We start from the raw sequence: 51,258 nt of genomic DNA on the forward strand, positions 1-51,258 counted from the left end.
AAAAAACCCCAATAAGCTTTTTTGACCGCTTTTTTGACCGAATCCTTCAATTAATCATCCGAATTATTCCGAATAATTCTCCGTCCTAATAATTCCCGAATCCGAATTTGTTAACTATGTACTTGATACGCTCACAAGATCTGTTGTACCCATCTTTTGGTTCAATTATGCAAACACGTGTTCATTTGTTTGACTGTTTCTAATGTTTTGACAGGTTTCCGGTAAAACTATCTTCGATAATTCTATTATATTCGGTCATCCAATTAGTCATCCACTGTATATAGACAAAATTAGCAAACCAATGAATCTTGCATCATTGCAGTAGGACGGCTGAGGGCTAACTTGGACCCTTTCAAAAATAATCCTAAACTATTGGGTTTTTCCTTTCCTTAAACATGTGTAAAGAAAATTATAATATTAATATTTCTCGTGAAAAAAAAAAAATACTTGAAAGACAACATGATCTTGCGTCTAAACATTAGGAAAGGTGGAAAATTCTATCCTTATTAATGTTTTTATGCAAGATTTCATTAATTTTGTACTCTTTTATGAGGGTCACTTTTTTTTTCAGGAAAACATGACAGAGGATATCTATAATGTTAGATTATTAATTTGGATGTATGAAAAACCCAACTACCCAAGTTATGAATTGCAAATAAAAGATTTTGGAAAAGATAGAGAATGTGGTCGCTCCGTTTCTATGTCTTGACTCTTGTGAAAGGATCCACACATGGCATTATATATCTGGATTTTTTTCCCTTTTATTATAAATATTGGGTAAAAGAATACTATGTACCTCTTAGTGTACCTTAACCCCATATACTATAGAGAAGTGGAATTAGGACATGGATGTCTTTTTAGAGCTTGATTCTTTTTTCTTATATACGTAGACATAAGGTACACTAATAGGTAGCATTCTTTTTCCAATATATGTTATATAGGATCTTTTAACATTGATAACTTATAAAACAAAGAGATAAAAAAAAAATAATAATAATAAAAATAAATAAATAAAAGGATAAGAATTGATTGGCCATGTGATTCACATTTTTTGCGACGATAGCATATTTTTGTTTTCACATAAAGACATTAAGATGAGCAAATAGCTTGGATGTTGAATCGAGTCTAAAATCTCAATGTGAATCATCAAACCATTTATTTTTATATTTGATCCAAACTGGCAGCTGCCATGGTTGACAGCCCTATTACGGCGCCCCTGGCTTTTGCGAGTTGTTAGGGGGTGGGAGGGATGAGGAACTCCCCATGTGAACTTTAGTCTGCCCTCTGAAGTTTAAATCATTGAGACAAGAATGGTTCTCTTGTCTTCGCTGAAGCCCTTGAGACAAGCTGCTACATCTTAAGAAAGATAGAAGAAAATAAATATATTAATTAACCAAATACTGGTAAAACATGGGATTATGTGTCTTGATCATGATTTTCTTGTCTACCAAAAAAAACCATGATTTTCTTGTTTATGCCCTGAAGGTTATGTTTTGTAGCAAGGTGATTAGTTCTTCATTAACTTTGAGACAAAGGTTTAAACAGAAGAGGCGATAAATCTAAAAAAAGGGGATGGCACTCCACGGCCAAAAAGTGGTGAGAAAATCGTCTACAGTCGTTGCACTAGTGCAATGAGTATCGGGTGATTGGGACTCTTTTGGGGCGCATGCCTAGATGCTCCTAGCCATCTGATACTCATCACACCTCACCGCTTGCTACAAAGAATGTGGATTTCAAAAAGTGGTGTTGTCTCTATTGAGAAGTTTTCCTAGGTCTGTAAGGTCACTCCCATACATCTTCCTTGGTATGTTTCATCTCATGGAGAAGACCCCTTGTTAGTTCAATTTTTTTTTTTTCAATGTTATTCTAGCAAGATAGAGGTGACTTTGATGCTAATATTTTATGACCACATTTGGAACATCTAAAGTATGGGAGAGTGTTCTTTGCGTAAGAGCGCAGTTTCTACCAGCATTGGAGCACCTCCCATGGTGTCTCTTTCCTCTATTCATATAGGTCATTACACATGGGAGAAGAGAGCTAAACTATGATATAGGTTGCGCTTCCCCAAAGAGAACATTTTTTCCTAAAATATTTAAAAATTACACGAAAAGCTTTCAATGAAAGTGCTTCTACGCTACTTTTTGGCGGCCTCCACTATATAGTTAAGATACTATGGCACCATTTGATAACAGTTCATTTCAGCCGTTTCTGTGTTTTTTTTTTTGTTTGAGAAACAAAGAAACAGGAACAAAAGCTTTTGATAACTTTGTTCTGTTTCACCTATTTTTAGGAATAGAAATAGGAATTTATAATTATTTATGGTTCAAAAAAAGGATTTGACGAAACGACTCTCACTCGTTTCGCTGTTTCCGAAAACAATATTCACTCAAAAAAGTAACCCACCCCCGATGAAAATCACTCTTCCATCTTTCGAAAGACAGAAGCACAGAAGAGGCGACTTCAGAAATTGTACACCTCCTCCCAGCTCCGACTGCATCCACAAAGCAACTATTCTCTCTGAGGTTGCAGAGATTCATCGTGTGATTGCGCTCTCGTGAAGGCAGACGAGTTGTCTTCTCAAATTGCAGAGATTCGTCGTGCGATTGCACTCCCGTGAAGATGTACCATTGGAAGTGTGTTTGCTAGAAAAGGGCTTTCAAAGAGGACTTCAGAAGCAACTTCTACCTCCGATTGTTCAACCTAACTGTGTTGTGCTATTGGATTGAGTGGGAAGCATTTCAGCCGTTCGGTGCCCTAGGTTCCTCAAGGTATGTTAAATCCTCCCTACTTTGAAAACCGTAGAACGGTAGCAGGCCTCTCTACGTTTCCTTTCATTTTCGAAGTCCCTCTCTGAGTTAGGGTTTACAACTATAACCTTCCATTACAAATTGATAGTAGTTTGTCTCTCTCTCTCTAACACATTTCCTTACCCATATACAGTTTCTGGATTCAACATCGCCGGTCCAGAAACTTCTATTCTCGGTACGGTGCCCTACTATTTTCACCTCTATTTCCTCTAAAATAATAGAAATCTAAATTTTTATTACTTGCTGATGATTATGGATGATTTATGTGTGTTGGTGCCTTATTTGGGACTCTGTGATGCTGAATTTCAGGGAAGGTACCTATATATCTTCCCAAAAATATGCTCTTCTCTTCTACACTGAAACACAGTCCAAAGCACTATATTCACTATTTTTTAATGAAGGAAAATTCAAAGGGTCAGCAACTGTTTTGGGTATTACAATTTCTAGTTTCAAGGCACAAAGACCTCATTTTGTAAAATAGGAAGTTCAGTCTGTTCAGATTCGGCCGAAGCATGCATATCCTCTCTTTCAAGTTGCCATACATATGATTAATGATTACAATGCAAAGAGGGTTAAATATTTTTCTGCTATTTCAGTTGCCTACAGGTCTGGTTTTGAAATAATTTTTGAATGGTTAATGCTATGCTTATTTCTAACATAATTCATACTATGTTCTTGTTATAATTAACTCTCTCTATCCTTTACTTGGCCAATTATGTTGGAACATTTTTTTACACTTTTGTTTTTGTATTTGTCACTCTCTATCCTTTATTTGTTGTTCCCATTCTTACTAATAATTGGTTTGCCATCTCCAATTTTTTGGAGCCCCTTTTTCTCATGATAGTAGTGATTGGTCATTTCTTATTTCTGTTTTTATCCTTCCCTCCACCCACTTCATTATGGTTCTTTTTTATGCTTAGTAAATTCTGTTTGCCACGATTACATCCATGGTTTTATTCATAATTTCTAGGCTTGAAATATTTTTCTAGAAGCTGTGTTTTATATGTTGCCAATATCTGTGCTTGTCTATTGATAACATGTTAATAAGATGTGAGGTACTCTATTTTTATGACCAAGAATCATAATATGTGAAAGCCTTCACTGTCATATTTATGATTTAATGCCTTATCTCAGTGTTTGACTCCATTCTATGAGTTTAATCCTATAAAATCTACTTATTATTAATTCCTTAAATTGCAGGATTTCCCAATTGCGCACTAACACTCTTTTAGATCTCTAGCACTCTGCCTCCCAGTATGTCAAAGTAATATTTGACATCAGTGCTTTGCTTGAAAATAAAGTAAGTGGATTTTTAACCTCCTACATTGTTCTAGGATTGCATGTTTTATCTCTTGATAGATGATTCTTCTTGCTGTTATATATCTATTGTATTGCATTTCAGTTGCCAATATCCTACCCTTTATTGTTTGATGACTTCTTCCGGTTCTAAATTTTCATATAATTCCTTCTACATACAATGAATATGATGAGAATTAACATTTGTTATGGTACTTATTAGTAATTCATTTCCTTATCTTTCCTATGTTTGTTTTTTTTCATATGTCTTGTCTTGTTGTTGTTGGTTTTTTTCTAGGTCTGGTTTTCTTTTTCTTCTTTTTTTAATTTCCCATTTGAATGTATTTGAAACTAGTGTTTGAGTGTTGAAATGTGAACATAATGCATTGGATAATTTTGCACATCCATTGACCATGACGCATACTGTGTACCTTTGTGTTCATCCTTTTTGAATTTTTCCTCAAATGCAACTTCTATTTATCTCATTCATAGTAGTTAAATTGTTGCAAAGTCATAACTCTCTGTGCTTCCCATTACTGAATAATTTTTGGCAAGCAATTAGCTACATGTAAACGTCGAAGATGCCTTGTTGCGTAAACAATTTCTTCTACATGTAAGCGTCGAAGATGCTTTTTGCTTCTTGTACTGTCAAGAAATTACTCATTAGTTTCTAGATTAGTTAGGTTTATTTTTTACTTTGCTAGGTGGGTCAGTGACTACTGGATATTACCGAGTTAAATTTGTGGGATTAGTGGGTGGGTTGGTTCGATTATTAACCATGTTTGCTTTCTTTCTGAATATTTTCTAGTATAAGGAAGAGTTATGATATTCCTTTAAAAATTAACATATTTTGGTAATATATTGATTTAAACAAACCAGAAAAGAATGCAAAAAACGTTTCCAGCAACGACATTTATCAAACACCATTGCATGCGGGAAACATTTCCAGAAACAACATTTATCAAACACCTTCAATTCCGTTTATGTTTCCAGAAACGGAAATTTTGATTTCTGTCGTTTCTTGAAACAGAAATAGCAGAAACATTATCAAACGGTGCCTAAATGTTCACAATTTATGTATTACAAGTTGGTTGTAGAAATTTTGAAAAAAAAAATCTGCTTTTAAATCACTAACTTTTAGCAACGGTTATTTGTCACCATAATTAAATAACAATATATATTTTGGGGTGGATTCTATAATATATTCTATCGCCTCTAATAAAAAGATTTTTATTATTATTATAATAAACTACATGTATAACAAAACGTTTACAATGGTATTTTTAAAATGGCATTAATTATTTTGGTGAACATATTGTTTAGTAATTAATGGTTTAAAAGAAATAGTATCAGATTGATCATATTAATCTATTTGTATCAATATTGATATCAATATTAGTATCAGACAATCCCAATATATTTATAAACCACCATGAATAATCTATTATTGGATTCAATAAAAGAATAATACCTTAAACTATTAACGATGTTTATTATATCTGCCTTTGACTCCAAACCTTATTTTAGTGAAACTATACTGAAGATTAGTGGGTTTTAGCTTCTTCAGAGATGGGCATACGGCCAATAATGAAGCATTATACTTCACTAGACACAATAATGACTAGAAGGACCCAATAAATTATCATTACTAACTCAGTTAAGATTGTCAATTTGAGATCAAAATCTGCTACTATTCATAACTGATTAGCTAAAACTCAGATTTGATTCGTTCCATTACTAAATGGGATGGTTCTTGAAATTGATTTTCAGGATTGATTACTAAATAGAAAATGATAGTTTTGGGACTGCCTTCCCAATAGTTCCATTAAAAAAAAAAAGAACTGTTTGGATTTATTTATGATGTATATTTAATCTTAATTAATACTTAATAGTTATAATTATAAAGATTTATTATAATTGTGAAAAATAATAATGATTGGTGTTTTATTATTTAGGGAAAAAGAATACTACTTGATCGTATGCTACTACACCCATCACAATTGGTGACAAAATGACCACCTCATCCGATGATTGATGCTTATACATGCATTGTCATTGGCCTACACACTGATGGAGGAATCATCTGACCGACCACGCGGCGAACCTCTCCCTATTATTTATATGTTTGAGAATGTATATTCAATTACTTGTAATGCATGGTAAGTTAGAAATTTAGAACTCATTTGAGAGTTTGACTGTCCAGAACTATTAAGGAACCAGAAAATGGGGATCCTAATCTTGGAACTGTTTATTAATTGGGAATGGTTCTGGATTGAGCCCTTGGAACCGTCTTGGATTACTTCTCCCTTACCCACAATTAAAGATGATAGATCTATCATGATGTACAGGTGTCACACAAACTATCAAGAATCCACGACCCCAAGTCTGGAAGTGTCTTCCTGGAACTTGCTCTCTGCATGAGTCCATGTTCGCTCATTCCAAGTTAGCAGAAAGAAAGTAATAAAAGACTTTGCTTTCTACCAAAGCAACCTCCTCTACTACCTCCTTAACTGACCAACCACACATAGAGAGAGAAAGAGGCTAATACTAGCAGCCAGCACTAGAAGAAGAAGAGAGAGAAGCTCCGTCATTGAAACCATGGGAGTGGACAAAAAAATCAATACTCAACGTTCCTAATTTTTTTTTTTATTTAAAATATAAATTTAAGCCTTTCTGATTCGGTAACCTCAGCCTGCCTCGCTTAGGGCAACCAACCAAACCTGTTAGGCCACCATTTAGGAGCACCGCCCTTGACATCCACCGGATAGAAAATCAAGTTTCCAAGTTACAGACTTCACGAGCATTCACAATCCATTGCAGAGAACGAGGCAACTAGGGTTTATATATTTTTTTAAAAAGATTTTTAAAGTAAAAGAGAGCATGGATGATGGTGCAGGCAATAAGCAACACCCAATCGAAGGTGACCCCAACAGTAATATCAACAGAGGTAGCAGCAGGAAGTGCAAAGGGAAAGGTGGTCCAGATAACAACAAATTCAGATACAGAGGTGTAAGGCAGCGAAGCTGGGGCAAATGGGTGGCTGAGATCCGTGAGCCTCGTAAACGTACTCGCAAGTGGCTTGGTACCTTCGCCACCGCTGAGGATGCTGCTCGTGCCTATGACCGTGCTGCCATCGTCTTGTATGGTTCCAAAGCTCAACTCAATCTCGAACCAACACCTTCCTCCACCACTACTTACCCTCCTTCTTCTTCTTCTTCTTCTTCTTCTTCCTCTAATGGCTCCTCTTCTTCCTCCTCTTCATGTTCCACTACTTTATTACGGCCTCTCCTTCCTCGTCCCTCTGGTTTTAGCTTCACTCTCTCTTTCCCTTCCACGACTTACCCACCACCTTATTGTGTTTATCCCAATCCCACCTTTGGTACCTTGGCTGCACCATCCTATCCCTCAACCCCTCAATTGATGCAATTGCAACAACATCATTGCCGTCCGAACGATGTGGCCGTTCCTGCCGTTGATGGATGTGGTGGACCTACACCCACAAGCACTGGTATCGTAAACCCTAATTCTCAAACCCTACTGTACGAGGGGATCGATTCCCTGGGAGGTTTTATTGACTCTCAGTCTGATCAGCTCTCTCTCTCTAATCAACTAGGGTTTGGAACCGAACCACCGGTCATGCCAGCGACGCCGCCGCTGCCGGTGGGATTTGCGCCCAGCTCACCCACGTTTTGGCCCTACACCAACGATGATGCTCTCCCGGGATCTTGTCTTTGGGATGTTGGAGATTCTTTCTGGTGCGATTTCTGATGTCTTTGGGTCACAGCTACTCGATCAGAACCTGGTTCTTTGTCGACTTTAGTATAAATCTCTCAAAAAAATGAAATAAGAGGCAAAAGGTTTGCATCCAAGCCCTAGAACTTCTCTTTTTCTACAAGATTAAAGTCTTAAAGATGGAACAGATAGGAGGGAAAAGACTGCAGCGTTCATTAAACGAAGAGATGGGGAGGTGTGGTTGAGCTCTCATTGCATCATATTTCTGATGATGCAGAGCTTATAATCAAGTTTCAGGTGTTGGGCCATGAAAGATTTGCTCTTGATCCATTAGGTTTATTCACATTTAGTTAGGGTTGAAAGGAATTGCAATTCTCTTCTATTATTCTCTTCAATTGTCAGTTCAATCTCAATGTAATAGGGAATTAGGGTTTGTTGAAGAATTTTTTTTTTTTTTTTTCCTTCCTTCCTCTCTTTCCTGCAACGAAAGGTTAGATGGCTAGAATGGCCTACCATACAGATTCAATTGATGTGGTTGCATGCTTATGAATTTATTCAACTTTTAATATTATTAATAGCAGATACAGAATTGGACTTTTCTATTCCATGATTTTTGTGGTTTCATTTGAGTTGCAGACCTGATTGATTGTGTGGAAATGACATCTGACGTGTATGAGCTATGAGGCACCCATAGGGAAGAAGAATTTTAAAGTTGGATTTTATGTTTGTTGTTGAAAGGTGGTATATTTCTTGGTGGAAGAAGGGATATGATGGTCTGAAAATATGCCGGGAAGGTACCCTTTGATGAAAACTGAGGAAACACCCTTTGGAGATTGAGGAAGTCCAAGGACTCTGGAAAGTGTTCTCTGATTTACTAACCTCATAAGGGCTATTAGGTTTGGAAGAAGCCAAGTCCTTCAGAATATGAGAAAAAAGATGACTTAATATTGGCACGTGTAGCAATTCATGTTTTTCTGTTGTTGTTTTGTAATATAGATTTTCTATCATCAAAGTTGCTGGCTATGGGTTTTGTAGCAATTCATGTTACTATATGCAAATTAGAATAAATCGATCCTCAACATTATTTCAGAAATTAAAAAAGAATTAAAAAAAAATTCCTTTTGAACATTTGTAGTGAAATAGAACAAATTATTATCCTATTCATAACCCATTAACTCAGTAAGATAAATTGTCCAAGGAAGCTTGGGGTTTTTTTTTTTTTTTTTTTTTCTCAAGTAGGAAGGTTGAATTGGATCAGTATGTAATTTCCTTCAATTCAACTGATTCACCTGACTTGATTGTGAGCCTATTGGAAAACAATAGCATGTGATCCATAATCTAAGGGGTTTCTTTCTTCGTTATTATGCTTAGTGAAGTATAATGCCTCACTATTTGTCATATCGTAGTATGATTCCATGTGATAGAAACCAAGAGTCCAATGCAAGGTTTGAGAACTCGATATCGGGAATGGGATCGGTTAAGGTTGATATCAATTTGATACCAATCCAAATCGGCCAAAAATACCTCTATTTCCACTTAAAATTTGTATTTTAGTCTATTTTATACCCTTCATCCGTATCGATCCATAGATATGGTATCGGCTAAGAATTGGGATCGGTAGAGATCAATTCTTTTGATTTGATCCAACTCCTCAAACTAGGGTTCCATGTGATAGAGGATGACGAAAACATCTCTTTAGTATAATTTCAGCTTAAAATGAGTAGAAGAAGTAGTTAAGATTCTATTTTTTTATTTTACATTCATCTCTATTTGATGTAATTTTGATAATTTTATTAGAACTTTGAATTAAAGTTTGAGCAACTTTTTTTGCTTATTTTGACCTAAAATTTGGCCATTGAAATATATGTCAGATTCTCTATCATAAGGACTAACCCATATACTACTGAATGATAAATAATGAAATGTTATATTTCATTAATTCAATAACACCATTAGAATTTCATCAAAATGCTTTTTAGGTTGTTTTTTTTTTTTTTCCAAAGAAGAAGAAACAAATACTACTATGGGATTGGGCTGACACACCATCTTTATCACAAATGATTGTTCAATGTAAATGGAAGATGCGCTTCTTGCGAATTGATCTTGGGTCCTAGGTCTTTCAAACCTGATAACATTTTTCGATGTAAATAGGTATATCCAAAGGGCTTTTTAGAAAACCCCAGAGTAGATTTGAAAGAAATCCCTCGTATATGATGAAAACTAAACCCCAAAGTGTAGATTTAAAATAACTCCCACGTGTATGACAACAACTATTCACGTAGTTCTTTCTATTCGCTCATGGTTTGGACTCATATTCGACATCTAGAGATGTGTAGTCATGAATCATGATGCCATTAGCCATTAATATGTTGGACTGCATGGTTACATTGAGAAGGGTAGATTAGCTAGCACAGTAATCTACTGTCACGATCTTCACTTAAATTATAGATGCAAAGATGGAGAATCAAACTTGGGATCGTACACCTATACTTACAATCCCGAATTCACCTAAACTATTTGATCAACCCATGGATGAGTTGATCAAGCTTTCTCACAATTGTTTTTAGGGATCACCATCAACTCTTACAATCTATTGTTCACATAGCACTCAATTAACCATGAATGCAGTTCGTCTTTTATCGCATCTGTACTAGATTTTTCTGTAGCACTGCGGACCCCTTTTCTTTTTATCTATTACTATACTCATGGGACACTTCTTCAACTTCTAATTATTTGAATGGAGAAAAATTAAATTGGCTGTATTGTGGAGTGGAAGCTCATGCATCCATTTTAGTTCCTCTTTCTAAATCAATACAAATATGCACCTAAGCTTCTTGTCAAAGTTCAGGCAGCTGATGATTGCAAATCCATATCTACACCCATGTGGCAATTCCGGCTCTCTAGGGGACAAATATCTGTTACATTAAGAGACCAATGGGTGATTTAATATGTATAAAATCTCTTTTGAATTTTAATTCAAGTTGTAATAACTATTAGGGATAATTAAGTCTAAAAGGAAGCGTGTACCCAACGCTCAGACAAATAAGGGGTGAGATGGTCGACCCACCCCTAGTGATGCTTCTATGCGTGTTCCTATTAGCCCTGCGTTCGCACAGGAGCCACACTACCTTTCAAGGAACCCTCTCCCTAAGTTATTCTACTTTTAGTTTGCAATTTTGACTTGATAGTAATTTATAATCATCTAAATACTAGTAAATTTTATTATATATGCATAAAAGAGAGAAGTCTTTCACGTCAAGGTATCTTAAGACTAACACGAATATTTTTCATATAGCAGATTGGATGAAGCATGAAATTTTGTGAGGTACGCCTCACGTCCCTTGCTAATATATAGTAAGTCAAATTTTAACCAAAGTGGAGTTGATTTTTTTTGGTGGGTAGTGAAGTGGAGTTGATCAAGTGGTAAACTAAAGCTTTGATCCAGTGAAATAATTTAAATTTTCCCGTGAGAGAGAGAAATGGATATCTTCTTCTTCTTCTTCTTTTCTTAAGGTCAGCAATATAATTATATAAAAATAAAATAATAAGAGTACATGGAAAGCTCCAACAAGAGCCCTATAAGAAAAAACTATATATAGCACTTAGGTCTTCCTCCCCACCTTAGGCATTGCCATCAGCAGGGAGGACAAATTACAAAAAAATATGCAAATACATGAAAAGGCATTTGAAGGAACCTATGCCAATAAAATTTGACAAATCAAAATCATGTTTTGGATATCCACATAGTTTACCACATCACCTTTTCCACATGGTAAAATTTGTTGCCGCATCATGATGCAGTCTAGAAATATGGAACCATCGAATTCTTCCAAGAATGACAATATGTGAGTCATGCTGCAAAAGTGACAATGGTTATAACATAGTCCAATAATATATCGAAGATCGAGAGTACTTAACCAACACAGGCCATACAAGCTCTTCCAATCTTTAGAACACATGGATTCTTCTAGGTTTAGGGGGTGAAGCTCCCCCAGACTTGTTTTCAAGTTCTTCAAGACTTAGAAAAGGTTGTAAACTATTCAATGTTTCATATAGATAAACTTAAAAATCAATTTATTAAATTTTTTGGAATTTTTTCTCTCATTACATTTTTATTAAAATAATAATAATAATAATAATCAAAACCCTAAACAATTTCAACAATTGTTCTAATTAAGTTACTGGATCGAAATAAAATAAATTATGGGCTTGGGCTGACCCATCGACCTCCGAAATAATTGAAACTTAGAAGTAAGCCCAATAACATTTTGATATTGTCCCAAGCTAGCCTTGGTAATAACATGCCAAAGGCTTTACCATTTTTTTTTTTTCTGAAAAATCCAAAGGCTTTACCCCTTGTCACCTCTCATTTATTACACTCCCTCATTATTTAAGCTTGGACCAATCCCCAACCATGTTCTCCACTTATGATTATAAATACTCATGGCAATTGTCAGAAGTACACCCTCTATGGTTCTTTGGTTATTAGTAAAGTGAAAGAAAAAAAATGAAAAAAAAAGAGGAAAATTTTGTAATCATTAGCAAGAGTAATTGTGTAACTAAGCAGAAAAATACAGAATATAACAATTGAATTCCACTTCATTCTCAACCAAAATATCCCAACATTTCTCACAGCTCTTGTCTTCTCTAACTTGTGGGTCTCACTTGTTTCAGTGTAAATTTATTCAACTTTAGCTCCAACAAGACACCCCGATTGAATTTATTATCATTGCATTTTGTTTCACTTTGCTAAAAAAAATTAAATTTACTTCACGTCAAGTCTAACCAAATGGGGTCTTAGAGAAGAGATTTCCTTGTTTTATGGTTCCTCTACTTTGTAAATATTCCTTTCCTTTTGAATATGAAACTTTCATGATCAGTGTTATAACCTTTGCCTTGACATGTTTGATATTTAGTAGGGTTTTAACATTCTCTAACCTAGTACCTTTTTTTACCATTCAAGAAAATGTAAATATAAGGTAATCACGTGCAATAATTTATTTTTTTATTTTTGAATAAAATGATATATTAAAAGAAGAAAGAGAGCAAAGCCAAAAGACAGGATAGAAGCCAAATTAGCATGAGGCTAAGTGGCAACTCAAAGCCTCATGTCCATCGATAAGCGCGATTCATCAGTGGTGAGTTGGTTAGCCATCTTTTCATCTACTGGGCCTCTGTGGAGTCAGTTTGAGATCATTTCTTTGTTAATAGTAATCAACTAATTTCTCTTCATATAATGAGTATTTGTAAGGTGGAATGCTCATTACCATATATTTGGTCTCTTTGGAGTAGAAAGGAATACTGCTTGTGATATCCATGTCCTGTTTGTCTCTTTGGCACCTCTGAAGTGCACTAGCAGAGGATCCTTCCCTGGCCATTTACCGGAGACTGGTGATTAAATAATAGTGATTGGACTGGGGTGGTATGTATTATAGTGATCTTGTGTTAACCATGTTCTTTGAATTGTTGGGCCATGGTAGCTAGCTTTCTCCTCTAACAAGCATGAGTCGCTTCTTATTGTCTTTCTGTAAGGATACCCTATTCAACTATGCAGTAGGGAATCGTGTATATATATATATATATATATAGATGGTCTGTATAATATAAATTGGTTTAGTTATAAGAATTGAACGATGCAGTCAACATGGCAATAACCATTGAACATAAAAACAAGATAATCAGAGATCATAACTAGATCCATATCGTTTAATTTTGTCTAATCACTTCTCTATGACGTTTATCAAATTTATACACTAAAAACAGAACCAATCTAATAACAGAGAACTAATGCCTCTACCATGATAAGGTCTAATTCCTAATAGGCCCACATATCACTTTACACTAGGCGATTAATAGGAAAACTCAGTACCTACTCAGGAGATTATCTTTCATATTGAACTCTATCCAATTAAGTTCATCAGTCAGTACCTTTTTACTAATTCAAACTCATACAATGAATGAGCTAACCCTTTTTTTTTTTTTTTTACTAAGAATCAGAAAGTGAACTTTATTAAAAGAAATGAAAGAATATAGATGAGCTTACAATCCCATTGAGCTGTTATTCCACCTTCAGCATGACCACCAGTCATTGCCATACAAAATATCAAATTGGTTTCAAAGAGAAGATCATCCTCATGTAAGTGTAAACATACCCCACTCCTACCACCTGGGACCACCAAAATTTTTAAAAGTGTAGACCGTACAGTACCTCATGTTTCAATTATCAATTACCACAGGGAATGCAATGACGCAGATCATAACTCAGTGGAAGCCTACCTATATCCTGAAATAAAATTGGTATGTTATTTTAGGTAGAGGGGCAAGGTATTGGTTGTGCCCACCTTTTAATTTGTTGGGTTTCTTAATGGAACCCCACATGATATATATAAGAGGAGCAAATTGTAGAAAGAAGTGTTTGTCCAATGCCAAATACATAGAAATATATCTCAACTATACTTTATATTTTTTAATTTGTATTCCATCCTAGGCATAAGTAGGGCAAATTCTAATTTCCCAACAAAAAGTCTAGCTAAAGCCTTCTTCCCCACTCCAACCCTTTTATCATATTCGCCCTCAAGAGGGACCCCTCCTTCCATTTAGTTGTAACAGTAGTAGGTTTGCGTCTTTATTTCGTCTTCTAGCCCATTAAATTTATTGCTTAGTTTCCTATGAAGATGATGCCTCTTTTTTATTTTTTAGATATTTTAAACCTTACCATCCAATCAATCAATGCCGGCTCTTGCAAACCTTGGCTCTCCATTTTTATGGGTGGCAATCAAAACAGATCAACTAAGCCCTCCAAAATGTCTTTTAAATCATTCAAACCACAATACATACATTGGATTGGATGTCTTTGAAGTTGGAAAATGGAAGCCACCACTGATCATTTGGTGGGATCTCTCTCTCTCTTTTTGTCAAACACTTGAAGATCATTCCATCATATGATTGAAACCATGATCTTCTTATGTTTCTTTTCAATTTTTTTTTTAATTAATTAAGAGATGTGTTTTAAGATATTCTTCTCTAATGATCCTATACAACCAAAAAAAATCAACCACAGACAGTTATAATCATCTACGTTGAAGAGATCTTTCAGGGACCCATGGAATTGTAGTAGGAGACTAGGAGTGGGGTTGGCATCTTCTTTGCAAAGCTACCTAATGTTTCTTAGCCTTTTCGTATCTATTATCATTGAGATGTTAATTTTTTCTTCAAATGCAATGATACATTTATAAAGTTTCAGTAGATTATCTATCGGTTGGATTTTCATCCTCTCCTGTATAGGAGAGAGTCCTCCAGCCACATCGATGATTGGGAACTCCTTGAGCATGCACCCCAATGGAATTAGATCTTCGCCGGTGATAGTTAGGAGTACCTTGGGGTGCGAGCCCAAATTGGGATGCATGTCTAAATACTTTTAGCTGTCAAATTTGCATAGGGCTTCTGGTGTCATTAAAGAAGATTTGAATTTCATCTCAACATCTAAACGTATGCTTCCAAAACTTTCAACCGTTAGATATGCGTTAAACTCTCTCTAAGAGGGGAGGATCTCAATCTCTATCCGTATGCGTTGAAATGATTAAGAAGAAGACCCACTTGGAGATTCTCTTTTTTGGAGCCTTTATTACTATGAACAGGAGGTTTGCACGCTTATGACGGCCCAAGTACTAATTAGCTAAGGTGGGAAATAACTGCTTTCCAAATGAAAGATTGGAATTTTGAATCCAAATTTATTGTCTCAATCCAAAGCCCACCACCATAAAAGCCAAATCTCTTTGTCAACATTTGCTTACGTGGGACCCACTTTGGGAAAGTGGGGCCCAAACTATTATTCATGTCCACATCCTTATATTATATATAGCTTCTTATGAATGCTCCAAGGGATCATCCAAAGGACAATAATAAGGTTCTGCTAAGACATCATCATGCATGCCAATAAAGAACATGAAGGGGACAGGTGGGTTCACTTGCTAGAGCACTTGTGGAGGTTTGCATGATGAGATCTTTGGCCCACATGTCTAAAATATGTCCCCTCCTTGAAAGGAGAAAGATCCTCCATTTTCTGATTTCTGAGGTAGTGGTGGAAGGTGGAGTTAGCGCCTTTCCATTTGTCCTTTTATTCCCTTCCCCCCAATGTAACCCCGTAGGTGTGTGCAATTGGATCAGAATGGTATATCCAAAAGTTTCAAAAATATAAATTTTATCTTCTACAAGATACATACACATATTTAGATGTAGAAGAATTTTCAATTATAAATTACAAAATCTGAAATATCTTATTAGCTTTTAGATTTGGGATTTCATCTCGTTTAGGGTAAACTTGAATTTCATAACAGATTTTGCTAGAATTCACTATGAAATAATATTGTTCTTCTACTTGGGATCTTTCTATCCAAGTTCTTTGAGGAAGGTGGATGTTTCTTTGTTTTCTTTTTTCCTTTCTTGGGCTCCCCAAATTTTGGGACCCTCCATGTATTGTTTTAAATTGTACGATTATAAATCAATTAACATTAAATAAATTTTTAAAAAAAATAAAACCATGAGATTTAAAAATAAATAAATAAAACTTAGAAAGTTCTACTAAGAAAATAAAACTTTTCAAAAATTGATTGAATAAACATGAATGACTTAAAAATATATATATAAATAAAAATGTTGTTATACAGCCAGGGAGGGGGAAAAGGCAGATTGAATTAGGTTTAAATTTCAAGAGTTTGAATCCTCTACACGTGCATTCACCTTTATATATGTATCCAAAGTCAACACCTGTCCTTTTTAGTTTCTTAAATATCTCTCTTTTAATACATTGTACGAGTAGTGGATCAATTCCAAATTTCAAACCCTGCCAATCCAAGTTGTAACCAGGCCATCTGATCCAATAATGATTAAGTTACTACATCATTATTTTATGTGCCATAGTAATGTGGATCACTACTTTGGAAGAACTGCCTCTCTGGTTTGTGCGTAGAACATTTTGCTTTTTTACAATAATCATCTTGAGGAGATTTTGGTATGCAATGCATTGATAAAAATAGCAACCAAGGCATACTCATCAAACCCCTTTCTCTTGTCAAACCCGACCACATAAATGGTGTCAAAGAGGATGACGATTGGGAGGATCTACAGAAGGTGCATGAAGCTTTAATTTGCATTTCTTAATAGGTGTTTGTGAGGGAACTGTGAGGGAACTGTGTGCTCCTTTATATTATTTGTTGTGTTGTTATATCAAATTGATTGAAAGTGAGATATGGGGTTAGTGGGGTTTCACTTTCGAATCTAAGCTTCTTAAATGGGGGAGAGAGGAGGACCACATTCACACAACCCAAAATACAACAGAGAGAGACAGAGAGAGAGAGAGAACCTATCTCATTAACCTTCTGAATTGTTTTTTTGGTAAAGATCCATCCAAGGCATTAACTTAATTCCCAGATAGTGCATTGGTGTCACACATTTTGTGGGATTTTACATGAAAGACGGAAGCAATAATTTTACATCAAAAGTGAGTAATTTGATATGAAAATCAATAATAATTAGACACCTTTTTCTACTTAACGATTAACTTTTAAAGATGAATTTTATCCAAGTCTCTAACAAGTGATATAAGTCTTATCCTCACCTTGTAAATCTTAAACATGCATTCATCATCAACTGGATCATATGATTCATATCTTAGAAGCTTGTGCAGACTGGCGTGAGGCTGAGGTGATCCTAACGTGTGGATAGGTTACCTAAGCAAAAAGCCAAGAGGAACAAGGGGAAGGGTAGAGACAAAATCACATTCTATTATTAATTCCCTTTTGTCTTCCTTTTTGATAAGATCTTATCATTTTCTTGTCCCAAGTCTTAACCAAGGTTGATGATGGAGAGAACATTCCCCTAAAGCCACCTTTCTTTTCCCTTTCCTCCCTTCCATTTCTTATAAATACCTATCTCCCTTCTTTTACTTTCTCTTGTGCAGTCATTAACCCATAATTTTAGTGCACACTTCATGGACTCTCTCTCACTTTCTCTCCCTCTTTCTTCCTCCTTCGATAAGCCAGAGAACCTCATTTCAAATCAGTTATGTTGTTTTTGTGATGCTTTGGCATTTGAGATGAAGCTTAAGATAAGAAGCTACGATGCTCGAATTGATCGAGAACGAATTGAAGATTTGGAACGGAGGTGCGAGGTTGGACCAGCCGAGAGTGTGTTCCTCTTCACAGACACCTTGGGTGACCCGATTTGTAGGATTCGTAACAGTCCAAAATACAAAATGCTGGTAACTCTCTTTCTAGTTTTTATATATATAGATTGTATATATTTTCGGAATAAACTCTAGGTCTAGAACACATTCTAAACGTGATTCTTCTCTTTAAAACATGTTTTAAACCCAAAATCTATTTCAAGAATACATACCAAACACATCCCAGGATGATATCAAATCTTAATATCTAATGGTTTATAGTTTTGTGCTTTTTCCATTTAGGTGGCAGAGTTGCATCATGAGTTGGTAGGTGTCATTCAAGGCTCAATTAAGATGGTAACAATTTGTAGCCCAGCTAAGGTTCAAACCCGGGTCGGGTACATACTAGGGCTCCGAGTTGCGCCTTGTTACCGGCGCCGGGGTATTGGTGTGAGCCTAGTGAAGCGTCTCGAGGAATGGTTCGTTGACAACCAAGTTGACTTCGCTTACATGGCCACTGACAAGGATAATTTAGGTTCAGTGAAGCTATTCACAGACAAACTCGGGTTCATAAAGTTTCGGACCCCATCCATACTGGTCCAACCGGTTGGCCCACGAAGGATGCGTATCTCACCAACTGTTAAGATTGTAAAGCTCAAGATAGAAGATGCCGAGCGTCTCTACAGAAGGTTCATGGGCTCTACTGAGTTCTTCCCTGATGACATAGACCGGGTCCTCCGAAATAAACTGAGTTTGGGTACCTGGGTCGCCTACCCGATGGGCGAGTCATGGGGGGATATCAACTCGGGTCCATTCCCACCCAATTGGGCCATGATCAGTGTGTGGAACAGTGGAGATTTGTTCAAGCTGAGGGTGGATAAAGCACCATTATCATGCCTAATGTATGCAAAGAGCTCGAGATTGATCGATCGAGTGTTCCCGTGCTTGAGGATTCCGGCGTTCCCCGACGTGTTTCGCCCATTTGGGTTCTACTTCATGTATGGGTTGCACCAGCATGGCCCTAGGCCGGGTAAGCTGGTTGGTACCTTGTGTAGTTTTGTCCATAACATGGCTATGGAGTTGGAGGACTGTAAGGTAGTTGTAACAGAAGTTGGGGGTTGTGACACACTCAAACTTCACATCCCACATTGGAAGTTGTTGTCTTGTGCAGACTTGTGGTGTATAAAGCCCTTAAGAAAAGAAGCCCAAGAAACCTTGTTTGGATTAACAAAAAACTCAGCTAGTAGAGCCCTTTTTGTCGATCCCAGAGAGGTATGAGACAAAATATACTCAACCTCAGTTGTGGAATTGTCAAGATTCTTGTAGCCTTCAAGTCCTCCTCGGGAGAGATGAACAGTTCAGTTGTTCCTTTCATTTTTCACGAGACCAGATCTTTAAAGATTTCCTCATTCGGGTGCTCGCAGTGTCAGCACTTGGTCTTGTCCATTGATAGCTAAACTTGGTGATGGATTGGACTACTCAAAGCTGGTGATGGTGTTGCTTGGGGGCCATGAATAAAAAAATATATCTTCTTCCGAATTTTTTTTTTGAAAGAACTCGATCCCATAAATCGGTCTATAAGATGGAAAAACCCAATATAATATCAATTCTAGAAGCTTTAATGTTAATATTTGTTTAGTTGTGAACGGCATCATCCTCATTTTTTCTTCGTTTGTGGAGTGCAACTTTCGTTTCACCTATCGTAAAACAAATATTATTACTCACTCCCTTTGCCACAAGGCACTCTCTTCCTCTAGTGTAATTAAGTTTCCTTGTAATGACCCCTGGCTCATTTTGGTTTTAAGCAGGGAGGCTATTAGTGTAACTGATTTTCTTTTGAATGATTTAAATGCATGAGTCTTTTTCTACCAAAAAAACAAGGCTCAGCCCCATATGACTGATATGAGATCATAACATAGAAAGATTTGAACAATCATCATTGAAGTTTTTCAAATTCTCTAACTAAAATATTGAAAACTAGAGGATGAGGATGTCGACAAGCCAATGAGTCTCTACTTTATACGGAGTAATAACGAGATATGGATTAGCTTCTCCCTATAGTCATCAATCTCCTTCTCCATTGAACATAACGGGTTGAACCCAATGGGAAAGATGTCAACCTAATTTTTAAGAGTGGTGTGGTCTTATCTTTTGATGGTGTTGCTGGGTCCATGGTAACAACATATTCTCTTCTAAGCTTTTGCTTTGGGAGAATTTAACTCAATAAACTGGCTTATAAGGTAGGAAACTCAAAACCAATCAAGTTATCATCCCGCATTAAATTTCTTTAGGGCCCGTTTGTTTAGGAAGGATTATTATAACGTATACATCCTTACCCCCACTTCATCAAAAAACTGTTTCCGATGATTAACTTCTTGCTACAGTCATTAATTTCCATCTCCGTAATGTTCATCGGAACACAGTGGGAGAGATGTCAACCTCATTAGCTAGAAGCGGAATCAGTCACTTTCTTAAGGCAGACTCATGCATGAAGTGGTGATACAACAAAATGGTTATTGTTAAACAAAGACAGATCGCCTCGTCTTTGAGGGCAAATTTGGATAAACCGGCATGAGTTAGGTGTGTCTTCTCTCTTTTCAAAGATGGAAACCCACTTAAGCATTCTCACTATCACTTGTTTGTGATTCTTCTTCTTCTTCTTCTCCTTATTGAGGAGTTGAAGAAAGGTATCCAAATCAATCAATCCAAATTAACCCCTAACACATAATGGGAAAGGATTTTGATTCGGCTTTTTGGCTTTTGTCATTTATAAAACAAGTTGGGGTAATTTAGGGCCATGCATCAAGCTCTGATGACCCTTTTAGGCCTTTTGATTGATGAACTTTGATGTCATGTCTATGGGTTTCTTTATTATTAAAGAAATTGCATTAAACACAAGTTGGGGGATTTTCATTATTGAGGCCTTCCCATCAAGCTCTAATGGGAAATGATTTTGATTATTGAGGCCTAGCTTGCTTGGCTTTAATTTGTCATTTATCAAATAAGTTGGGGGTGATGTAAGGCCTTGCATCATACTCTGATGAACCTTTCAGGCCTTTTGATTGATGACATGTGTATGGGTTTCTTAATTTCTTAAAGAAATTGCATTAAACACAATTCATGTGCTACATTTCTTAGTTTATCTTATAACCAGTTTAAGATTCTATGTTGATGTATTAACCAAGATTGCTAATACAATCAATGATGAAGCATGTGCAAAGACCATGAGAACATGTCGAGGAACCCTAGCCATTCATTTAACTTGATCAATTAGATTCAGCCCTGAACATGGCATAAGGGCTTCAATGATTATTGATTTTGTGATCAAGACTGGACAGAGAGAGAGAGAGGTCTCTTTCATCTATTTTATCTTATAATAAAATACAATAAACAGGTTTCCAATATTGACATCTCCACCAAGAAATGGACAAGAGAGAATTGGAAGCCCACCATGTGGATGCCTTGTCCACCATTGCTCCTCACAACTGTACAGAAAGACTGAACAGTTTTGTTAACAATGGTGAATCTAACCCATTCAGAAAGTTGGGTCTTCTATCACTTTTGATGCCCGGCATAAGGATCTCTCTCTCTCTCTTTTTCTCTCTCTCCTTGCCCCTTGTAAGGACAGTGTGAGAAATAGGTTGATTGCTACTGCTTAGGATGTTCCTCTTCATTTTAGTGCCCCCGGCCGGTAGGGGTGGTTTTTTCTGTTGTGGTCCCTTTGGAGTTTCTCTTGACCTTTGTTGTTTCTCATGGACGGCCTAGCTTGTTGCTGTTGGGTCCTTTGTTTGTGGCTGTTTTCCTGTTGGGCTGTTATTGTTTTTTTCGTTGCCTTTTTGGAGTTTACATATTATTTTATCCTCCTAAAAAAAAAAAAATAAGACTGGTGTATAATTTGGCCGTCTAAGCCTATGCTTACGGTAGTATTTGAGTCATTAGATTTTTTCCTAATGTTATTGTATTGAATGTAAGACAAAGTTTTCCTTCACCACTAGGTGATCAAGAAGAGAATCCCATTCACCGTGGCTTCAGGCCTCATGAAAATTCAGTCCTTGAATATATGTGTGTGTTTTCTTTCACAGCATTATAAACAGTGAATATTTACTTCACTATCATTTTAGTTTACCCTCACAAGAGGTGTTTTGATAATGGGACAGGTCTTGTAAATTTACTCTAAAAGAATATATTCCTATACATTCTATACACACACTCTCTCTCTCTCTAAATTGATTCCATCTGCAATCCTTCCCTTCTTCACCTATACGAGTCATAAATAAAAACAAAGAAGAGGGCATATACAACCATGATGAGTCTCTGGAATCTCTACCCACGTGGTGTGGAGTACCTTCCCGCATGGGAGAGCCACCAATGAAATAGAATCTCCTATAAATAAGGTAGACTCCATTTCAGTGGCACTCTCCCATGTGGAGAGGCACCCAACCGGACTCAATACACATCCTATAGTTGATTTTTTTTTTTTTTAATTTATAATTTTAAGCATTTTAAAGCATAGTTGGAAAATCAGGTTTTGACCGAGAAGACTCGCCCGAATCGAGTCAAGATTTGAGATTCTTAGTCAAGAGTCATGAAGACTCACCCTGTGTTTAAAAAAAAAAAACAAGACTCAAGACGAGTCAAGACTATTCTACATTGACTCAGTTTTTTGGCCGAGCCTTGAAAAACCTACTCATTATATCAAAAGGCACTTAAAAAAAAAAAAAAAAAAAAAAAAAAATCTCTTTGCAATCCCAAATCCCAAGACTCCTAACTTAGTAACTTCTCCTACTCCTTTCCTTTTACCAAAAGGAGCTTAAGACCCAAGAAACTTCCTGTATTCCTAAATCTAAAATTCTTATTTTATTAGAAGTTGGATTATTGGAAGATATAATTTATAATTTCTAATCCATAACCCTAACCTAACGTTCTAACCAAGAGAAAGACTCTTGCCTGCGACCCTCGAATTATTGATATGTAATCTTATTTTTCTGCCTTTTTCATATTTTTTTATATTTTTATGATTTATTTATATATTTATTGTATTTAAATATATATATAAAACAAAAAAAACAAGACTCGACCTAACTGGGTTTAACCCAGGTGACTCACTAGGTTTTTTACCTGACGAGTCAGGTCGAAAAACCTGGTTTTCCAACAATGTCTTAAAGTACTTTTATAAATTAAAGGAAAAAAGAAGTCTAAAAGGTAGTGTGGTTCCTATACCCAAACATAAACTGGGGCGAAATGATCGTTCTGTTCCCCATGAAAGACAGAAATTTCACCTGTATTGATGCTTCCAACTTCCAAGTATGCTCTCAACTACAGTCCTCAAAAGTTTCAAGTATGCTCCAAAAAAACTCCCAAGTATGCTCCAATTGATTCCCGTGTTGGTCTAGAGACCACGCCGCCTTTTAAGGGAACCTTACCTTAAAATGAATTAGTATAAAATAAGTCTCAAAAGTTTTAATAGTTGGAGGCCAACATTTGGTGGAAATCAACAAAAAATAATCATCAGGATCCACAAATTAGAAGATTTAACCATCGCTTTCCTTCGACTGTTAAGGTAAATCCTTTTATTTGGCAACATGGATCGATTTTATAGTTATTTGAACAATCTTTTAATCCAGTCAACCCCTTATGGGCATTTTGATCATTTTCATAGAAAATGATTGCCAATGCGTTTGATATTTCATGAAACTTCTTACACTATAATCAAACTTTTTTATACCTCTCAAGCGCCTATTCATCATGGTTGTATATGCCTTCTGGGGGGTAACAAAATGCGATATTTATGCTTGCAACCTTTTGATAGTCCCAAATATTTTCAATGCTTTATTTTGTCTTTTGATATGGATAAGTTGAAACCGAATAAGAGAACCTTAGGTCTATCTATCCAATAATTTAGGCCCCACTTAAACTGCCACATCAAATTTACCCATTCGATTTAAATTGAAGTCCAAACAAATGGTCTGCAGTGCAACAAACCCATGCTCCATATCGAGGGCCATAGGCCCCAGTAGTACACCATTATGGAGGATTGCAAGATTAGAATCTTTTGCCTTCAACACATAGCATGCATGGTTCTTGTGTAGATCCATTCTGATGTAACTCTATGAGCTTTCATTAAAAAATAAAAATAAAAAATAAATAAAAGCACAAAATTACTGATCCAGTCGGGGAATGTGGGCTTGGAGCTGGGCCTCTTGGGCTGGATTGAGTCCACTGGCTACTAAATTCTGGTAGACTAGTTACTCGCTTCCTTGGTCACCAAGGACGGTCATAAAATTTTTTAATGTTAATAGCTCCACTTTCTCATGTATGTTTGAGAAGGATGTGTAAAGGATATAATTTATAATGGAATAATAAAATAACTTTAGAATGTATTCTACACATAAAGCATACCAAATCTATTTATCATTCATTATCTATTAAGGACATTGGGCCTATGTGTATTGATGTTTTTATATAATATGGGAAAGGTGTCTCTCTAGATGGGGCATAAGTTTGCATGAAAATCCTCTACCGCATTGCACTGGTGCGGTGAGGATATGGATGATTGAGAGCACCTCGGGGTGTGTGTCCGGGTGTTTCCAACCACCCAGATCCTCACTGCACTAGTGCAGTGCGACAGAGAATGATTGCTCCATAGGGTGTGTCTAGTCACATTTGAATTTTTATTATATGTTCTCTCTCCTCTAAAACCCCATGTGAATAGATATTTTATAATCCTCGTATTTAGAGAATCATTTCCCATATAATATAATGAGAGTTACAAAGTCAAACTTAGAACATCCGAGTTTACAGCTTGTACCAAGTTTGTTGCTCACCAACTGTGCTACCCCCTTAGGTTACAAAGATTAGGTTCTATGAAAGAAATTATATAATAGAAACTACAAGAGTAGTATTTCATGAAAGAAAGACTCGCTATATATAATTAGGGGAGTGATAGTAAATTTTCTTAAATATATCTATGGAATTGCATAGGATGACTCGCTGACAAGTCCAATAATGGAAAGAAACCTAAATCATGCAACGTGGTTCATAGTCTATCCTCCAAGTGTCGCACCTTAGTTTGTTGTTTGTCCCAACCAGAGTACCAATCAAGAATCTAAAGGAATAGTGATGGTGTGACAACCCTCCTCTTCCTTGGTAGGCATGACCCTCGCCTTTTAGGTTTATACAAAGATTAGATGGTAAAGTATGAACAAGCAATCACCATCGCAATTGACTTTAGGTTCAAAATGCTGGGCCGGAATCCTACAAATATTTCGGGTCAGATATGATTGAAATCAATCAAGTATCTATTCCTCATTTCCTTTTAAGTCATGGGTTAGAGTAAAACGATGCTCAGATGTGAACTTTAAAGTGTTTAGATAATTGAAAGAAAACCATTATTGTCAATGCCACTAGATAGGTCCCAAAAAAAGAAAAAATTTGTAAGTGGGCTTTAGTCACCGACCCGAATTAGCCAATTTCTTATTCCTTCCACTAATCCATCTCGAAGCATCCAGATCGGTTCAACCGATCCAATTGGTTAAACCATAACCCAGTATATTATGTTTTAAGCCGTTGGATTAGGATCAAAGTCCATTCCACTATTTTAATATAGAGAATAAAACGAGCACTGAGCCACTGATTAAATGTGGGAATCCGAATAGTTGAAAAGTCAAAATATAAGACGGCACAAGTCAATGTGCACGGAACCAATAATCAGAAAGAGTGCTGACTGGTCAGGTAGTATTCATACTTGTCAACGGCGCTATTAGGTAGCGCCACCATCACCTTCACGGCATCACTCCGCTCGTGAACCGGTAAGAACAGACAATACCTATCACTACAAACTGGGCCCACATGAACGGGTTTTCCCATACCCAAGTCAACTCTTTCCAGTCCTAGTCTTGACCATTGTGACACTATCAGCACCCCCACCGAGTCAGGACACGCCCTCGACCCAGACACCGATTCCACTACTCTTCTTACGTATTCGTCACCTATCTTCTCCTTGGCCCTCCTAATTAACCCCGCCGCCCAACCCAACCCATTCTCGACCAGCTCCTTCTCTCCGGTTTGTGCGCAACCCAGAATGAGCCCGTTTCCATAGTATCCATCGGGTAAATTGGGCTTCACTCTGCTCCGAATGTTGACGCTGAAGAGAAGCCTCAACGTTTGTGTCGCCGGCAATTGCAAAGCTCTAGCCCAGCATCTCCACACGTGCGCCGTTAGCACCTCGAACGACGTATACGATTGCTCCAACTCGCTGGGTCGGGTCGTTGACGATGCGAGCTTCTTGAGTTGTGTTAGAACTCTTCGGTCGAAGGTGAAGGATGTTGGAGTGAGTGGTTCTCGAGAGAACCGGTGGACAAAGCCGGATACATCTTGGACTGGGTTGAACTCGGGGTGGCAGGTTGCGGGAGATCGCTGGTGGTTTGTACGAATAAGAGGGTCGAGAAGGTGGCGATTCCATACCGGTTTGGGTTTCAAATCAGAAATGCCCCGTCGACCGGTTGCTAACTCAGCGAATGCATTGAGGAACTCTGCGCTACCGATTCCGTCACAGATACAATGACTGAAGCCTACGGCAACGGCAGCTGCACCCTCGGGAAGCCAAGTCAGCTGGACAACAAGAGGTGGGGCCCCTCGAAGAACATCTGCCACGTGGAAGGACAGTAGGTTTCGCCACTGGGTAGAGTAACGGGGGGCAAGTTCCAACTGGGCTGCTGGGATATCAGAGATGGCCTCAATGAAAACCGCACCTTGGGCACGACATACGACCTCTAAGTTCGAACCGTCTGGTCTAGCCGCCCTGACTCGACCGGCGAGAGGGTAGTAAGGGACGAGTGCCTGGGAGAGTGCAGCTTTGAGACGAGCTTTAGTTGCAGACCGGTCAGTGCCGGAGCGAGAGCGGTAGACAAGGAGGTACTCGATGGTGAAGCGGAGGAAGAGCTGAGAGTCGAGAGCGGAGAGGGAGAGGACGTGGGTTGGGGTTGGCTCCGATGGAGTCACCACCACTGCTTCTTTAACTTGTACGTTCGTGTCTGCCATGACTTCACGGCGTTTGGGGAGATGATTAGCTAGAGAAGAGAAGCTTCGGGCTTCGAATTTGGAGTTTGTTTGGGTGGGTCTTCTGCTTCAACTAGGAGAGCGTCGTGGGTATATTTAAGGGAACACGCGAGAGCTCATTATTATTATTATATTAGTAGAGAGAGAGAGAGAGAGAGAGAGAGGGCCATGTGGATCTTTTTGCCTTTCTCTCTCTATCGTAAAAGATTTGTGCGAGATTCTTAGGCATCGCTTTATGGAAAATATTACAATCAAATCTCCAAATCTGGGTTCTGCTTTCCGTCGGTTCGGCGGACATCTGTCTCTTCACCCTGTTTCTCTCTCTCTCTCTGGGTGAGCTTTTCTTTTGAGTTGATGGACGATGGACGACGGACGATGGACGATGGACGATGGATGCTGGTGCCTGTGTCTCACTGTGCATATCGGTAAGTCCACGGCCACGTATACTCCAGAGAGGTGCCAAAGTGCTATCAGATCATATTGTACAAAGCAGAGATTCGGTCTTTGCTTGATCACATTATAGAATGCTGTGTTTCGGTTAAAATGGTGTGACCCCAGTATGGCATGGCATGTGGGGCCTGCTATTTCTGTACATGTTTATGCTCACCACCTGTTCGATGATATGTCTCTTGAGGTAAGAGTAAGGCCAAGCGAGAGAGAGAGAGAGAGAGAAGGGTCAGTAGACGCATACACGGTTCAGTGATGGCTTTAGTTACATGAGTTTTACGTACAAAGAGAGGGAAGTACCCATCTGGCTAGTGAACCCTGCTGTATCAAGGTTCATTTTGGCATGCATCCGTAGCTCCATAGCCTGTCTATTTCTTCGGATTTCTTGTTCAAAGTTTAAAGTTAAGGGAATGTTTTTCCTTTTTCTTACTCGTACGGATAAACCCACGTATAAAAGAAGAAATAAATAACCTTACCTTGAGCCGTGATACCGATACCCATTACCAAGAAAGGAACACAAGTTGTTGGATTTATCTTTGAGCAAATAAACTAGCTTCTCCTTTATTTCTTTTAATCCGTTTATGCAGGAGGAAGCTATCAATCAAATTATTGAGGTGTTGTTGCTTTTAAACCTGTCGGATTGGCATCAAAATCCATTAATATTGAATTATTGATACCATGGGAAAGTTTTATTAGTGGTTTTTTTGACTTAACTGTCCATCACTTATTTAATCATTCCCCATTTAGATTGGATGGAGGGGGTTAAGGTAGAGAATCTGGAGAAGCTCAATGCCATATAAGAACACACCCACCTGGTACTTTTCTATACTAGGGAACTAAAGACCCCTCAACCTACTGAAGATTTAAAGTACATGGGTCGAGCCTTAAGGGCTCTTATGTATTGGATATGCATTGTTTTAACAGTAAAAACTGGAGATAAACACCCTTCTCACTCAACCCCTTTATAGAGATAGACAGGATATGCAGCGATATGCCTCCTTACTTAAACCATATTTGTTCCTGTTCTCTCTCACTCTCCCCCCTATACTATAAGTGGTTCTCGTCTTTTCACAAAAGCAAAGAAAGGGTAGATTAGATAGAAAGATTTGTGTAAGATGGAATATCGGCCCTATCGGGGAGAGTAGTAACTTTGATGGGTTATTAAGAAAGAGAAAGAGAGAATGATTTGATGGGCTACTATGAAAGAAGCATGATTGCACCGTTGATGAGTTAATGAGACTAAGCCATGAATATATGATAGGTTGTGGAGCACAGATAGCACGTGAATATGAGTCAATATGATCCCCACAAGGTTACAGCCACCCGTATTCCCATGTTGCATGTTTCATGTTTGTAGAAATGCTGTTGAGACTGGTGAGTATATATGATCTTCTCGCCTTTTGAGTAAAAGGGCTTTGGTGGGGCTTCATTTCTTTAAAATGATTGCTCCTTCCCAGGATCTCTTCCTTTATGAAAACCCACCAGGCCACCACTGGCCGCCCACTCCTTTTGTGCTATTTTGAAGCTCTAATAAATAGTAAATACTAGTTGCAAAGACATCGGATGCCATAATATCGGCTAATGTCATTCAAATCTGCTTGCTTGGGGCATGTCTGATTGTAAGGATATTCTGTCGATGCCTTTTGAGTTCGTGATTGTATTGCTTTTTTAGGGTGAGTTCAGTTGCAGATGGGCAAGGAAAAGAGATTGAGGTTATCAATGAATTGGCTTGAAAGTTTACATTTTCCATCTATCAAGGGTTTAAGGTTTCTTATAAATAATACAACCCAAATATCAGTCACATGGCAGCTCAAATGGGATCAATACATCTTGTGCCTCTGCTCATTTGTTGAAAAGATGTGCACTAAAGCATACACCACCAAGAAATTTCTTGGGTTTCTAGCTTAGTAAGGTTTTAAGGCTTGTTAAGAATAAAATTTAAGACAAAGTTTCATGGAGTTCTTCGGTCAAAACACTAGAGAGGATGAATCATGGGAAAATCGAATTAGATATAAACCACTATTAGCTTAATGTGTAAGATGCCAATATTAATGATAGTATGAAGAGAAGTGGCTTCGATCATGGGTCTTTGCTACAACTAGTAGAAGACCTTACCGACTGAGTTTGACTTCCCCAAACCCATAAAGCTCGAACCAATCATCAAAAGAGTTTCTAATGAGATTGATTGCAAAGTTTCCAGGGTTAAGAATTATCCTTGACACATTCCAATTGATGGATCAAAGGTTCTCAAATTGTATGGTAGGTCAAAAATTTGGAGAATTTGCATCCACTTTCTTCAATTTCTGACTTTGTTTTGTTTATTAAAAACAACTTGCTAAAACATTGAAATCTTTCTCTACCTAGTACGAATTAGAATATCTAATAGTTATCTTATATTTCAACAAAAGCAAAGGCTAAAAGAGGAGAAAAGACGGGGGTCATGCTTAGTATAACCACAGTAGGTAACACTACCATCTAGGGAAATGTCAATTTTGTATGGTAGGAATAATATATTGTAACAGGTATTTCAATCTAATAATGATATTTTGTCTTATATACACCGTGTAAAATGATGATAATATCTTGTAGTAATTGATTGATAAGAAAAAAAAATAGAATATTTCATCTCCCTATTCTCTCTCCCGAATCACCCCTCTTTCCCTCTGCACAACTTGGCCCAACCACCCAAAATGCCCAAAACAACCCCACTCCGCTTGTTACATTGACTAGGTCATCAAAACCAATCATGCCCTAAACACTGGAGAGCATGTTATCTCCTTAATATCCATAAGAGGTTGAGAAGAACGCTCACCTTCCATCTCTATTCATTTTGTGATTTAGCTCCACTAATTATATATAAGTATATAATCTTATTCCTTCACTTTTAACCAGCATCCGATGTAGTCTAGTTGGTTAGGATACTCGGCTCTCACCCGAGAGACCCGGGTTCAAGTCCCGGCATCGGAAAAGGATTTTTTTAATAAAAAAGGACGAGAGTATTCTCCAGTAGCGACAAGACAAAGGAAACTTGCAAAATGCACTAACTTTGACTGACATGCCAACTTGCGATGACTATATCAAGTATCAACGATGCCCACTCAAAGGACGAAACAATCTTTGGACCTACTACTTTCAACTCAAAATGATTGTTTTCCAATTTGTTAAATGAATCACTTCTTGGAGATTCTTATCAAAAAATGGGGAAAAAGAATCCTTTCTTGGAGACAAAATTGGGTGGGTGCTGCATCAGATGGGAATTGGAAAAGGCAAATAAAATGAAAGGCACTTCCTGAAATGGTTTTTTCTTTTTTTTTTCAGCAATGGTTTCTTAGAAATATGAGAACAGGGTTTAAGGTCAATCATGAGAGAATCTCATTCCTAAAAAGAGAAAATAGGGGTCCAGAAAATGATGCTAAACACTAGATTTTTCACCCAAAAGTCAAAAACAGATTCTAGGTAAAAAAAATTGGTTTCTGAGATTATACCAAAGACACCCTTTAAATTTCAAGTAACTGGTACAAGACCCAATACTATCACTGCTGACCAGTAGACTCAATTAAACCGACTTCAATTGAGACTGAATCTTCTGATCTCATACAGTATAATTCAATATAGGGGAGGGTGGGAGGGAGGGACTACACATCAAAAAAGGACCCAATTCCTCTTTATACATAGTGAAAAAATAATCTCTTCATCCAATGGATCTGGGATCTGAACAATATCCTACAAAAATGGGTGGATATGGACTCTATTTGTGGTTTGTGTCACAATCACCATGAGAATACATGGCATGTCTTCATTTCCTACGAATTCTTAAGAAGAGTTTCGACAACCTGTCCTCTGGGATTCAAATCTGAGCATCTTCTTTTTTCTTATTTTTCTCTTTTAATGATGTACTTTTATTTTTCTAATGACATTCCTCTGAGTAATATGGATTGGTTCTCCAACATTTTTATCATCATGTGCTACATTATTTGGAAAATCAGGAAGCAGGTAATTTTTTGTTCTGAGAAATTCAATCCCCATAATATTCTGCAACAAGTTTTAGATTGGGTTTCTAATACTTTAAACTCCTTAAGTGGTTAAGAATCAGGTGAAGGATTTTAAACTGGGTTATTCTCATATAAATTGCTTATCATTTTCTCACAAAACAATCTTGCTCATGACCATTTTAACAAGCAAATATGGTTGGGTAGGTGCTATTTAAAATGCAGGAAAATATATCTTACTTTATGCAAATTATTTGATGACAGTAGAAGATATTGAAGCAGCGGCATGTGATGTTGAGGATGTCTGGAATGACTTAGAAGACTTGGGATCAAGTTTTGATAACTCATTCTGCTGTCCATGGATAACTCTACTTCTGTTTTGGAACATTCCAATATTTTGTACAAATATCAATTTTTTTTATAAAGCCTAACATCAATCTAGTTAGGGCTCTCAAGTTCATTGCTCGTGCCACTTTGGACAAAAAAGAAGTAAAAAGATCCACAAACTCTGTTTACAATTTAACTAAATATTTATTTTGTTTCACTAAAAAAAAAAAATTTAATGATAACATTCACTCTTTCCAAAGTCCAATCATAACATTGAGTTATTACGAGTGAAGAAAAAACTAATAAAAGATGTCTTAGAGAGACCAGTAAAAACTAATAAAAGATGTCTTAGAGAGACAAGTTTGTCTTAGTCCTCTCTTCATTTTGTGCAAAAGGGGTTTTCCATGTTAACTCCTTAAAGTTGAAATCTCTAAGAAATTTTCAAGAATTTGTAATTGCTGCATGTTTCAAAAAACTAACCACCATGGTTCTAAAGCACAGGTAGAAACAGCTTTTCACATTTTCAAAAACAAAAAGGAATTTTTTTGTGTTTGATAAACCTGTTTCTCAAATCGTTTTTTACGGACATAATGCCACTAAAAAACCCAATAATATCATCAGATGCCCAAAAGGGAGAGAGGATTCGATTGCCTCTTTTCAGGTTTAAATAATTCATAAATTTATCTACACAACAGCCTTTTTTTTCTCTCAAATTCGTTTCTAGAATTGTAAATAGACATAAATTTTGATTTATGTTTTTAAAAAATGGTGAAACGGTACAGCTTTATCAAACACTTTTTAAGTTGTTTCTCCATTTTTTGGAATAAAAAAATACAGAAACAGCATAAATGAAACATTGTCAAACGGTGCCTAAGCATTAATATAAGATAAGTTACCAATATTGTTGTTTCAGGTGTCGGATCATAAAGAAAATGTACTTTTCAAAAGGGCAAAAGTGACACTTATCCAATCCATATCGATCCGATATAGGCAGATACCGATTACTAAATCTTGCTACCCACAGAAACCAGTAAATCAGTCACCCTACTGAGTCATAACTGAGTCCCAGTAGGAAATCTTCAAGTAGAATCTTCGGAACATTAGATACAAACAAACCAGGCCACAAAATCGTAGACCTCATTCTCCAAATAGACTATCTTCATTGTATCAAAATGACCAAACCCCAGGCTTGATACTCAAAAGTAACCATTCTGCTCATGAAGACCAAAATAAGTTTTGTGAACGAGAACAAGAAGCCAGTTTATCTCTCAATCTCAATAGATTACAGGGCCACGCACCTAGAAAAGACAGTAAAACAAAATTTCAACCAGACCCAACCAGGGCACCCAACATTCCCCCCAGCCAATAACCATGACTACCAGCATCTAACCTATCTTACTAGTACTATCTATAACCATTCATACAGTTCAGGTGCATGAACATCTCCAGTGTTTACACAAACAAGCAGCTCGCAGTGGCCTATGATGATTCAACGTCTGAAAATTCCAGCCCTTCTTTAAACAATTCAAAATTATCTGGGCTCCACAGGCAGATTAGATGAAGGCGAAATGTAGCCATCTTAATCCCAAGCAGACGCTGCAAAATAAACATAGGGATCGGTCAAACCCAGAAAAATTTAAATCACTATTACCTCAATAACTACAGTTATGGCAAAATGAAATGATCAATCTATCAGCATCAGGCTGGCACCGAGAGACAAAAAATAATGACCCAAGGGTCACCCCTATTGTGCTCACCCAAGCCTAACAGCACTCAACTGCCAGCCAGTAGCTCAAGTAGCTTCCTGGGGATCAGGTTGTGCCAATCTGATTCCACTCCTGCTCCATTATGGATTTTACACAACACTTCCTAACAAAAGATTCACAACTAGATGCAGTGATACCTTCCCCCCTGATGCAGATCAAAGCTTGAAGATACTGTTCATGAAACACTGTTCACCCAAACAGTAAAGTGGTTCCATGTTTCATATTTCAGTTTCCTATTTAATTTAGTTAGTTTCTATTTACTTCGTGAGCAATATAATCAAGTTAGTTTCCTATTTTGTTAGTCAAAGGAGTTTCTATTTTGGAACTTAGATTAGTTTCCTTTTGGGTTTAATTGTTAGTTTCTAATTTATTCTTACTTGGTCAGATTGTTAAGACACAAAATAGAAAGTCCTATTTCAGTCCATTAGTTTCCTTTTTTATTGTGTCTTTATGTCCAAGCAATGCAAGGCTATTTAAAGCCCATCAATTATAATGAGAAGGGAGATTTTTTAGTTAAACAACAAAAGATGGCTTATGCTACTGTGTTATGGGGTGTGGTTGGGTGAGATGCCCTAGGTGAGATGCCTAAACTTGAGGAGTGAGATGCCCAAAACCTAACCTTCTTCCCCCTTCTCAACCCTCCATCGAATTCTCTTTTTGTTTTCTTATTTTCCTTGTATTTGTTTGTTGTGAGAGTGTTTGAGAGCTAAAACCAAGCCTATTGGAGGACATCTTCTCTATTCAGCTAGAAGTTTAGATCCTGCCTGGGATTGGGATCACTTGTGATTCTAGTTCTACATTACCCCCTATTGGGGGGTTGGGATAATTTGATTGTTGCCTGTCCCATCCAAATGGGCTTTCCGTGATACTTTTGCACTTGATTTGTATGCCCTAGCAGAACATCTACACAGGGTGAACATAGCAAGCTGAGTTGGACGGTACAGTATAGTATCAGTACTTTTCATCCAGGACATCGCCCATGTTTCTTTTTTACCACAAGAACAAAGCTATAAGATTGGATGAAGAGAATGCCATGATAGGCCTGATATTGAGGTTGAATAGGTAACATAATTAGAACCAGGGGATCATACAACATGACTGGCCCCATTCACAAGTAAAGTAGAGACTCATAGCATTTGCTAGTGTTAAAACAGTGTCATCCCTCATCTGATAATTAGCTGATAAAATGAGAACTCAAATCAAGGTCCTGAAATGATTCCCAGTAGCAGCAATAGGAGAATAAGTCAAGCTCATGGCAACTAACTATTACCCCTAAAAATAACAACATTGACAAGTAGAGTTGTAAGAATGGACAAACCAGTATGCGAGCTGCCTCAGGTGATAAAGGATTTCCTTCTTCACATACAACATAGTCAGAAACAAGCTCCACCACACCTACATATGATTAATAAAATCACCATCAACATAAAGGTTTACTCATCCATAAGGGAAGAAAACAGAAATAAGCATCTCCCCACCTTTGTTCAATCGAACAGGCATCCCTTGCTTGCGAAGGAATGGCTCCATCTCATGTGTGAACTGATCTAGAGGCCCTTCTTTGAGCTCCACCTAACAAACAAAGACATAAGTAAGCAACCACAGAGCATTGCATAAATGAGAAACAAGCAAAGAACTTGATCAAAACTATTTCAAGAAATTACCAATTTACACTCATCATCAATTTATGACAAACTGAAGGAGAAAGGATACTTGCATTAATAACGCATTGTTAATTTCAAAGCAGTGAGATCCAGAGGGATATAAGCTTGCAACAGGATCACTCGTAAGGAATAAAACCAGATTTCCAAAAAAAAAAAAAAAATGAATAACAAAGAATCAAGGGATCAGGTTCAGGCATAATTCTGGTCAAAGACAATGATTGGATAGGAGAATATAGTATCAGAAATTAGGATTCTTAGGATCTAAAAATTCGTACTTGAAGAAGGAATTCCCGAATCTGAGAATTGATGGAGATTTCAGAAAAACCACTTTAGAAATCAGTTTCAGTACAAGATAACAGTTCTTGTGATAACCAGAAATATGAAATCAGAGAATGAAAACAGAACTTGAAAACCAAGTTGACTGAAGTCAGACTTGAAATAAGAAAACCAGAAATCTGTCAAAAGATGGAATTTTGAAATTATAGGATACTTCAGAACAGAAAATAATTACTAATTATGGAAGAAGAATTGAAATTAAATGGTTAACAGAAAATTCCTAGCTGTGAAGTATGAATTCAAGAAACAAGAAAAAAAGACAGAATTTTTATGCTAGAACATAATCATAATCAGAAGTTGATACGAAGAAAGAAGAGAATTGCATAAACTAACCTTGTAATCAATGGAGAAGAAGACAGGAGAAGAAGAGAGGAGAAAAGAAAGGATCAAGTATGGGACACCAATCCCGTATAACAGCTCCAAAATTACTAATTTCATTCACTAACTTTACCCCCACCTTATAGGCTTTTATAGAGAGACCCATACATTAATAAACCCAAAATATAAAAAAAAGACCCTCCATATGGGCTTATAAAGTGATCCATTACATTAACTACTGATTTTTTGCACAACTTCACCCCCACTTCGGGGCCTATGTGAAGGTTAGGGATTTTACCCACAAGTTTTGGCTACTGAATGAAGAGAATTTCATTGCAGATCAACTAAATATATGGGCATCAGGATTCCCTGTTTATTAATTGAATTTTCGACCTTCAGGTGGATTCCCACAGTTCTTCCCTTCAACCCCCAATCTCATCCAACCCAACATTTTTCTTCTCTAATCTTAATACTGCAAGTGGTCATTCCTTTAACTGCATAAGAGCACCATTCAAGTAGAACTGCAGAGGGGTTACACTTGCCACTGCTAACCATCTGAAACTTTTCCTGTTTAAAATATTCACACTTCACAGAAGAAGACAATGTATAAAACCTCAACAGCACCTAGACCTTCAAAAACCCATGCTCTACCTGAACCCTTGCATAAAATGACCCTAGTCCAGAGGTTTTATCTTGCATCCATACCCTGTTTTTGAAGGAGACCAACACCAGGAGCTCAGCCACACATGAGCACGATCAGATTTGTTCCAAACCCAACCACCCCCCCCCCCAAAAAAAAAAGGATACCTTGTTATTCCACTCTTTCAAGATTCAGACTTCAGAGAGTTCCAAAGTCTAAAACATCATTTCTTTGTTTCCTCCTGTATATGTGCACCTTTTTTTTTTTTGGGCCAACTGGGGGGGGGGGGTGAGTAACCAACAACAACTTTTCAATTCTGTTATCTTTCTTTGTACCCGATAAACTATCCCAAACCCATCTATCAATATAGGAATTCACTATCATCCAAGATAACCATTTTCAATTTTTCCGGGTGATACGTCCTAAATCATCCCCACTCTTCATTCATGTAATTTAAAAATTAAAGACTAATGATTATAGTTCTCCCCCTCTTTTCATCTTCTCCCCTTTTGAAGCATTTTGCACATTTTGGTTGATTAGTAGGCAGTTCCCATGAAATCGGGGAAAGAAAAGAAAAGGTCATCCTGACATGATGTAAGCCTTGAGAAATTAAGATGAGCTGCCTTAAAGAACTTTGACAAAATTCAAAAAGGCTACCAAATGCGAGGTTGTAAGGATCCAAATCATACAACTCTCCCTGTAATTAGATATAACAAATCTGTTAAACTTTTTGGAACATAGGAGGGTATAAGGAGTCCCTTTTTGTCTTTCAAACTTGCAAACACTGAGACTCACATTCATATGTGTAAAAGAGTAACCCAGTGCACGAGGCTCCTGCTACTGCAGGGTCTGGAAGGGGCAAGTACGCAGCTTTACCCCCTGCTTCGCAGAAGAGGCTGTTTCCAAGTTTTGAACCTATGACCAACATGTTGCAATAGTGGAACTTAACCGTTGTGCCACAAGCTCGCCCACTTAAGTCCATATATGTGTAATACTCCTAATTCCTAAACAACTAACATCCCTTCATCCCCATTTCACTCGTATGTTTTCCACATCAGGCAGCTTCAGCAAAATTGGGGGGAAAAAAGGGATGCTGATCACTCACACATCTTGAACTATAGGAAGACGAGAAAAAAATCTGCTTTACCCTTCATTTTTTTTTTGGTTGGGGGGAAATATATAAGAAATTCCAGCAGAACTCTACACATGGTGATGGGGTCAACGCCCCTAACGTAACAATGACACGGACAGAGACTTGAAAATTTACAAACCAAAGGGCATAACATGCGCTTAACACAAGACAACAATTTCTCATACCATACTATTCCAAACAGTTCCTTTTGAGTGACCAAATGAAGTCTAGTAATTAGCTCTTCAGGCCTAAACAATCTACTAAAAGATACAAGATATAAACAATATGGTCACTCAAACCTTTTCCGTAGCTGTGGTTCCCGTTCTTGCAAAGTCATATTCTTCATATTCTCCAAACAATCTGCAGAAAGGCGTGAAAAAGAAAGGAAGCTGAATAAACGAAAGAAATGAACTCAAATATCTAAAGGAAAACCAAAAGTGGAACAAAACCTCTAAAGAAAAAGAAATATTTCCAATGTTTATTTCTTACTAGAATATAAGATAGAGACTTTACAATATGGAAAATGGCACAGCATATAGATTTACAAAATAAAACTCTTCATGCAGTACCCTTCCTATCAAGATTCACTAGCCACAAGTAATGTCTAAACAGGTAACTCATCTGTGGATTATACATGTCAATGTGATTATTGTGGTCTTTACCCAGTCCCTGGTAGCATGTTCACCTGCCTTCTGAAGCATTTACGGTTTGGTATTCCTTTTTATATCAATAACTTTCGACAATCTATCAATTTTATCCCTTAATAGAAAAATTAAATTAAATAACACTAACTTTTGAAGACTCCATTACAGCATCTACACAGGAGGTTTACTAATCAAACCCCTTCATGCTTCTGGCTGTTAGAATACTAGAAAGTACACATTTATTAATGAAGGTCAAGGCCAGTAATGTAAGGCCTATAAATGAAATTGTGGGCGACCTCACTAAAAGTGAAGCTCCCTGGGCCTTTAAGTATGAGTCTGGCGTCATTCCAGACTAGCCTTGTGGATTTACTTACATTACATCATTAAACGTTAACCCAGAAATTCAGTTTATATCCCCAAGTCAGGCATTTTCTATATTATTATAATGAATGTTGAAGTCTTACCTTTGGACATCTTCTTTTGGCAAATTAGTGAAATAAAGCCCAGTGTCTCCCCTCAATAGCTGAGAACGAAGCCAAGAAATTCTGTGAATACCAAAAAAGAAAATGACAGAAAAGGTTTGTTCTCCAACATTCGAGAGCAGGACTACCTTAGAGACTTTGTGAATGCCAGGTCTAATTTCATCAGCAACAGATCTGCCTAAAGCAACTTGCATCACTTTGTTGGATCCAAGGAAAAACCTGTCATAGCGACAATATCAAGTAATATCAAGCAAATGGAAGTGGGTGCACGACTCAAAAATATAAAAAACGCACCCTTTCTTCGGGAAAGCAAGCAGACATTAATATCAATGAAATGAACGAATTTTACCTGCTGGTAGACTTGAGCTGCTCTCTAAACTCCTTGAACTTCTGATTTCTCATATTTTCAAAAGAGAACAGGTAGATAGAGTTGTAATTCTCTACTGCATCCCTTATCGAATTCACGATTGATTCTTTGTGATCCCTTCCCTTCTTCTTAGTCTTCGATAATGTAACTGCATTCCATAAAAACACTCAAACACTGCAACTACCAAACTTAACAAAGAGATTCGAAAAAAGGTTTATTTACCGCAACTTGATAGCAACAAAAGAATCCCTAAGCCATTAGATAAACCCTAGTGGGCATCTCAAACAGAGAATTGAGTGAACTCAAAAGCACACTAGGGTTTTGCAAAAACGTAGTGAATCTTAGACTAGTTCTATTTTAACATCTAAGGCTCAAACTGAAATACTCAAGAGAACTTGATGAACAAAACGAACACCGTAAACTTTAGCGAAGAACGAAAATTAGGGCTTTGGGTTGAGGCCGCGGAAGAAAACTCACCAGCTCTGTTACGCTTCGATTTAGGCATCTTTGAGGCGTTATGGCGGCTCCTCCCTCCTCGCTCCTGGCTCCTGCAGTCGAAGAACTAAAACCCTTCGAAGTTCAAGTCTGAGACTAAAACCTGTCCAATTTGCTTTTACGTTTTGAGGATGGAATTGCCGGTCGAACCGTACATAGAAAAGTATCCAGCGCAGTATCTTCACAACCCGCCGCCAACGTCACTAATTAAGCCCATGGATTTAATCCATTGGGTTTGGTAAGATCCATGATCTAAAAAGCTCTAAAGATTGAAAAATCGATGGATGGCAAGTGTCAATGTTCTATCATACTTTATATACCCCATGGGTGTATATAATAAGGGTGGCCTCATTTGGCCAAGGCATCCAAAAGTAAACATTGAATTTTATCACCTCAGGAATGGTGTCGATTAGGGATGTTAATTCCAAGTCTGCATCAATAGGTTCGATCGAGCCTGATACGTTTAAGGCCTAATTTAGACCGATTCGATTAATAAACGTGTCAAGCTCAAACAGGCGTTCACGATACAAGTATCTAACCCGAATCTACACATTTGTATGCCTAGCTTGAACCGACTCGTTGTAGCCCGACCCAGCTCGACTCCCTTTAATACTATAAAAAATTCCTATTTTGCCACTATTAGTAAGAAACAAATTAAGCTTTCTTATTCTTTGCTTTGTAATAAGATTTGATTTAATTAAGTTTTATTTTGTAAGTTATAAAAGTCATAATCTCTTCTTCTTTTTTTTTTTTGTAAGAACAACCATAATCTCATATCATTTCTATTTTTTATAGAAGATTTGCTTCAAATATTTATGAGTATTCAACCAACTTAAGAAAATAATCTTAGGATAGGCACGTTTAGAGTCTCTTTAGACTTAAATAAGTCCATAGCCCGGTTGAGACCACTGTTAGTTAAAACGCGTTTTAAACGCGTTCGCGTTTTTTTGCCATTTAAAACGCGTTTTGCCGTATGCTTCCATACAATACGGAAAAAAACGGAAACGGCAAAAGAATCCGCTTAAAACGCGTTTAAAACGGCCGTTTTAAAAGCGTATCCGTTTTTTAAGGGTAAAATAGGAATTTTGTAAAAAAAAATTAATATAAAAAAAAAAAAAAACCTATTAGTAAAAGTGAAGAGTGAAAACAATATGGTACTTGGTTTTTTATTTTTAACTCCATACTATTTATAAGAAAAAAATCTCATCTTCTTATAGTCCAATGAGTAAAGAGAAGTTAAAGCTAACAACATCTCATTTTCTTGTAACCCATTGGGCTATTTTATCTTGGGACTCCTAGAGCTTTTAGAATATTAGATGCATGTATGCAGGTAATAATCTCTCAAATTGCATGAGTATATTACCGTTTTTTTGGTTTCGTTTTTTTGAAAACTACACGTTTAATACTCGTACCGTTCGTTTCCGTCCGTTTGTCGTTCCCTGTTTTTTTGACCATTTTTTTGACCGTACCGTTCAACGTTTTTATCTGTTTAAAACCCGTACCGTACGCTTCTGTTTTTTTGCCGTTCCCGTTTTAACTAACAATGGTTGAGACTCGTTTAAAGAAACCCGATTAAAGCCCGACATCGACCGGCTCAATTATAAACTGTACAATACCCCCCAAAGCTAAGCCCATTTACTTAAATAGAAGTGCATGATGTGCTTTCAAGTGGTTACACCTGATTAAGCCCAACTAAGACGGCCCAACCTGATCGATTGACACCTATAGTGTCGATGGTGATGGTGATGGTGATGGTGATGGAAGATGAAGCCTCTTGAAGAGAGAAATCTCTCTAGAAATCTCGTTTGAAAAAGTTCAGAGTTTTTCTGGGGTAAAATGATTGTTTTCCCTCATATTAGTTGAGTGCACCGACCTCTTCAAAATAGATTAGAACTTATAGAATGGGTGTGTTTTGTCATTGTAACCTCGAAGCTACAGATGGTGTGAACACGAGTACACGACACCATTTTGCTATTTATTTTGTGGGTCTTTGACTTTGAACATATTTTTTACTATTATAATAATAATAATAATAATAATAATAATAATAATAATAATAATAATAATAATAATGATAATTGTCAAGTTTATCTCGAATTCTTTACTCATTTTAATGCTTTACAACTTTCATACTACCCTGGGTCATATCTAGATATACATAGATATTATATATATTATTATCATATATATCCGTTTAATCCTAATGTGTTGCTGTGCTGTTGATTTTTCTATAAAATCTCATCACACTGTCAATTTCAGCTCAAATGTTTTCAATTATCTAAATAAAAGGTTTTAAATTAAATGAAAAAGGTATTTAAACCTTATGCACGACTTAAATAATATAAAATCCCTGAGAATTTTCACCGACCAATCTGGGGCCTCAAAACAGAATCTTTTCCTATGGAGGTCCAATTGACACATATTATTGTCAGTAGACTCGATTTGGTACAAATAGGCAGTTCTAGCCCCTATTTCACTGCTTTCCATAGAGATTATATAGTTACCAAAAACAAGTTACCATAGAGATTATATCAGCCAATTTTGAGCCATCGAAATAGAATATTTCCTTCTGGGAGTCTAATTGACACCCATTGTTTCTCACTGGGCTCCATTCGGTGCGCATAGCTAGCTTTGACCCATATTTCCCCATGGATGTTGTGGGCCAACCTTGACTCCAAAACAGATGCTTTCATTTCAAGAGTCCTATTGTAGCGGTCTTAGCATCTTCTTTTTTTTTTTTTTTTTTTCTGACAGCGGTTATCCAAGCCTTAGGCTTGACTAGTCCCGCTAACCATACTGATCATCATTCAACTTTCACTGAAAGCAATGAAGAGCACTAAACACCCTGTGTGAGTGGCCTAAGATGTGCTTAGTGGGAGTCGAACTCAAGATATTTAAGTTTACGGTTCGTACCAAGTTCGTTGCTCACCAACTGCTTTACCCCCTTGTGAGTCTAATGGTAGGAGTCTAGTAGTTTTCATGGCACTGGTATTAAACTTGGGAGAGCTTGCAAGACTAGGATGTTGGGAAGGTATTCTTTTTTTTTTCTTTGGTATGGAAACATGCCATGCCAAAGTCAATAGTTAATTGATTCCACTTTGAGTGGAGCGGAAGTTGCATCTCATTAGGCAGATTATATAATGTGGCGATATTATTATTGTCAAGGTTGACCCCCTAAACAATTTTTCAGATCCATTAATTAGGGGATTAACATCATCAAATGTATTTGATGAATATTCATAACATTAGTATTTAATTAGTTTGACGTTGGCCTTGAAGTACAAATAAGAGATTATTGAATATGTGTGTTTATTTGGGAAAAAATACTTTATCTGAGAGCATAGGGGATACTCGCAGACACAAAAGTGAGGGGGGGGGGGCGGGGGAACGACCATCCCCCATAAAAGGTGGAAATGCCCATCGCTCTCTGACAAAGAACTCTTCTCCATATAGTTCATTTGCAATTTTGCATCCTTATTCATGGATGATGTGTTGTCATAAGGTTATACCTTAAAGTCTCCACAACTATAGATAACATTACGCTCTCGAAAAAGGTGGAAATGCTCATCGCTCTCTGACAAATAATTCTTCTCCATATAGGGCCCATTTGATAACGTTTCCAGAAACGTGTTTCTACTGTTTCTATGTCAAAAAACGATAGAAACAGAACAAAAAGCGTTTGATAAACTTGTTCCGTTTTTGTCTTTTTTTGAAACATAAATAAGAATTTATAGTTATTTATGGTTCAAGAAACAAAAATGACGAAACAAATTGAACTTGTTTGGCCATTTCTTGAAACAAAAATGAGGGCCATTTTAACCCCAAAACCCAACATTTTCCTTCGATAGTTGATGGTGCCCCATTTCCTTTGCTGTGAACAGAACCTCCTCCATCGTACCACTCCGCAAAGCTGCACCTCCCAAAGCATCAATTCCACTGATTTTCACCCTCGTGAAGACGACTGGAGCACCCGTGAACCTCCGTCATGTCTTCTCATCTACCAAGATTCGTCGCAGGGAGCTACAAATCGTACCACAAGTGAGTTGTAAAGGAAGAAAGAGGAGAAATACAAGAGAGGCGGTGCCGATCGAGCTTCCATCATGAATCGTGGTCGCATTAAGGAAAAGTTCAAGAACCCTAACATCACTTCAACTTAAGCCAGCGATCTCTTCTCTATTCGACAGGCAAAATCTTCTTCCGATTTCAACAGAAACTCATGATTCTTGTTGCCAGTTTATGATTTCGGTTACTAAAGGTTCTGAGTCTGGATTTTGCAGGCCCTAATTTTGTAGAAAGCTGTGGAAATCTGTAGGTAGGGTTTATTTTGAGTCATTTTCGCTATTGTCTTTCGACTACTGCAGATCAGAGTGATTCGAAGCCATATCTCGAAGATTAGTTAGGGGAACACCTGTAGGTAAGTGATTTTAACCATTATTGATTACCCTCACCTATGTTTCTACTTCTCTATTTTTTTTTGGAATGATTTTTCTTTCTCTGCACAAGTACTTCTTTTCTACTGTGGATTTCCATGAGCATGAAGTTTTATGAGTCTGGATTAATTTTGTTTAATTTTTTTGGGTTTTGTATTATGCATTAGAAATCGGCGACAACAATTCTTTTTCCCCTGAGTTTCTTTTGGGTTCTGGTGATATGTTTATCTTTTGTTTGATACATTGTTGTGATGGAGATTAACCCCCGCAGCACCCTGATTTCCTGTCATACTTCCTCATCAGTGCACCTTCTTGTTTGAGATGTTATTCGGCACCTGAAAATTGGTTTGTTTTTTTTTGTCCAACCATTGGATCTTTGAGATATTCTGGGATTCATCTCCCTTGACTAGACACATCATGTACAAAGGTTGATTTTTCATCTCACCTTTGGATTGGTAGACCATAGAAGTTACTAAATTTTGAAGGTTATGAAGGCATTCATCATTTGCCAATTCAATCATTGGATTTAGCTAATATTTGGGGATCTTTTCATCCATTCTGGAGGCATTCTTGACCCCATTTTGAAGATCATACTGTCAGAATCAGACAATTTTTTTTTTGGCTCATTTACTAGTCATTGCATGATTAAGAAAAACATTTCTCCTTTTTTTAACATTGTGGATCAAGCAGGGGATCCCAAATGAGTAGAGATGTCACAAAAGCCAAGCTGAAGGAAGACCTTCAGTTTCTACTTCAGCCCACAATGGACAATCTCTGTCATCTTTGCATATTTACCAAATTAGTTGATGATTTTTTATTCTACAAACATATGATTGAGTGATTTTCATAATTGATGGAATAATATTTTGCTTCGGGTGATGAGTAGATTTCATTTGGCCAATGGGTATATATCATGCTATATCCTAGACTTTGGTATGTGTTATGAAGGAAATGCATTGACTGAATTACAAGTAAGATGCAATTATTAATTTTCGATCATTGTAACCATCATATATAAGTTCTTTTCCCTTTTACATACGACTCTCTAGCCTTACATATATTTCTTCCTTTAAAAATCTGCTTTTTATTGATTGTTTGACCTTAAACTGCAGAATCTCAAGATCGTGGTATTACACGGATATAGACGTCCACATCTTTGTGATCCATTACCTCTTCCGTGATTTCTGAAATATGTGTTTTCCTTAAACAAAAACTAAGATGACTTTCAGACTCCGACTGATTTTCATGTGTATTTGGAGCATAATCATTACTATCGTTGGTTGATCTTCCATCTCGTATCCACATATGATTTCCTTCTAGGGATCTCCATATACATTGAAGATTATGACATCTTTCATGTACTTAAGAGTTGACATTCTTTAACCATGACTATTACTAACACAGTGAAGTAGTTAGAAATTGTGTCAATTTGGGTCATATATTTTTATTTCTGCCCAAAGCACTGTATATGAAATTAGTTTTTCGGTCATATTCGCATTTCATTTTACATAACCTATGTTTGTATTGTACCTTTTACTTGTTTATATTTTTCCTCACACTATTCTTACTCAACAAAATAACTATGACAGACAGTTAAATTTTTTCCTTCAAGTGCAAGTTCTACTCATTTCTATGCTTATGCTTGTTGCTTGTATTATTTTACTTTTTCATGTTTCCTAATGCATAAGTACCATTTTTTTTGTGATTTTAAATAGTTTCTTATGTAGAAAAATGTTTGCTTAATCAATTATACATGTCCAGAGTAATGAGATCCCCAAGAACCCCTAACCCCAAAAGCACTACTATAATATGGAATGAAGCTGAACTAAGAGCATTCATCAGTCATATGGTTGAGAATGTAAGAAAAGGATTGAAGACCAACTCAACATTCACAAAGATTGGATGGGAGAATATTTGTAAAGGATTGGAGGCTGAATTCAAGCGACCCTTTGGGAAGGAGCAACTTCGTAATAAGATGAACAAGTTACGGAAGGAGTATAACAGCTTTAGGCGGTTGTTGGAAACAACTAGATTCGGATGGGATGCAAATGCTCGGACTGCAACAGCAGAGGATTCTGTATGAAAATCAGCTATTCAGGTATAACCATTTATTTGGTTTATATTAGGATGATAATTTACTACTTAAACAAACTGTTATGATTACATTATCAATTTTTTATTTACAGGGAAACAAAGATTGGGCAAAGTTAGAAGAAATGGTCTTACTTGGTGGCTAGAGTTATTAGAGATCTTTCCGACTCAACTGCCCGTGGAGATAGAGGGTTTTCCCAGTCTACTACTATTACTCCTTCATTTACTAACCTTACTAATGATAATGATGATTTTCAGGAGATTGATCCTGATGATAGTGATGGTAGTTGCGGCACACCCGAAATATCTGCTACTCCCAAGTGGTAACTTGACAGGACTCCTTCGGATCGTAGGAGGAAGAGCCAGACAAGGGCAATCACGAACTCCACTCAGGACTTCAGAGATTTTGTGAGGTGGAGGATGGATAAGGGAAACTCCTCTGCAACTTCAACTTTAGTCCGACCTCTTGATCCTATGTATGATGAGCCACATAGTATGATGAACTGCCGTAAGCTGTTGGATACTTTGAACGATATTCCATCAGAGTTATATGTCTTAGCTCAGAAGAAGATACATAATGATCCTGGTTGGTGCCTGTCTTTCATGGAGGTCCGCCTGGATAGAAGGTCATAGATGATAAGGCATCTGAAGGAGTTGCCCTGAAGTGAAGCAGTTGGTTTTGGGGAATGATTTTACATACAAATGGACTAGTTTTATGGGGGATTATTTTATGACTGTTTACTACTTACATACTTTTCTACCTACTCTTCTTACTAATGGTTTCTGGTGTTCACACTTGACTTTTAGTGCATGTTGTTAATTTGTTTGATATTGCAAGGTTTTGGATGTTCTTGGATTGGTGTTTGCCTTTTCATACCTATTTAATACAAGGTTATAGATATATTATAATATTGACAGGTAATTCATATGGCTATGGATTGAAGTCCTAACATGATTGGTGTATGGTGTCCTTAATTACTTGTTAAATGATGCTACATATATTAGCATATAGACAGTAATGCTATTAGGATTGGTGGACGCTTTTAAATGACACAGAAACTTTTGTTATGACATCATGGTAGGGATATTACTCATTCTTGCTAGTCAGATTTATGGATTTTTTATATTTTTCTATGACATCATGGTAGGGATATTACTTTTAAGTAAGGTAGTACTTGTGGTTTGCTGAATGTGGTCATAATTACAGGGATGTCAAATGATGTCGATACCAACATCACAGGGTCATCTAGTGATGACGATGATAGGATTATATTATATCAGTTCCAAAACCTTCTAAGCACATATAGGATGCAAGAACCGCTAAATGATAGTAGTTACAAGGGACCTATAATGGTAGCGGAGATTCTCGCAGGCTATGCAGATGTGTGCTACCAAGAGTTTAGGGTTGAACGACATGTATTCCTCAACCTATGAGATAGAATGGTACATAGAGGTTGGTTAGAGAACAGTCGTTACATTCAAGTTGATGAGCAGCTAGCAATGTTTCTCATGATAGTAGGTAAAGGGTTGAGTTCTAGACAAACACAACGGAGATTCAATCGGTCTGGACAAACGATTAGTACTGTCTTCCACACGATATTGCAAGCTATGCTTCAGTTGTCACTTGAGATAATCAGGTCACTAAATTTTCAAGTGGTACCCCCAGAGATTGCCAACAATCCAAAATTCTATCCATATTTCAAGGTAACTGGAACCACATTTAGAGTGAACAAAATTATTTGATGTTTCTACTTAAATTTCATTGCACTTTATACAATTATATGGACTAACCTATGTGGAATGAAATATAGGATTGCATTGGTGCTATTGATGGCACCCACATAAGTGCTATCGTACCTAGGTCGGAAGAAACATGTTATCAAAATCGAAAAGGTATGATCATACATAATGTTATGTGTGTATGTTCATTCGACATGCGATTCACATTTGTGTATGCAAATTGGGAAGGTAATGCACACAATGGAAGGGTGTTTGAGGCAGCAAGAACCAATGATACATTAGGGTTCCCTCATCCACCACAAGGTACAAATATGTTATGAACTTATAGTTGTCCTTTCGTATATATATGATATGAAATAGGTATCTAATATCATACATGTTTCCATAATAATTGAAGGCAAATATTATGTTGTTGACTCGGGCTACACTAATCAATTGGGGTATTTGGTATCATTCCGAGGACAAAGATATCACTTACAAGAGTATGGTGAGGGTAGACCTGGGCCAAGAACAACTAAGGAATTGTTTAATCACAGACACTCATCCCTGCGCAATGTTATTGAGAGAACATTCAGTGTCTTGAAAAATAGATTCCACATCTTAAGAAGTATGAAGGCATACGATATTGAAGATCAGACATGAATCGTGGTCGCTTGTTGTAGGATCCATAATTACATCAAGAAACAAGCTATTGAATATCAGTTATTTAATGAGCTTGGAAGCGAACAACATGTTGATGACCCTATGAACCCTAATCCTCATACGTACCGTGCTTCGACATCTGATACGTCCCAAAGACGTTTAGCAAAACAAATGTTCATAGTGTGCCTAAATATAGCCAACCAATTGACAATTTCTAGGAGAATGGCTACGATTCCATTATATGGATCTTGAATGTTTGCCAATCACATTCATTATGTATTATATGTTTGACAAAAATTTGAGGCACTTTTTCTCTTCCAATTTGTGTTTATGGTGTTACTAATTATATTTTTTTCGCTTCACACATTATAATTTGGTATGAATTGTAGTATTTGTGCTCTACAGATGTCTTCAAGTGACACCGCAATGGCAAGATGTGAATACTGTAATGGTTTGTATGATAAGTTCACAATGAAACATGGGCCTAGTAGAGATAGATCGTACTTCAAATGTCCGAGGCATAATGAATTTTTTATGTGGGTAGATGAATTTCTCTTATGTGATTGTGGCGAGGGACAATGTAAGGTTCGCGTCGCGAAGACAGCGGTGAACTTTAATCGTCGATTCTGGAGTTGTCCTAAATCCAGTGGGGTATAACTATTATCCTTATTTTTTGAAAGTAAGCTATTGACCTTTATTATATGAATACATTTTGTAATTCAGTTGAATGTAATTGTAGGCCCAAGAATGAGGTTGTAACTTTTTTGAATGGATTATGGAGACATCAGTTCAACAAGTGCACTTTCATCCTATTGTTGAACAAGCAATTCGATGGTTGGAGGTCACTCTTCTTCATTAGCACCGTCATCTGATTTTGTGAAGGGGTACCTGGAAAGAGCAATTAAAGGTGAAGAGGAAAAGTCAAGAGTATTGAAAAACGAAATAGAAGTGTCTGAGGAAAAATGAAAGATATATATAGATATCCTAGATGCAATTAATAATATGGACATCAACAAAGGTGGTAGTTAGTGGGTAATAACAAACTGGTAGAAATATGTAAGGCATTGCGTACCCGGAATATTTGCATTGTATTAGTATTGTAGGTTAATATGTTTTAGTAAGAAAAATATTTAGATATAAGTTAAAATAAGGAAATTTGAAGGTCTTTCAGTCGCTTGTCTTGGTAGAATGAAGGGTTATGAGTTTCTATGACAATTAAATAATGTGGAATTTTTTTGATTAAAATAAACATCAACTCATGTTCGAAACGTTTCCAGAAACATTTTTCAAACTCTTTCTTTTCCGTTTCTGTTTCCAGAAACAAGTATTATCAAACACCTACTTTTCCGTTTCTGTTTCTAGAAACAGAAATTTCCGCTTCTGTCGTTTCTTGAAACAGAAATGACAGAAACGCTATCAAACGGACCCATAGTTTATTTGCAATTTTGCATCCTTATTCATGTGTGATGTATTGTCATAAGGTTATACCTTAAAGTCTCCATAACTATAGATAACCTAGGGCTCTCGAAAAATGGTGTGATTTAAGAATATATGGATCACGAATCAGAATATTCAATAATTTAATACCTCATAAATAATGGAATCCCATGTAAAAATATCACCGTAGATAATCCAAACTAAAAAATTATTGAGAATGTACAAGTGGTACATTAATTAAGACCTTAATTAATATGTTCCCAACTCCCAAACACAACCCACCAGACATTTGTTTTGGTTAAAGACGATCCATCCAAATATGTCACACCATCTAGGAAAAATTTAAATGAAAATGATTGTTTTTCACATTCCGTATCCATCCAACTGGCTAACAAGCCAACCCCCGATCTTTGAATGCGTCACCTCCAATAAGTGTGGGATCCTCCATCACCTACAACTCTACAAGTAGGTGTCGACAATTTATAGGAAGAAGAAGCTTTAACTTCTCCTATCCAATGGAGAAAAATCGATCAGATTTTTGTTAGTATCTTCTTGTTTTCTAGCTTTCTATGGATGGATACAAAACCCCATCAACCAGCCTACGGGTTGTGGTCATCTCTTTTCCTCTCTCAAAATTCAATCGGTCTCCGTTGATTTCGATTTGAATTAGTCAGAATTGATTGGATTGGAAGAAAATGAAATCAATGAAAGAGAGGATCAATCTATTTTGATCTTAGATGTTTGGAATTTTTGTGTTAAGAAACTTTTGTAGACTGAACCTTGCTTTTAGAGCAGCGATTTCCATCGACCTTGGAGATAATATCACATGAATAGTTATAAAAGTCTTCGAAAAGGTCCAGTCCATTACTGGTCATGAGGGTACAACTGTGATTGATCGCTGGATTACCTATTACAATTGGATTAGAAGGAACAATAGAAGTTTCAAGTAACATGTCCGATCTTGATACTTAAATCCAAATGTTAAGTTTTGATTGAACATCATCTAGCCAGATGTGCTAAAACCTCAAGGAGTCCACATCCTCTGTAGTGAGCGCTGAAGTACGGTGAGCATCGGATGGCTTAGAGCATCTGGGCATGCACCCTAAGGGGCTCTCAGCTACCCAATGCTCACTACACCGATGTAGCGGCTGTAGACAATTTTTACACAACCCCAAGAGGGTAGTCGAGTTCATAAGGGACCTTCGCCTTCAGAAAGTGTGTGGTTCTGAGTTTGACTCTTATTACCTCATTGGGATCAGT

The 51,258-nt window shown here is 37.0% G+C and overlaps 4 protein-coding genes and 1 non-coding gene across 5 annotated transcripts; 3 read left to right on the plus strand and 2 right to left on the minus strand.

Moving 5' to 3' along the window:
• The first annotated feature begins 6,818 nt into the window (after nt 1-6,818).
• LOC122090020 (ethylene-responsive transcription factor ABI4-like) lies at nt 6,819-8,440 on the plus strand. The gene is made up of 2 exons (XM_042659846.1): nt 6,819-7,611; nt 7,717-8,440. Exons 1-2 carry the CDS (start codon nt 6,984-6,986, stop codon nt 7,869-7,871), a joined length of 783 nt encoding a protein of 260 aa, XP_042515780.1. The 5' UTR covers nt 6,819-6,983; the 3' UTR covers nt 7,872-8,440.
• A 9,289-nt stretch (nt 8,441-17,729) lies between these two features.
• LOC122087933 (probable N-acetyltransferase HLS1) lies at nt 17,730-19,406 on the plus strand. The gene is made up of 2 exons (XM_042657070.1): nt 17,730-18,093; nt 18,301-19,406. The coding sequence occupies exons 1-2, from the start codon at nt 17,824-17,826 to the stop codon at nt 19,273-19,275; spliced, it is 1,245 nt and encodes a 414-aa protein (XP_042513004.1). The 5' UTR covers nt 17,730-17,823; the 3' UTR covers nt 19,276-19,406.
• Nucleotides 19,407-25,630: 6,224 nt separating this feature from the next.
• Nucleotides 25,631-27,146, minus strand: LOC122090059 (alcohol acyltransferase 9-like). Its single transcript, XM_042659895.1, has one exon. The coding sequence runs from the start codon at nt 27,034-27,036 to the stop codon at nt 25,705-25,707; it is 1,332 nt and encodes a 443-aa protein (XP_042515829.1). The 5' UTR covers nt 27,037-27,146; the 3' UTR covers nt 25,631-25,704.
• Nucleotides 27,147-30,395: 3,249 nt separating this feature from the next.
• TRNAE-CUC lies at nt 30,396-30,468 on the plus strand. Its single transcript has one exon. It is a non-coding gene; the product is annotated as a tRNA-Glu (tRNA).
• Nucleotides 30,469-32,957: 2,489 nt separating this feature from the next.
• Nucleotides 32,958-39,799, minus strand: LOC122090100 (mRNA turnover protein 4 homolog). The gene is made up of 8 exons (XM_042659938.1): nt 39,641-39,799; nt 39,146-39,311; nt 38,925-39,015; nt 38,779-38,837; nt 37,970-38,030; nt 35,062-35,152; nt 34,902-34,978; nt 32,958-33,413 (listed from the first exon to the last, which is right to left on the minus strand). The coding sequence occupies exons 1-8, from the start codon at nt 39,666-39,668 to the stop codon at nt 33,297-33,299; spliced, it is 690 nt and encodes a 229-aa protein (XP_042515872.1). The 5' UTR covers nt 39,669-39,799; the 3' UTR covers nt 32,958-33,296.
• Between the last annotated feature and the right edge of the window lie 11,459 nt (nt 39,800-51,258).

The sequence above is a fragment of the Macadamia integrifolia genome, chromosome 9 (assembly GCF_013358625.1).
Source record: "Macadamia integrifolia cultivar HAES 741 chromosome 9, SCU_Mint_v3, whole genome shotgun sequence".
Lineage (NCBI taxonomy): Eukaryota > Viridiplantae > Streptophyta > Magnoliopsida > Proteales > Proteaceae > Macadamia > Macadamia integrifolia.

What these genes read in the sequence shown, in the direction of transcription:
- LOC122090059 (XM_042659895.1), bottom strand. Translation starts at nt 27,036, where the DNA reads ATGGCAGACACGAACGTACAAGTTAAAGAAGCAGTGGTGGTGACTCCA.
- LOC122090100 (XM_042659938.1), bottom strand. Translation starts at nt 39,668, where the DNA reads ATGCCTAAATCGAAGCGTAACAGAGCTG. An exon ending in GCATTCACAAAGTCTCTAAG is followed by an intron (nt 38,838 to 38,924) that starts GTAGTCCTGCTC and finishes CTTCGTTCTCAG; the next exon opens with CTATTGAGGGGAGACACTGG. An exon ending in GCCTGTTCGATTGAACAAAG is followed by an intron (nt 34,979 to 35,061) that starts GTGGGGAGATGC and finishes AATCATATGTAG; the next exon opens with GTGTGGTGGAGCTTGTTTCT.
- LOC122087933 (XM_042657070.1), top strand. Translation starts at nt 17,824, where the DNA reads ATGGACTCTCTCTCACTTTCTCTCCCTCTTTCTTCCTCCTTCGATAAG. An exon ending in GTCCAAAATACAAAATGCTG is followed by an intron (nt 18,094 to 18,300) that starts GTAACTCTCTTT and finishes TTTTCCATTTAG; the next exon opens with GTGGCAGAGTTGCATCATGA.
- LOC122090020 (XM_042659846.1), top strand. Translation starts at nt 6,984, where the DNA reads ATGGATGATGGTGCAGGCAATAAGCAACACCCAATCGAAGGTGACCCC. An exon ending in ACCTACACCCACAAGCACTG is followed by an intron (nt 7,612 to 7,716) that starts GTATCGTAAACC and finishes CTAATCAACTAG; the next exon opens with GGTTTGGAACCGAACCACCG.